The sequence below is a fragment of the Tenrec ecaudatus genome, chromosome 6 (genome assembly GCF_050624435.1).
Source record: "Tenrec ecaudatus isolate mTenEca1 chromosome 6, mTenEca1.hap1, whole genome shotgun sequence".
NCBI lineage: Eukaryota > Metazoa > Chordata > Mammalia > Afrosoricida > Tenrecidae > Tenrec > Tenrec ecaudatus.
This window is the reverse complement of record NC_134535.1, coordinates 29,831,376-29,903,464: the sequence shown is the minus strand read 5'-3', so window position 1 is coordinate 29,903,464 and position 72,089 is coordinate 29,831,376.

The following is a 72,089-nucleotide window of genomic DNA, read 5'->3' as shown; positions in this document are numbered from 1 at the left end:
CTGAAGTTAGATGTGCTATTTTCTGTAACTGACAGAATTTATGCAGGTGAATAATACATTCAGTCCTCACTCACTGAAACAGGTCTTGTAGACCAAGTTTGTGTGTGAAAATTGGTGTTAAGATAGAATGGAAGGGATGACCAAATCAGCGCATAAATGCCTGATTACAGCATAAAAAAATGAAACTAAACACTGCCTTCAAGTCGATTCTGAATCACAGCAACTCTGCTAAGGCTGTCAATCATTACGAGAGCAGACAGCTTCATTTATTTCTTGTGGAGCTTCTGGTGGGTTTGAACCCCCAGCTTTGCAGTTAGCAGTCCAATTCTGACTCAACAATGCCACCAGGGCTCCTTTAGATTATACCTTTACTGTCAAATTCCACAATTATCTAAACAATCATTCTCAAGCTGACAATTTCCATCATTATGTAACTGCCAATGTATAGCCATTCCAAAATTATCAAATGACTGAGAAACATTGCCTCAGCCAAGTGGACACCCGACTGACCAGCGCAACTAGTGTTTTCTCTGGCTTCACAACGAATCATTGATTGTGGCCAAATCTACGTTTTTATTGCACAAGGTAATTGGATTGTAGATTTCTCTGCTTTCACAAATAGAGAATGTTGGATTATCATATAGTTTGTCAGCGGGGAGTAGGTATACGGTTTCTAAAGCAGTTAATAGTATTGAGCGAGTACATTGCTCATTTCTTCTCAAAGGCCCCTGAGCAACAGCGTTGTCTAAAAACTTAACTGGCTCTTTTGACCAGAGCTTCAAACTGGTTCATGCTGGTTGCACCCCCTGTTGAATATTTGCCTTTCTCTCTCAGATATACCGAATCCTTGGGTGATTCTTACAGATCACTGAGTGATCCCCAGGGACCTTGTTACATACTGAATCAGCATATCTAGGGTGGGAGGGCAGATTCTCAGGGGGCAGTTGGCCCAAAAAGAACAGATTTGAAGACCTGCTATGAACCAAGGTAAGGTTTTCTCGCCCCTGAACAGGGCAAGTTGTATTTGACATTCCAGGGTATCACTTGTAGTATTACGCCCAGAACTTGGTTAGAGGACTTTTTATTGCACTACAGCCTCTCATACCATCTGGATTCTCTTGTCTTACGACGTAATAAAGTTAAGGGATGCATTGATCTTAAAGTGACTCCGTGAGCTCTTAGCGCAACAATAGCGCTGAATCCTTGGCCGAAGGAGTTCCGCCTTCTGAGTGAAAGAACGTGCTTATCATGTAGCCCCGGAGAGGAAGAAGTTGGCAGGGAAAAATAAGATGATGACACTGAGCATTCTCCCTTTGATGCCAACTAGTTATCAATATATTGGACTTTTCCTTTACTGTTATGCTACTGAATCAGAAAAAATTACAGTATGGCTTGTCAAATCACCTTGAGTTTTGCCTCCTTTGTGTTTAAGTTAAAGAGCCCTGGTGGCACAGTGGCTGAGCGCTCGGCTAGAAGTTGGAGCTCCCAGTTGCTCCACGGGACGGGATGTGGCCGTCTGCTTCTTTAAAGATTTACATCCTTGGAAACCCAATGGGGCAGTGCTACTCTGTCCTATAGAGCCTCTATGAGACGGAATCAACTAGATGACAATGGAGTTTGGCTTTTTGTTTGTTTGTTTTAAACGTTTTATTAGGGGCTCATACAACTCTTATCACAGTCCATACATATACATACATCAATTGTATAAAGCACATCTGTACATTCTTTGCCCTAATCATTTTCTTTTCTTTCTTTCTTTTCCCTTTTCTTTTTTTACATTTTATTAGGGACTCATACAACTCTTATCACAATCCATACATATACATACATCAATTGTATAAAGCACATCCATACTTTCCCCGCCCCAATCATTCTCAAAGCATTTGCTCTCTACTTAAGCCCTTTGCATCAGGTCCTCTTTTTTTTTTTTTCCCTCCCTCCCCGCTCCCCCCTCCCTCACATGCCCTTTGTAATTTATACATCGTTATTTTGTCATATATTGCTCTATCCGGAGTCTCCCTTCCCCCCCTTCTCTGCCGTCCCTCTCCCAGGGGGGAGGTCACATGTGGATCCCTGTAATCAGTTCCCCCTTTCCAACCCACTCACCCTACACTCTCCCAGCATCACCCCTCACACCCTTGGTCCTGATGGTATCATCCACCCTGGATTCCCTGTGCCTCCAGCCCTCATATGTACCAGTGTACAACCTCTGCCCTATCCAGCCCTGCAAGGTAGAATTCAGATCATGGTAGTTGGGGGGAGGAAGCATCCAGGATCTGGGGGAAAGCTGTGCTCTTCGTGGGTTCTACCTTGCACCCTGACTGACCCATCTCCTCTCCTAAACCCCTCTATGAGGGGATCTCCAGTGGCCAACACTTGGGCCTTGGGTCTCCACTCTGCACTTCCCCCTTCATTCAATATATATATATATATATACCCACACACATATTCTTTTTTTTTTTTTTTGCATGATGCCTTATACCTGGTCCCTTTGGCAACTCGTGATCGCACTGGCTGGTGTGCTTCTTCCATGTGGGCTTTTTTGCTTCTGAGCTAGATGGCCGCTTGTTTATCTGCAAGCGTTTAAGACCCCAGACACTATCTCTTTTGATAGCCGGGCACCATCAGCTTTCTTCGCCACTTTTGCTTATGCACCCATTTGTCTTCAGTGATCCTATCATGGAGGTGTGCAGCCAATGATATGATGATTTTTTTGTTCTTTGATGCCTGATAACTGATCCCTTTGGGATCAATCGCTCACTCAGGCTGGTGTGTTCTTCCATGTGGGCTTTGTTGCTTCTGAGCTAGATGGCCGCTTGTTTATCTTCAAGCCTTTAAGACCCCTGTCACTATCTCTTTTGATAGCCGGGAACCATCAGCTTTCTTCACCACATTTACTTGTTCACCCACTTTGGCTTCAGCAGTTGTGTCGGGAGAGTGAGCATCATAGAGTACCAATTTAATAAACGAAAGTATTCATGCATTGAGGGAGTGCTTGAGTAGAGGCCCAAGGTCCTTCCGCCACCTTAATATTAGACCTATAAATGTAGACAATTAGATCTCTTTCCCCATCCTCATATATATGTTTGCATGTACACGTCTTTGTCTAGACCTCCATAAATGCCCCTTGACTCCCAGCTCCTTCCTCCCTCTCCCTTGACTTTCCTCCTGCCCTACTACCATGCTCCGTCCCCACCTGGGCTACAGCTATACCTCTTCTCTATGCAACCTTACCCTTGATCGTTCCCCATCAGGCCTGTCACTCCCCCCTCACTACCATTTTGGGTCCCAAGTTGTTCCCTTGTCCCTGTGTTTATTAACACCACTTCCTTACCCTCCTCCCCCTCCCCCACCCGGATCTGTCTGTCCCCCCGGAACTGTCTGTCCTATTGTTTTTCCTCCAGATAGTTCATCCAGCCTGTCCTATTCAGACAGACCTGTGGACACACTAACATGCACGAAAACAAGACAGAGGAAAACAAAGCAACAGTATACAACCAGACAATAAAACAACAAAAACAAACCACTGACAAAGAACAAAACAAAACACTTCACAAAAGAAAGGCTTGTAGTTCGTTCAAGGATCATTTGCTGGCCCTTAGGAGCGTTTTCCAGTCCAGTCTGTTGGGGCACCACGCCCTGGCCCCAAAGTCCACTTTCAGCATTCCCTGGGGACCTTGCAGCTCCATTCCCTTGCTGTTCCACTGCACTCCCCCAGTGCTTTGCCTCGGTGTGGTGGGATCAGGTCAGGTGCAATTCCCACACTGTGTCTCCGGTGCTGTCCCCTGTATCGCCCTTAGTCACTGAGGGGCATCATGTCTCATAGTAGGGCCAGCCATGTTGTTCTCTCTGTGGACTGGCTGCTCTACTCAGGAACATCATCCTCACAGCCTCGTGGGCCAGGCTGTGTTCCACTGTCTCCTCCTGCCCCTTCATCTGCTCCCGTGTGCTCTGATCAGATATGTCCATCTCCCGAAGCTGCAGAATCAATGTCATCCTTTGACAAAAATTCTTTTCGGGGGAGGGGCAGGAATCCACTTAATTTTTGGTGCTGGGCCCTACTCCACGCCGGGATATTGCATTCACACCTTGCGGCACTGGGTTGAAGTCTGGTCCCACTTTCCCTGTGGAGATATAAACAATACCCTCCCCTTGGGTGGATTAGCGCCCCATGCCCCCACTTCCCTTTTCTTCCTTATATTCATCCTTTTATTTTCCTTTCCCCACCTCCTCCACTGTTGTTTACCATGTGCATCCCTGGTTTTGATCTGGTCTCTGCCATACTACACAGTCTTCACCCAGAAATGTTTGTATATAGTAGCTTTTTCCCCTATGCCACTTTTGCATTAAAAAATTAAAAAATAATTTTTTTTAATTAAAAAAATTTTTTTAATACTTACCTCAGCGGGCTCATGTTGTACTTGTCCTTTTGTGCCTGACTTACTTCACTTTGCATGATTTCCTCCAGTTCTTCCCATGCCGCTATGTGCCTCATACGTTCATCACTGCTTTTTAGTGATGCGTAGTACTCCATTGTATGTATATACCACAATTTTTTAATCCAATCGTCAGTTGATGGAGATTTGGGTTGCCTCCAACTCCTTGCAATTGTGAACTGTGCCGCAATGAACATTGGAACACAGATGTCTGGTCTTGGTTTGTTCCTTGCCTCTTCTGGGTATATGCCCAGTAGGGGAATTGCTGGGTCATATGGTAACTCTATTTCCATCTGTTTTAGGTATCGCCAGATTGATTTCCATAGTGGCTGTACGTACTTACAGTCCCACCAGCAGTGGATGAGAGTTCCTGTCTCCCCACAGCCCCTCCAACACTTGTTGCTTTCTGATTTTTTGAATTGGGCTACCTTTGATGGTGTCAGGTGGTACCTCATTGTTGTTTTAATTTGCATTTCTCTTATGGCTAAAGATCGGGAACATTTTCTCATATGTTTGTTGGCCATTCAGATTTCTGTCCCTGTAAAATTTCTGTTCAAGTCCTTTGCCCACCTTTCAAGTGGGCTATTGGTTTTTTCTTTTTGGAAGCTATCAGAGTATTGTAGATTTTAGTAATAAGACCTTTGTCTGATGTGTCATTGCTAAAGATGTTTTCCCAGTCTATGGAATCTCTTATTACTCTCTTGGTGAATTCTTTAGATGTACACATGTGTTTTATCTTCAGTATATCCCATTTGTCGATTTGTGCCTCCGCTGTATTTGTGTCCTTCCCTATTTCTGATAGCCTGTGTATTCCCTGTGCCAATGTTCTCAAGTTGGTCCCAATTCCCTAATAGTTTGGGGTTTAACTTCAAGGTCTGTGATCCACCTTGAGTTTATTCTTGTGCATGGAGTGAGATAAGGGTCTTGCTTCATTTTTTTGCATGTGGATATCCATTTTTTCCAACACCACTTGTTAAAGAGGGCGTTGGCTTCCCATTTGATATATTTGGGGCCCTTATCAAAGATCAGCTGTGTGTATGCTGATGCTTTTATTTCTGGGTTTTCAGTTCTCTTCCATTGGTCTGAGTATCTGTCATTGTACCAATACCATGCAGTTTTGAGAACTGTGGCTGCATAGTATGTGCCAAAGTCAGGTAAAGCAAGCCCTCCCACAGTGTCCTTCTTCTTGAGGAGTTCTCTGCTAATTCTGGGTTTCTTCCCTCTCCATATGAAGTTGGTAATCAGTTTTTCCATTTATTTGAAGAAAGATGATGGTAATTGTATCGGGATGGCATTAAACTTATATAGTGCTTTTGGCAGAACTGACATCTTAACTATATTAAGTCTCCCAATCCAAGAGCATGGAATATTCTTCCATTTGTTGAGGTTGCTCTTGGTTTCTTGTAATAGTGTTCTATAGTTTTCCCTATATAGATCTTTTGTTTTTTTAGTCAGGTGTATCCCTAGATATTTCAATTTGTGTTTGGCTATTGTGAAGGGTACCACCTTTTTGATCTCTTCTTCTGTGGTCTCATCTGATGTGTATAACAGTCTGATGGACTTCTGTTTGTTGATCTTGTATCCTGCCACTCTGCCAAACTCCTCTATTGCTTCCAGTACTCCCCTTGTGGAACTTTTGGGATTTTCCATATATAGAATCATATCATCTGCATATAAGGATAGTTTCACCTCTTCCTTCCCCAGACGTATACCTTTGATGTCACTTCTTTGCCTTATGCTGTTAGCTAAAACCTCCAGCACGATATTAAATAGGAGTGGGGACAAGGGGCATCCTTGTCTGGTCCCCTTTTTCAGTGGGATTGTGTTAGTCATTTCTCCATTGACTACCACTTTGGCTGTTGGTTTTTCATATATAGCTTGTATTGTCTTGAGGAACTTCCTTCCATTCCTATCTTCGCTAGTGCATTAAACAGGAATTGGTGTTGGATGTTGTCGAATGCTTTTTCTGCATCTATTGATATAATCATGTGATTCTTATACTTTTTCATGTCAATGTGACCAATAATACTAATGGTCTTCCTCTGATGACTGCCTTTGCTGTGTCCCATAAGTTTTGGTATGTCGTGTGCTCATTTTCATTGGTTTCTGGAAATTTCCTGATTTCATCTCTGATCTGCACCAGTATGCACTCCTTTTGCAGTAGAGAGTTATTCATTCTCCAATTATTTGCTCTTATTTTCTTTGTCTTCTTTTTGTTGATTTCTAGTCTTATGGCACAGTGGTCAGAGAGAGATGTCTGTATTATTTCAATGTGCTTAAATTTATGTAGATTTGCCTTATGCCCCAGCATGTGGTCTAACTTCGAATATGTGCCATGGGGACTTGAAAAGAATGTGAAAATTTTTTTATTTGGATGAAAAGCTCTGTAAATATCTATTAGGTCAAATTGTCTAATTGTGGAGATTAGCTCCCTAGTCTCCTTGTTGAGTTTCTTTCCCTGTGATCTATCTTTCTCAGTGAGTGGTGTGTTGAAGTCACCCACTATAATTGTCGAGTCTGTGATTTCTTTCTTAATCTTTTGGAGTGTTTGGTTGACGTATTGAGCTGGTCTCTCATTCGGGGAACATATGTTTACAATGCTTAGTGGTTCATTGTCTATGATTCCCTTGAGCATTATATAGTGTCCTTCCTTATCTCATTTTATGGTTTGCACTTTGAGGTCAATTTTATCCGAGTTAAGGATTGCAACCCCTGCTTTTTTTGTATTGCTGTTTCTTGGTAGGTCCTTCTCCAGCCTTTGATTCTCAGCCTATTTTTGTCTGTAGCCTTGAGATGTGTCTCCTGTAGGCAGCAAATTGATGGGTTGTGTTTTCTAAGCCATTCTGCTAGTCTCCGTCTTTTAATGCCTGAGTTCAGGCCATTGATATTCAGGGTTATTATCTCAATGTGCGGACTCTGTGATGCCATTTTATACCTTTTGTATTGGGAGTTTTCCTACTTTCTTTTATCATTAGTATGTGTTTTGTGTGTGTTTCATTCTTGACTTCTTTCCATCCTTAAGCCATTGCTATCTTGGGGCCTGTTTTCTCTTTGTTGTGGTCTGGGTGAAGTTGTTCTATGTGTTGGTCTCTTATTTGTGCTTGGTGAGTGTTGTTCTTCTGCCCATACTGAGTCGGTGACGATCTTTTGTAAGGCTGGGTTTGTTGTAACATATTTTTTGAGTTTTTCCTTGTCTGGGAAGACTTTTACTTCTCCATCGATCTTGATCGATAATTTGGCTGGGTAGAGTATTCTTGGATTTGCGTTGTTTTCCTTCAACTTTTGGAATATGTTACTCCACTCTCTCCTTTTTTTCATAGTTTCTGCTGATAGGTCTGAACATATCCTTATGTGGTGACCTTTATATGTGATTGCTTTTTTTGCCCTAGCTGCTCTCATGATTTTCTCCTTTTCCTCAAAGTTGGATAGTTTAACTATTATGTGCCTTGGTGATTTCTTCTTTGGGTCCCGTCATGCTGGTGTTCTTTCAGCCTCCTGGATGGTTGCTTGGTTTTCATTCATTAGGCTGGGGAAGTTTTCCTCCAAGAATTCTCTCGCTACTGTTGCAGATGACTTCTTTGTTGTGTCTTCCTCCGGTAGGCCAATAATTCTAATGTTGTTCCTCTTCATAGCATCAGACATAGCTCTTAGGTTTTCTTCGGCTTCTCTGATGCTCTTATTAGATTTTTGTTCACGTTTATTAAAGTCTGCTTGGTTGTCCTCCAAGACACTGATGCGGTTCTCTGATTCCTCCAGTCGATTCTCAAGGAACATGATTTTGCTATTGTTTTTCGTTATTTCCTCCCTAAGCTCCTGTATTTCCCTTTGGTGTATGGCTTTTATCTCCTCTATCATTTCATCCTTTTTCTGTATTGTTTCCTTCATATCCTGCATGACTCCAAACAGCATTCTGAGAGTTTCTTTTTATGGCTTCTCAATGTCTGCTTCTTCTATGTATGTTGCTATGTTCAGCACATCTTCTGCCTTTGTCTTTTGTTTCTCCTGTTTTTTCGTTGAGGTCGTTGGGGCTGATGGCTGTTTGCGTTGAATTGTTTTTGAGGGACCAGGTGCCATTTTCTAGTCTCTCTCTGGAAGACTTATAGGAATGCTTCTTTGAACTGCCTACAACTGATTTTGCTAGGTTATTAACCTACCACTTTATCTTCCTGTGGCTTCCCTATCAGGGGAATGCCCCAGATGGCAGGTCTGTTGCCTGCCCCAGTGTTGCAGGGGCTGGGCTGAAGTTCCTGCTATTGGTTTGAATATTGATATGTGTTGGCTGAGCTGCCTTATGTCCCCAGGTACACAGGCAGGAACTCCCTGGTGAGAAGTCTGAGGAGTATCCCTGGAGAGCAAGCAGGCCTTACCCTAGCCTTGGGCTATCTATGCAGGGTGGAGCTCACCTAGCTGGGTGTGGCCCAGGCTCAAATGCCCTAGGGCAATGGGAGTGTCCCGTAAGTCTGCAATGGAGTGTGAGAGAGCAGCTCAGGAACAAGAGGGGGAGCAAAATTAAACAGTGAGACCGGACTGTGCCGGGGTACAGGGAAGCGAAGGAAGGAAAAGTAACTATGCAGCTGAGTCCCACTCCCTGCCTGTGGACCTGCAAGGGCCCACTCCCTGCCCCAAGCCCCAGCGGCAATCCGCAGCTGAACCCCAAGAAGAGTCACAAGAAAGCTGCTGAGCAGCCCCCAGAGAAGTGGGGGTACAGAGAGCAGAGATGTTAACCGGCACCACAGTGTAGCTGAAGCTTGATCCCTGCCTATGGAGCTGTGGGGGTTTGGGTTCAGTCCCTGCTCAGCCCACGCGGTGCGGCAAGCTGTGGCTGTGCCCCGAAAAAGCCCCTGCGCAGCCCTCCAAGGCTGCGTGGGAATATAGAGCAGAGAAGCAAACAGAAGCAACAATGCAGCTGAACACCAATCCCTGCGGGTGGAGCCTCAAGGGCCCTGTCCCTGCCCTGAGGCAGGCAGGGGAAAACTGTGGCTGCGCCGAGGCCAAGCTCTGCTACAGGCTCCAAATGGTCCCGGCTTGGGCAGACACAGCGGCTAGGCTAGGGTCGAGCCCAGCCGGCTTCCACTGAGGTAAGCCAAAAGCCTCCAGCCCCTCAAAACCCCGTGGATCTGAGCCTACTTATCTTTATGATGAGCCTCCTGCGATCCAGTGGCGTTGAATTTCCCTCTGAGCAACTCTCCTGGGCTGGATTCTGCGGAGTCCCTCTGGTATGTGTTACTCCGTTGCCATCTTCCCGGAAGTCTCGGAGTTTGGCTTTTAAATTAGAGATATATCCTGGTAAAAATAAGCAGTTGTTTCAGGGGATTCAGAAAACACTGTTGACGGCACTTTTTTTTTAAATGTAAAAGAGGGCTAGACTATAGCTCATCTATAAATTTTTATGCTCGGTTTGTGGTTGAAACTATACCTAAACCATTACAAAATCTACAAAGTCTAGGGATATTTGGGGGTTATAAGACCAGAACGCGTCTCATTGGACTAAAATCCAGGTTGGAATAATATATTCCTGCCTGGAGGCCCCAGGACAGAATCTGTCTCCTTGACTTTTCTCTTTTAAGTCATGTGCATTTTTTGGCCTGTGGTCCATTGTTCCATCTTAGAAGTTAGCCCCCTTGGGTCAAATACTTCTCATATCAGAATGACACTATTCCTCTTTCAAAGAGCCTTGTGATGACATTGACACTACCAGCCACTTCAAGAGAGAAACATGCCGCTTTCGACTCCTCTAAAGAGTTACAGTTTCTGAAACCCAAAGGGCAGTTCTATCTGTCCTATAGGGTCGCTATGAGTCCCAACCAACTTGAGGGCAGTGAGAGAGAGAAGGAAGGAGGTGATTATATTTTGAAGTCTGTGAATGGTGCACATGGTTAATGTGCTTGATGGGAATGTACAAATCTACCCAGTGGTGCCTTTGAGACCTACTCTGAAAACGTAGTCATTGAAAACGCCATGGAGTAAGTACCACTCTACTGTGAAGCACATGGGGTGGCATGGATTGGCATGGACTGAGAACAACTAGCTGTGATTACATGGAGCCCCCACATGGCTAATACTCTAGGATAAGCACCCTAATTTAAAATCAGCTGATTAGCAAACTTAATTCTATCTGCAATTGTAGTGCCCCTTTGCCATGCAATCTAACATATTGACAGGCTCCTGATTAGAAGTTGGACACCTTTGGATTCTTGTGGAGGAAAAATAAAATATAATAGTCAGAGGAATTTGATTGACTTTTTGTTTTTTTAAAACCTTATTTTTATAATTCCAAGCCCTGCATATTAGTTATGATTTTTCATCTGTCAACTACTTTAATGAGAAATCGCTACATTTAAATCTCCACAGAATCAATTCATCATAATTTCACACAACTCTCAATTTTTGCAATCTAGCCAATTAGACATAAGCATCGATTATCCACCAATTATTCCACGGGATGAGGAAAGTGCTGGTAAATTACTTATTGATCATGTATGACTGCAATAGTACCTATATTGTAGGTCTTTGTACTAACTTTAAGGTGATATGACTCTTCAGTCTTCTGTCATTCTCCCATCCTCAATTGGCTGCTGCTTTGATCTTTTCCAAGGCACATGGGCTGAAAATCTTGGTGTGGTCTTTGATGCACCAAATTGTCCGTTTCACATCACAGAACCCTGGCACCCAAGATATCTTATTTCTTGGATATTGCAATGACCTTCTAATAATTTGCTCTGATTTCAGGTTTTCACCTTCTAGTCTAGTTCATCCTATAAACTTTAACTAAACACATTTTTTTCTAAATACCAGTTTCACAAGTCAGTAATTTTTTTTTCCATCTGGAAAAAATTAGTTCCTTTCTCTGGAACTCTGAAAACCTGTTGCTAAGACACAAACACTACCTCTAGGGATGTTGTGGAACCCCTTGGGCATAAATGGTTAATATACTTTGCAAGACCGAAGATGAGTCAATGCATTTGAATTATGGTATTGTCAACACTAGCATGGACTTCTAAAGTTGTCCTTTTGAAGAAGGTTGGGGGTTTGAGCCTACTTGGAAGAAAGTTTCTGCAAGAGCTCCTTCGAAAGACTCCTTGGAAGAAAGACCTACAGATCTACCTCTGACCACATGAGCCATTGAAAGCTCCAGAAAGCACAGTTTTACTCCAGCGCAGGTGGGCTTACCACGAGTCAGAGTGGATGTATGCCAACTGCTTGCTACATGAGATTACTGTGCGGTTGAAGTGATTATGTGTAACGTGCTCAGATCCACATCAGACATACATTAGGCACTCAGAAAATGTTTCCAGATGTCATTATGGTGACACATATTCAGTGAGGGTGGCACAAAGCTGGACGGCGTGTTGTTTTGTTGAACTGACTCAATGGCACCTAACAATAGTATTGACCACTGTGAATGTCCGATGTGTGCAAGCCCAGTCTCACATGGGGAGGGAGGTACTGACTTCTGGAGACTTTCTATTCCTATACAGGGTTACAGTCTCAGAAACTCACAGGAGCACTTCTACCTTGTCCTACATGGTGGGTTTGGGTGGCGACAACTCAATGGCAGTAAATAAGTACGTTTCTCCTCAGGTTTCCTGAATTATCCTTACCACCCGCCTAAAGCCCTTTTTGTTATTGGTTTGATTACAACTCACGGAATCCAAATGTGCAAAGAAGAAGTATTCCATTGGATTTTCAAGGCCTTCCAAAGCAAATTGATAAGCCTTTGTAATGTATGTATTTGAGTTGCCTGTATTGTGGTCCATAGTCAGCATTTACCATCTGTACCACGGCAGGACTCTATTCACATTCATAGTCAGCATTTACCATCTGTACCACGGCAGGACTCTATTCCCAGCTCTTGTGTGCACTGCCCAGCTGATTTGGGCTCATAGCAACCTGTAGGGCAAAGTAGAATGGGTTGTCTCAGAAGAGCAGATTGCCAGGTCTCTTTTCCTGCAGTGGCTGACTGGACCACAGAGCCAATAGCACTCTTTCTCACTATCTTCCACCCTGGCAAACGGATCTGGTTCTTGGCAGGGAAGGTGAGAGGTCCTGTTTTATCTCCTCAAGCTTTCTTGACTGTGCTCCCTCTGGTCATGAGCTTCAGAGACCTAAAAGGCCAGGCATTGAACTTCCAATAATAATAAAAAAAGATACTTCATTGCTTTTGTGCCCTGAATAGCTCTCCTGATCCCAATGGCTCACTCGTTGCCTTAAATCAAGGGAAGCACTAGACCTCCTCTACTGGCATTCCCAAATTAAATTTTTAAAAATCTCACATATACAGATACACTCCACTAAAATTATTGATTCTTATTTTATTTAAGAAGTGCATTTATTAAGCATTTTTGTTTGATTTTAATGTACCACAGCTGGCATTTATTAAGCATGTTTTGGGTTGTTTTTAATGTATCAGGCATTCTCTTAAGGTCTACCGCTTGGTGGGGACTTCCTGTTTCCAGTTGTCCTTTTGTGTGGATTCTATGCATCTGTCATGGGGTTAACTCCAAGCTCTGGGTTTGGATTCCCACTTTGCCTTTTTTTTTTTTTTACTTTCTATTATCCTTGTTCCTGTTGCCCTCTTTTTTCTTGACTTTTACCTGACCCCACCCCAAATTTCAAGTCTCAGAGTTTCTTCTGGCATTCACTTTGATCTTTTCTTTCTTTCCTCTCTTTTTCGTGACTTTTGCTTTCTTCGTGTAGGATAGCCTTTATCATCCCTCTGCTCATCAAGTCTTCTGTTCTTAGTGCACAATGCATCGAGGATGTTCTTGAGATGTTCTCAAGATTCAGGTGGAATACACTCAAGGTCATATTTTGGCTCTCATTGACTTGATTTCATCCTCTTTAGCTTCAACCTGAACTTACATATGAGTAATTGGTGGTCTGTTGCACATTTGGCCCCTGGTGTGGATTTAGCTGCTGATATTGAGCTTCTCCACCTTCTCTTCACATAGATGTAGTCAATTTGATTTCTATGTGTTCCATCTGGAGAAGGCCACATATAGAGTTGCCCTTTGTGTTGTTGAAAAAAAGATATTTGTGATCAAGAAGCTGTTGGTCTTTCAAAATTTTATCATCTTCATCTCCAGATTTGTTCCTATCCCAAAGCTTTAAATTCCCATTATTGTTCCTTCCCCTGTTTTCCAGCATTCCAGTTGCCAATAATTTTCAATGCAAAAAAAATGATGTTTCTCATTGTGTTAATCTGGGTAAACTAGGGATGCACAGAAACTCATATATATAAGAGAGTGTTTTATATAAAGAGTAAGTGAACATTAAGAAAGCATCCCAACCCAATACTGTCCAAGCCCATAAGTCCAATATTAGTCCATATGTCTGACACCAATCTACAAAGTCCTCCTCAATTTCACAAAACACACGGAATGATGCCAACTATAGGAGGAAAGCCGGGTCAGTGATCATATAAGCATCTCAGCATTGACGGTGTCTCCACGTGGCTGCTCCAGCACCCAGGGCTGCATCAGGGTAGGTCTATGTGGCTTCTCCTTGGGGATGTCTCACAGGAAGTGAGCCTTGCCAGCTGAAGCAGGGAACTGGCTAAAACAGCTGAACCCTCATCTGACATTCAAAACGCAAGAAACTGAGAACTCGAAAGGTGAGATTCACCGAGCCATTTCTCTCTCTGCCCTTCAATTAGTCCCACATGTGTTTATTGGCCAGGTTGACACAATAAACCTTAACTATCTCACTCATAGAGTAGCTAAGGCATATCGAGAAAATGAACAGAAAATTCAGAGATATGAACAGAAAATTCCAAAAAGGAGCTCAAGAAGACAAAGTAAAATACTGCAGTAAAGAGCATGCATAACTTATCTTACACTGAAAGAACTAAAGAAAAAATTCAAGCCTCAAGTTGTAATATTGGATGATTGTGTGAATAAAATACGGAATGAAATAGGGTCCATCAAAAGATGAAGGAACCAGCTGGAAGAACAAAAACAGGAAAGCTCAACAACAAAGAAGATGGAAAAATAGAGTAACTTTACCAAGAGAACTAGTTGACAACCACTTTGAGACATAGCATATAAGCAAGAACAAATAGTACTGAAAGAAATTCAAGCTGAACTGAAATAATTAGCCGAAATCAAGACTGAAGACATTGATGGAGTACCATATGAAGTGTTTCAACAGCTGATGAAGCACTGAAAGCAATCACTCATCTATGTCAAGAAATTGGGGAGATAGCTACTAGCTCAAATAACTGGAAGAGATCCTTATGTGTACCTATTCTAAAGAAAGGTGCCCAAACAAAATGCTCAAATTAAAGAATATCACTGGCATCATACACAAATAAAAGTTTGCTGCAGATCATCCAACTACAATTGCAGCAATATATTGACAGAAAGCTGCCAGAGGTTCAGGTCAGATTTAAAAAATGACATGGAGCAAGAGATGTCATTGATAAAGTCAAATGGATCTTGGCTAAAAGCAGAGAATACCAGAAAGATGTTTACGTTGCTTTTATTGACTAAAAAAAACGGTATTAGACTCTTTGGATAAAATACAAACTATGGATCTCCTTGATTGCTCTCAAAATACCTGAACACTTCATTGTACTCATGCAGAACCTATACATAAATCAAGAAGTGATTGTGCAAACCAAACAAGGGCATCCTTCATGGTTTAAAATCAGGAAAAGTATGTATCAGGGCTACATTTTCTCACTATACTTATTCAATCTGTATGCTGAGCAAATATTCAGAGAAGCTGCGTTTTATGAAGAAGAATGTGGCATCAGGATTGGAGGAAGTTTTAGCAACAATCACTGATATGCAGATGACACAAACTGGCTTGCTGAAAGTGAAGACGCCTTGAAGCTCTTGCTGATGAAGATGGATTGTAGTTGTCCATATGGATTGCAACTCAATGTAAAGAAATTCAGAATACTCCCAACTGGACCAATAACTAAAAGTATGGTAAATGAAAAAAAGATTTGAAGTTGTCAAAAATTTCATCTTGCGTGGATTCACAATCTGTACTCCTGGAAGCAGCAGTCAAGAGATCAAACAATTTATTTACATTTGGGTAAATCTATTGCACAGATTTCTTTAAAGTAGCAGTTCTCAACCTGTGGGTCGTGACCCCTTTGGGGGTCTAACGATCCTTTCACAGGGGTCACTTAAGACCATGGGAAAATACATGCTCCTCCATCTGTCTCCAGGCAGAACCACCCATATGCAGATCCGCCCACATCTGAGTACCGGCGTGAAGACTGCTACCCATGCTACACCATGCTTCAAGACAAAATTTCATTTATTTGTGATTATAAATAAACATTTCACAATCTATAATTACATGTTGTTTTTGTGATGAATCACTATGCATTAATTATGTAACAATGAAAATACATCCTGCAACAGTAACAAACTTACAGTTATGAAGTAGCAATGAAAATAATTTTATGGTTGAGGTTCCACAACATGAGGAACTGTGTTAACGGGGGATTAGGAAGGTTGAGAATCACTCCTTTAAAGTGTTGAAAAGCAAAGAAGTTACTTTGAGCACTAAGGTGTGCCTGACTCAAGCCATGGTATATTCAATTACCTCATGTGCATTTGAAAGATGGACCTTTTTTTTGAAAGGTGGATCTTGAAAAAGGAAGACAAGAAAAATTGATACATTCTAATTATTGTGTTGGCAAAGAATATTAAAGCTCCCTGGAATCAAAAAGAACAAACAGATCTGTTTAGGAAGAAGAACATTCAGAATGCTCCCTACAGGCAAGGGTGGCAAGCTTTTGCCTCAAGAGGAATGTGGATATGTTGTCCGGAGAGACCTATCCCTGAAGAAGAAGGACATCGTCTTTGATAAAGCAGAAGGCCAGTGAAAAAGAGGAAGGCCCTCAGCCAGATGGACGGACACAATGGCTACAACAATGGACTCAACCACAGCAACAACTGTGAGGATGGTGCAGGGCTGTGCGGTGTCTGGTTCTGCTCTAAGGTCACTAGTATTCAGGGCTGGTACAACTACATCCCCCGGTTACACAGTCAGTCCGTAGCACTTTCTCTGACTACCCTGTAGTCTAGTGTTCCTTCCCCTGTGAAGGGATGGCAGAGAAAAGCGAAGCCAACGGGGAAACCCTTGCTGTGGAAGCCTGAACCAAGAAAATAAGCAGTCGAGAGAAAATAAGACAGTAGAGAAAACTCAACAGTAGAGTTACGTTCTGGGGTAAAAATCCTCATTGCTGTACAAGCGTCACAAAGACATTGTGGATTAGTTGCTGTCATCTTGTGTTATTTATGCTTCATATTTTCCTTCCTCTCCCTTTATGGTGTGTGTGTGTGTGTGTGCGCGTGTGCGTGTGCATGAAGAGTTTATTTGCATCTTTGTTTCTCCATTAGATTTGTATTGTTTTGGGTACTGTTTTCAGCGTGCTAGTATATGTGTGGTATTACACGGTGTGGTGGTATCATGTTTGAGTGTTGCCGTTGAGTTTTTGTCCATAAAGAACTGGATAGCATTTTTTTGTAATGCTGGTTTTGCTTTCATGAATTCTCAAAATATGTCCTTCTTTGAGAAAACTTTTATTTCTCCTTTAAACTTGAGGGGCAGCTTCGCTGGATGACAGGTTCTCAGATTGCAGTTGTGGTCTCTCAGCTTTCAGGATATGTTGTTCCAGTTTCTTTTCCGCGTGGTCTCTGTGGAGAGGTCTGTACCGAAAGCAGAAGACTCTTTATTTCAGCCTTTAGTCTGATCTGTTTACCTTTATATGTGACTGCTTTTTCTCTCTAGCTGTTTTTAGCCTTCTTTCATTTTCCTTGAAGTTAGATAATTTGACTACTATATGTCTTGGTGTGTGTCTTTTTTGGTCGGGGTGGGGGGCGGGGGCGGGCGGTGACCTGTTTGGCATTCTCTCTGCTTCCTGAATGGTTATTGCCCCCTCCGCTGTGATATTGGGGAAATTTTCTTCCAAGAATTCCCTTACTGTTTTTTTTTTTTTAAACATTTTATTAGGGGCTCATACAACACTTATCACAATCCATACATAGACATACATCAATTGTATAAAGCACATCTGTACATATTTTGCCCTAATCATTTTCTTTTTTTTTTTTTCTTCTTTTACATTTTATTAGGGACTCCAACAACTCTTACCACAATCCATACATATACATACATCAATTGTACAAAGCACACCCATACACTCCCTGTCCCAATCACTCTCAAGGCATTTGCTCTTCACCTAAGCCCCTTGCATCAGGTCCTCCTTTTTTTCCCCCCCTCCCTCCCTTTTCCCCCCTCCCTCATATGCCCTTGGTAATTTATACCTCGTTATTTTGTCATATCTTGCCCTATTCGGGGTCTCCCTTCCCCCCTTCTCTGCTGTCCCTCTCCCAGGGAAGAGGTCACATGTGGCTCCTTGTAATCAGTTCCCCCTTTCCAACCCACTCACCCTCCACTCTCCCAGCATCGTCCCTCACTCCCTTGGTCCTGGAGGTATCATCCACCCTGGATTCCCTGTATCTCCAACCCTCCTATGTACCAGTGTACAGCCTCTGTCCTATCCAGCCCTGCAAGGTAGAATTCGGATCATGGTAGTTGGGGGGAGGAAGCATCCAGGATCTGGGGGAAAGCTGTGTTCTTCATCGATACTACCTCACACCCTAATTAACCCATCTCCTCTCCTAAGCCCCTCTATGAGGGGATCTCCATTGGCTGACACTTGGGCCTTGGGTCTCCACTCTGCACTTCCCTCTTCATTTAATATAATATATATATACACATACATATATACATATACACATAAATACACATACATACACACACTTATATCTTTTTTTTTTTTGCATGATGCCTTATACCTGGTCCCTTGGGCACCTCGTGATCGCACTGGCCGGTGTGCTTCTTCCATGTGGGCTTATTTGTTTCTGAGCGAGATGGCCGCTTGTTCACCTTCAAGCCTTTAAGACCCCAGACACTATCTCTTTTGATAGCCGGGCACCATCAGCTTTCTTCACCACATTTGCTTATGCACCCATTTGTCTTCAGCGATCCTATCATGGAGGTGTGCAGTCAATGATATGATTTTTTGTTCTTTGATACCTGGTAACTGATCCCTTTGGGACCACTCGATCACACAGGCTGGTGTGTTCTTCCATGTGGACTTTGTTGCTTCTGAGCTAGATGGCCGCTTGTTTATCTTCAAGCCTTTAAGACCCCAGTCACTATCTCCTTTGATAGCCGGGCACCATCAGCTTTCTTCACCACATTTACTTGTTCACCCATGTTGGCTCCAGCTGTTGTGTCGGGAGAGTGAGCATCATAGAGTTCCAATTTAATAAAAGAAGGTATTCATGCATAGAGGGAGTGTTTGAGTAGAGGCCCAAGGTCCTTCCGCCACCTTAATACTTGACCTATAAATATAGACACAAAGATCTATTTCCCCAACCTCCTATATATATTTGCATGTACATGTCTTTGTCTAGACCTCCATGAATGCCCTATGACTCCTAGCTCTTTCCTCCATCTCCCTTGACCTTCCTCCTGCCCTACTACCATGCTTCATTGCCACCTGGGCTAGAGTATACCTCTTCTCTAAGCAACCTTACCCTTGATCATTTCCCACCAGGCCTGCCACTCCCCCTTCTCTACCCTTTGGGGTCCCATGTTTTTCCCTTGTCCCTGGGTTTGTTAACACCACTTCCTTACCCCCCCTACCCCCCACCCCAAGTCCCCCCGGAACTGTCGGTCCCGTTGTTTTCCCTCCAGATAGTTCATCCAGCCTGTCCTATTCAGACAGACCTGTGGAGTCACTAACATGCACGAAAACTAGACAGAGGAACACAAAGCAACAGTATATAACCGGACAACAAAACAACCAAAACAAACCACTGAAAAAGAACAGAACAAAACAGTTCACAAGAGAAAAGCTTGTAGTTAGTTCAGGGATCTTTGCTGGCCCTTAGGAGCGTTTTCCAGTCCAGTCTGTTGGGGCACCACGCCCTGGCCCCAAAGTCCACTTTCAGCATTCCCTGGGGACCTTGCCACTCCATTCCCTTGCTGTTCCGCTGCACTCCCCCAGTGCATTGCCTCGGTGTGGTGGGATCAGGACAGGTGCAATTCCCACACTGTGTCTCCGGTGCTGTCCCCTGTATCGCCCTTAGTCACTGAGGGGCATCATGTCTCATAGTAGGGCCAGCCATGTTGTTCTCTCTGTGGACTGGCTGCTCTACTCAGGAACATCATCATCACGGCCTGGTGGGCCAGGCTGTGCTCCACTCTCTCCTCCTGCCCCTTCATCTGCTCCCGTGTGCTCTGGTCAAATATGACCATCTCCCATAGCTGCAGGGTCAATGTCGTCCTTTGGAACAAGTTCTTTTCGGGGGAGGGGCAGGAATCCACTTAATTTATGGTGCTGGGGCCTGCCTCCCAGACCTCTCCACCGGTTCCGTCCTCCACGCCGGGATAATGCATTCACACCTTGCGACACTGGGTTGAAGTCTGGTCCCACTTTCCCTGTGGAGATATAAACAATAACCTCCCCTTGGGTGGATTAATGCCCCATTTCTGTCATGCTGATTGTACTTACCTCAGGGGACTCATGTTGTACCTGTCCCTTTGGGACTGGCTTACCTCGCTTAGCATAATTCCTTCCAGCTCTTCCCATGAAATAACGTGTTTCATGTGCTCATCGGTGCTTTTCAATGCTGCATAATACTCCATTGTGTGTATGTGCCAAAGTTTGCTAATCCACTCGTCTATCGATGGAAACTTAGGCTGTTTCCAAGTCTTTGCTATTGTGAATTGTGCCGCAATAAACATTGGAGCGCATATGACTGGTCGTGTTTTATTTGCTGCTTCAACCGGGTATATGCCCAGTAGAGGGATGGCTGGGTCGTAAGGTAGATCGATTTCCATTTTCTTTAGGTATCGCCAGATTGCTTTCCACAGTGTCTGTACAAATCTGCACGACCACCAGCAGTGGAGGAGGGTTCCTATTTCACCACAGCCCCTCCAACACTTGTTGCTCTCTGATTTACTGATCTGGGCTAGCCTCAGGGGTGTTAGGTGGTATCTCATGGTTGTTTTGATTTGCATTTCTCTTATGGCAAGGGACTTCGAGCACTTTCTCATATATTTATTGGCCATATTGATCTCCTCTCTAGTGAAAGTTCTTCTCATTTCTTTTGCCCACTTCCTTAGGGGGTTAACTGTTTTCCTCTTTTTGCAGGTCATGATGGTGTTGTAGATTTTAGTAATGAGCCCTTTGTCTGACGTGTCATTACTAAAAATCTTCTCCCAGTCTGTGGGTTGCCTTGTCACCCTCTTGGCAAAGTCTTTCGAGGTGCACAGGTGTTTTATTCTTATTAGATCCCATTTGTCGATTTCCAGATCACCTGTGTGTGTCCCCTTCCCTGTTGCAGTGAGCCTATGTGCTCCCTGGGCCAGTGCTCTGAGATTAGTCCCGATTCCTTCCTTAATGGTCCTGATGGTTTGGGGTTTGACTTCTAGATCTGTGATCCACCTTGAGTGTATTCTTGTGCATGGGGTGAGGTAGACGTCTTGTTTCAACTTTCTACATGTGGATATCCATTGTTTCCAGCACCACTTATTAAAGAGGGCACCTGCTTCCCACTTGACGTTTTTGGGACCCTTGTCGAAGATCAGTTGTCTATATGCTGATGATTTTACTCCTGGGCTTTCTATTCTTTTCCACTGGTCTGAGTGTCTATCATTGTGCCAGTACCATGCTGTTTTGACCACTGTAGCTGTGTAGTAGGCATTAAAATCAGGCAGGGCGAGTCCTCCAATTGTGTCCTTCTTCTTGAGGAGTTCTCTGCTAATTCTGGGTTTCTTCCCTCTCCATATGAAGTTGGTGGTCAGTTTTTCCAATTCTTTGAAGAAGGTTGATGGTAATTGGATTGGTATAGCATTGAACTTGTAGAGTGCTTTAGGAAGAACTGTCATCTTTACTATGTTCAGCCTACCTAACCATGAGCAGGGGAGCTTCATCCATTTGTGAAGGTCACTTTTGGTTTCCTGTAATAGGGTTTTATAATTATGCTTATATAGGTCTTTAGTATTTTTTGTTAAGTATATTCCTAGGTATTTCAGTTTGTTCTTGGCTACTGTGAAGGGTACTTCCCTCTTAATCGCCTCTTCCATGGCCCTGTCCGATGTGTATAGAAACCCTACCGACTTCTGTTTATTGATCTTGTATCCTGCTACCCTTCCGTATTCCTCTATTGCTGTAAGTATTCCAACTGTGGAGTTTTGGGGGTCTTCAATGTATAGGATCATGTCATCTGCAAATAACGATAGTTTCACCTCCTCCTCTCCCAACTGGATCCCTTTGATGTCCTTCCGCTGTCTTATGTTGTTAGCCAGAACCTCCAAAACGATATTGAATAGAAGAGGGGACAGGGGGCATCCTTGTCTTGTACCCTTTTTCAGTGGTATTGTTCTTGTCTTTTCTCCATTGACTATGATGTTGGCTGTTGGTCTTTCATAGATAGCTTGTATGAGCTTGAGGAACTTACCTTCCAATCCTATCTTCATGAGTGTTTTGATTAGGAATGGATGCTGGATGTTGTCAAATGCTTTTTCTGCATCTATGGATATTATCATATGGTTTTTATCCTTTTTCTTCTCGATGTGGTGAATGATATTGATGGATTTTCGGATGTTAAACCATCCCTGCATCGCTGGGATGAATCCTACTTGGTCGTGGTGAATGATATGTTTGATGTTCCTTTGTATTCTATTGGCCAATATTTTGTTAAGGATTTTTGCATCTATGTTCATTAGAGATATTGGTCTATAATTCTCTACGCTTGTGGGGTCTTTTCCCTGTTTGGGTATCAAAGTAATGCTGGCTTCGTAAAATGAGTTTGGGAGCTTGCCGTTCTTTTCTATGTTATGGAATACTTTGTGGAGGATCGGTGTCAGCTCTTCCCTGAATGTTTGGTAAAATTCTGCTGTGTAGCCATCTGGCCCTGGGGCCTTTTTCCTTGGTAGGTTTTTGATGACACTCTCTATTTCTTCCTTCGCTATGGGTTTGTTGAGGTTCTTGATCTCTGTCTCAGATAATCTAGGGATAGATTGTTTTTCTAAATATTTATCCATGTCTTCCAGGTTTCTGAATTCATTAGAATACAAACCTTCATAGTACTTTGTGATTATCCTTTTTATCTCATTGGGGTCTGTTGTTATTGCCCCCGATTCATCCCTCATCCTGGCTATTGATGATTGTTCCTTTCTATCTTTGGTAAGCTTTGCCAGGGGAGTGTCAATTTTATTAATTCGTTCATAAAACCAGCTTCTAGTTGCGTTAATCCTTTGCATTGTTCTTTTGTCTTCCCACTGGTTTAACTCCGCCCTGATTTTTATTATTTCTTTTCTCTTGCTATTGGAGGGGTAGTTCTGTTGACTCTGTTCTAGTTGTTGGAGGTTTTGTGTTAACATATCTGTCATACGCCTTTCTTCTTTTTTCATGTATGCATTCAGTGATATCAAGCTACCTCTGATAACTGCCTTTGCAGTGTCCCATAAGTTTTGATATGTTGTATGCTCGTTCTCATTAGTTTCTAGAAATTTCCTGATATCCTCTCTGATCTGAACCTTAACCCATTCATGTCGCAGGAGATCGTTGTTTATTCTCCAATTGGTGGCCCTTGCTTTTCTGGGTGCCCTTCTATTAATCTCCAGCTTTATGGCATGGTGGTCTGAGAAAGACGTCTGGATAATATCTATGTGTTTGAATTTACTCAGGCTGGCCTTGTGCCCCAGCATGTGATCTATTCTTGAGAAAGATCCGTGTGGATTGGAGAAGAATGTGAAACCTTTTGCTTTTGGATGAAAGGCTCTATAGATGTCTATCAGGCCCTGTTGCCTAATTACATTGTTTAGCTCTCTGGCCTCTTTGCTGAGCTTCTTTCCCTGTGACCTGTCTTTCTCTGATAGTGGAGTGTTGAAGTCCCCCACTATTATTGTTGTTTCCGTGATTTCTTCTGTCATTTTTTTAATAGTTTGTTTGACGAAATTTGCCGCACCATTATTAGGTGCGTAAATATTCAGTATGCTTATTGCTTCCTGGTTTACTGAGCCTTTGAGCATTATGTAATGACCCTCTTTGTCTCTTTTTATGTTTTGGATCTTGAGATCCATTTTGTCGGAGATTAAGATAGCCACTCCTGCCTTCTTGGAGTTACCATTTGCTTGGTAAACTTTCTGCCAGCCCTTTATTCTCAGCATATGCTTGTCTGCTTGCTTAAGGTGTGTCTCTTGCAGGCAGCAGATTGATGGGTTATGTTTTCTAATCCAATCCTCCAGCCTCTTTCTTTTAACATATGAATTGAGCCCATTTGTATTCAAAGTGATTATTACAATCTCTGGCTTCATGGTTGCCATATTCTGTTTTGTGTTTTGGGTCTTTGCCTATCTTCCTTCATATCAGTGTACTGCGTTTGAGTGGAGGGTTTCTATCCTGTCCTCTTTTCCATCTGAGACCGTGTTGTCCTGGCACGTGTTGCTGGCATGTTGGCTTCTAGATGGAGATGGGCTATATGGTGGTCTCCTGGAGGTTCTAGTTGGAGCTTGATCTTCTGGCCATAGTGAGTCAGCCAGTATGTTCTGCAGGGTCGGGTGACTTGCAGTATATTTTTTGAGTTCTTCCTTGTCCTGGAAGACCCTTATCTTACCCTCTATCTTAATGGATAACTTGGCAGGGTATAGGATTCTGGGGGAGGCATTTTTATCTTTCAGAATTTGGAAGATGCTGCTCCATTCTCTCCTCCTCTTCATGGTTTCAGCTGATAAGTCTGAGCATACCCTTACCTGCGCTCCTTTGTATGTGACTGTCTTCCTTTCTCTTGATGCTCGTAGAATTTTCTCTTTTTCCTCTAAGTTGGATAATTTTACAATTATATGCCTTGGCGTGTTCTTCTTGGTGTTTAGCTTAGCCGGCGTCCTCTCTGCTTCCTGTATGAGAGTCGGATTCTCCTTTGTTAGGTTGGGGAAATTTTCTTCCAGGAATTCCTTTGCTATCTTGGCGGTCGATTTGTGTGTTATGTTGTGTTCCGGTAGACCGATTATTCGAATATTATTCCTCTTCATAGCATCTGTCATTGATCTCAGGCTGTCTTCTGTTTCTTTAATTTTCCTATCTGATTGTTTTTCTCGCTTGCTTCGTTTGTTTTGAGCGTCCTCGAGTTCACTGATACGGTTCTCAGCCTCCTCAAGCCTAGATATAGCTTCTGTGACCTTTTGTGTGGCCTCTGCTACCTCCTCTGTTAGTTTCTGCAGTTCCTTTTGGTGGATAGTATTCATCCCCTCTATTGTGGACTTCATCCCCTCTATTGTGCATTTCATCCCTTCTATCGTTGCATCCTTATTTTGGTTTGCTTCTCTTAGCTCCTGTATTACTGCCAGCAGAGTTCTGAAGATTTCCTTTTGTGGCTGATCTATATCTGTTTCTTCTATGAGTGACGTTAGGTCTGTTAAAGTGCCTCGTTTTTCTGATTTTTTTGTTGGGAGTGATGTGGTCTGTTGATTTTTCCTTGATCCTTTAATAGGCCCCATGCTTCTGGGAGACAGGAGTAACCTTATTGTGTGGAGGCTCAGGCCACTGTGCCGTCTCCTGGGGTGGCTGGGGTGGGCTGCGGCAGGCTTAGGGCTGGCACTGGGGACCCAACAGGGCCCCAGGTGGTGAGAGCTGGCTGGGGCTCACTGAGGGCTCCTCAGGGACTGCAAAGCCGAGACTGCAGGTGGAGTGTTTGATCTGCCCGGGCTGTGAGCGGGCCCCTTGGATAGCTGTGCAGGCAGCTGCGGGACACTGCAGGGAACAATGGTGTTCGCTCTCCGCCCTTTTGGCGCGAAACCGCAGGGGGTAATGGCGCCGGCAAAGGAGGCTTGGCGCGAAACCGCAGGGGGCAATGGCGCCCTTCCTCTGCTCAGGCTCAGAGTCGCGGCCGCCGGGGTCCCCGCAGCACCCTGGGGAGGGCACCTACTCTTGTGCCTTGCGCAGGGGGGGGCCCTTGGTGGGCAGACTCAGCAGCGCGGGGCGCGGCGCTCCGCGGAAGCTCAGGGTCCGGGACAGGCGCGGGTTGGGCTATGGCTCCTGTTGGCGGGAAGTGCTCAGCGAAGGGTCCCCGCCAGGAGTGGAGCTGGCGCTAGGCTGCCAGGGGCTGGCGGGGGCGGGCGGGGGTGGGAGGCCAGCGCGCGGAGGGCAGGTGGAGAGGTCCGCGGCAGCGGTGCGGGTGGATGGTCCCCCGTGGGGGTCGCCAGACAACCCGCGGGTCCGCTCCCCTGAGCTTGGATGAATGGAGGGAGGGACGTGGGCCCGAGGGCAGATCGCTGCCCTGCGGGGAGAGGGGAACTGCGGGAGAGGAAAGCTTCTCTCCCAGTGGGGATCCGCGATAGGGAGTGGGGAGTGGGCCGCTGGAGTAGGCAGGGCAGGCAAGTGGCTCTGGGCTAGGCGCCGGGTTTGGGGATGGAGCCTAAGCCGGTCGCCAGTGAGCTCACGGCAGCTTAGTGGCCAGAGATGTCCCACTAGTCCGGTCCTCTTTCACCTAGACCCCTGCTCCGGACAAATACGTGGGGTAGGACTGGGGTGCTGACCCAGGGGGATATTTCACTCACCAGACTCTTACTATTCAGCTACCTGGTCGCCAATCCCGCTTTGTTTGGAGGAGCTCTCAGAGTATGCGGGTGTCCCTGTCGGCCATCTTCCCCCCTCCCTTACTGTTTTAACTGTAGATTTATTTGTTTCTTCCTGCTTGGGCCCACCAATAATTCAAAGATTATTTCACTTCATGGAACCAATATCATCCTCAGGCTTTCTTCAGATTCTTTTGATTTTGTTTGTTTGATTGTTTCTCTTGTGTGCTGAAGTCTTCTTGGTTGCCTTTGAGTTCACTGATTCAAGTTTCCATTTCTTCCATTCTATTGGTCAGGTCTTACACTGTTTTGTTTTTTCTTAATTTCTACTAAGTCATTGCTTACTTTCTGTTCTACTTACTTAATTTCTGCTCTGAATTTCCTTTAGCTGAGAGGTTTTTAGTATCTCCATTTCTTTGTTTGTTTTCTGGATTGATCCCTACAATCAACAGTAGAGTTAAGTTCTGGGGTAAAAATCCTAATTGCTGTACCAGTGTCACAAGACATTGTGGGGTATTTGCTGTCATCTCGTATTAGCTGTGCTTCATATTTTCCTTCCTCCCCCTTTTATGGGGTGGTGTGTATGAAGGGCCCTAAACACCATTCTCTTGTATTCTGCCAGTTCAGAGGCTTCTTTTTCTGTGTATCTCATTGGATTTGGGTAATCTTCAGTTGCTAACTTTTGTTACTCTTAATTTTTTTGTGGTAGCTGCTGATAGCTGTGTTTTGTTCCTCATAGCGGTCCAGTCGAAGATGATGTGTAGGTTTCTCGGTTATGTGTGTATGTGAGGTGGTGACTCTTTTGGGTAAAGAAGGATCAGATAGGAAGTGGAAATCGTACTGTGTGAAGATGAGGAGAGAATAATAGTTGGGTCAGGAATAGGAAGAATAGGAGATAGGTGCTTGAGAATAGGTTTTAAGTTGTGGTGTTAATCATAAGAAGATTTCCTACTAAATATAGAAACTTTTGATGAGTCAGAAGAGAGGATTATAAGAGATGTGTTATTACTTGGTCCATTATGAGAGATTGTGGTTACTGAGGTGGGGAAGTGGGGTCTTGAGGTAATTAATGGTGGTTGGGGTAGGTAAGGGATATATTTAGAAGTCTGTTACAAAGTCAATTACTGACCCTGTATGTTATACAGGGAGAGTGTATCTGTTATTGTGGTTCTTGCAGAAGGCAGCACGCTGCTTCCCTGTCCTCAAGGAAGGAAAGTCCTGCGTTATACCGGGAGCAGTATTGCGGTTCTGTATCACTCAGTGGTATCCGTCCTTCATGCCTTGGTCCCAAGGTAGAAGTAGGCCATTGGAGTAGAGGCCCGAGGAGGGTTGCGTGGAGGTGGGAAGGTGGTGGTGGGATGTTGGAGTGGGCGGGGCTTCCAGTCAGGAGGAGTTCCTGCTAAGGACAGTAAGTCCCATTGTCAACCAGATGCCTAGAGAGGGCAGGGGAAGCACCTAGAAACACTGGAATGCTGGGTTCCAGTTCCGTTGGCAGAAAAATTAATTTTATGGTTTTCTTCCTCAAAAGAAAATAGGAAAAAATATAATACACTCTTGATGCCTCCAGAAAGTTCAAATTGTGCTCTTGTCTTACCCGGGACCATATCCCTTTCAAGTTAGCTGGGAGTATGTGTGTGGCAGCTATTGAACTGTGTGTGCCCTTGCAGAGACTTGGGGAGAAGGGCTCAGGTAAGACAGTGAAACTATGAAGGCTCTGTTCGAGGGCAGCTGTGAGCTCTAGCATCCCTGCTCCCACTGGTTTGAGAGAAAGTAGGGACGTGGGCTCTGCTTGGAGAGGGATCTAACTTGGGATAGTCCCTTGAGCTGGGGGGTTGCTGAGCTAGAGGAAAAGGGAGGCTGGCTGTCGCCTCTCTGCTGACTCCGCTGAGCTAGTGGAGAGAGGGTATCATAGCAAGTTCTGCTGCATTCTCCCTGTGTGAAAATTGAAGAGGGAGGGCTAAAATAATTCTGGAGTGCTGAGAATCCAGGTCTAGTGACTAAATTCCCAGAATTGGCCTCACCTGTCTATCTCTGGGGCATGCAAGGGGATTTCTAAATGGGTCTCTAGCTTGGTGTCATCTTCTGGAAACAAAGTGTGTTTTCTAAGTAGATTTGAAATATGAAATGTTGCCACAACATTGTTTTGCTTGCACAGAATTTCAGAGCTGATAGCCCATTACTCTACTACATGTCCCAGGGTATCATGAGTTAATGGATAACTCCAATCTGTACTTAGTTCATTCCCAGACTATTGTTTAAGATTTGGTTGACTATTTTTTTTCCTTTTTTTTTTAACGTTTTATTAGGGGCTCATACAACTCTTATCACAGTCCATACATATACATACATCAATTGTATAAAGTACATTCTTTGCCCTAATCATTTTCTTTTCTTTCTTTCTTTTTTTTCTTTTTCCCTTTTCTATTTTTACATTTTATTAGGGACTCATACAACTCTTATCACAATCCATACATATACATACATCAATTTGGTTGACTATATTAAGAGAGCTTGGTCAAAGAAAATTAGCTGTTCATAGTCATCAATTTGATCTCCCATGGCGTAGTCTCAGGAAACCCTGGTGCATGGTGGATTCAGCATTGAGTGGCTAACTGAAAGGTTGTTAGTACAAACCCACTGGCAACTCTGTGGGAGAAAGTTGAGGCGGTCTATTTCCATAAAGATTTATAGTCTTGGAAACTCTATGGAACAGTTCTAGTCTGTCTTATAGGGTCCCCATGACTCCAGAATCACCTCAGTAGCAGTGAGTTTGTGTAGCCTCACCTCTCTCTATATAGTTATTACTTTATTTATGAATAACAAACCCTTACAAAAACGTTATCTCTTTATCATGAGGTTGTACTTGAGTAGCCTAATCCTATGTTTGGCGTCCTCATATAAGAGATGCGGAGAGACAGGCAAAGGAAGGATGGTCATGTGAAAATGCATCCACAAGCCAAGAAACTCCAAGGACCAGCTGGGGCTAGTGGAAGCTGGGCGACACTAAAAAGAATATTTCCCAAGGACAGACAGGGGCAGTATGGGCCCAATGACACCCTGAGTTCAGACTTCCAGTATCCAGAATGTGACAGACTAAGTCTCTGATGTTTAAATCCTGCCTCCACTGCCACCGCCAAAAGAGGGTGTTTGAAACAACAGGAAGAAGAGAACTTTAGATGTGCATTCAGAGTGGCAGTTCCGACAGCAAAATCCCTGTGTGGCGCACAGAGTTGAAGAGCTGTGTTGCTAGCCACGGTCGCTCGAGTCCATCAAGAGATCCCTTGGACGGAGGTCGTGGTCCTCCATAGTTTGCATCACAGTCTGTTGTGTCATCTAGAGTTGGGGAAAAGCCATGTAGGTACCCAATTCTCAAGGTTCTTTCCACCCAATCTCCCTCTCCCACCTCTGCCATCCATTCTCCTTTGCTCTACTTTGATATTCCAATACGTGATTATCTTTACTGCATCCCCAAATTGGCCTTTTTGGCTCGCGAGAAAGTAACTTTTTGATGAGTTCTATGAAACATATTTTCTTTTTTTTAGTGTTTTGTCTTTTGAAATATGCCGTCTTCCTTTTACAAGGACCAGTTTGGATGTTGTACCTCATGAGTACCCAAGTGCCTCGAGAAGGGTCATGCCACAACTATTTTGACATGAATAATGTGTGTTCTAGGATCCCTGAGGGGGTGGGGGGCATGTCAACCACGCCCTCTCCCAAGGTATTTTCATAAGCATATGTGTTAGGCTGAGAAGCAAAACCAGTGACACATACACATATGAAATAACTTTATATCAAGAAAGTTCATTCCAAGCCCAAGGGTCAGATGCTATCTGGAGCCCTCTCCAGACTCACACAGCACCCAGTGAATGTGGCAGGAAGGCAAAGTAGGAAGCTTGGATCCAAGGCCACAGAAACATGGTAGGATGACAATTCCCAAGGACAGCAGGCCACATAGGCTGCCCTCAGAGCCAGATGCAGAATCCAAGCAATCAGGAAGACGCAGGAGAGAGAAGTTCTCAGGGTCTCATAAAAAGGCCACGTCCATAAGGAAGAATCGCCAGGCTATAACCTGATTGAGAAGTTGGACACACCTCCACAGAGGTACCATCAAGTTGACATAAAATCTAATCATCACAGCACACAATGCTCATTTTTTATACATTGCTGTTATATAGCTCTACAAAATGAGCAGGGAAACAACCACATTGAAGAATAAAGGGAAACCACTTGTTAGGCTATGTTACGGCAATGAATGTTAACTATTGAAGCAATCAAGTCCATTTTAGGGGGATTTTATGTTGTTTTAACATAAATGCCTGTCAGTTTAGAGATTGGGAACATAAACTTTTTTTACCACTGAAATTGAGTATAATAACATTTTCAAGAAATAGCCTTACAGGTTTCATTTCAGAAAATAAATTACTCTCTATAAAATGGTATAAACCTGTATTTTATCTACAAAGATTCTTTTCCAGCGTTTTCTGGCCCACACCTCTACCTATCTCCTGTCGTTACAGAGAAATTACAATGTATGTGATGCAATGTGGTTCTCATTACAGCATGACACTGGTTTTGTTGTTAATTAGGAATCTAAATTACTCAAATTTTAAAGTGTAGTCAGCCAAGTAAGAAATGAGGATAAATGGCTGTCTTTCACAACTTTAGATAGGATAAGTTTTCCCTTCCTTGAGAATGTCTGATTTCATCAGAGTCGACTATTTTCATTAGGTACCACCAGGCAATTTCAACTCATATTAGTCCCATATCCACGTAGTGAAACATCGCCTAGTCCTATACCATTCGCATCATTTTTGAGCTTTGTTTGATCCCATTGCAGACACTGCCTATCCAGTTCTTTCTCTCCTTGGCTGATTTTGTGGTTTAAAGACATCCAGGTGTTCCCTGCTAGGTACTGCTCAAAGAGCGTGAGATGAAACGTTGCCATTCTTACTTCACAGGAGCACTCTGGCTGTACTTCCTCCAAGACCGATTTGCTCATGCTTCTGACAGTTCACAGTACTTTCAGCATTATTTGCCAATACCATAATTTAAAGGAATCTATTTCTATTTAGCCTTCCTTATTCATTGCTCAATTTTCACAAGCATGTAAGGAGATTGGGTCAGGTGTCCCTTAGCCCATAAATGATATCTTTGTTTCTTTCCACTTAAAAAAAAACACACAGTCTTTTGCTACAGGTGTGACTAATGTAATAAGTCCTTTGATTTTTTGGCTGCACTTTCATGGGCGTTGATTATGGATGCACGTAGAGGAAAATCCTTGAGAATGTCAATCTTTCTTCATTTATTGTAATGCTGTTTATTGGCCACATTATGAGGACTTTTGCTTTCCCTATCATGAGATATAATTCATTTTGATTTTCAGCAATAAATGGGTTTTGCCTTCTTTGCTTTAGGCCAGCAAGGTTGTATCATCTGCAATCATAGGCTGCTAATGAGTCTGCCTCTAATTCTGCTCCTGTGTTCTCCTTCACATAGTTCTGCTTCTCAGTTTATCTGCTCAGCATATAGATTGAAAAAAGTATGATGAAAGGATTCACACCTGTTGTACACTTTTCTGGATTTTAAATCATATAGTATACCTTTGTTCTGTTTCCATGCTTGCCCCTTGGTTTATATGAGCACAATGTGGTCTAGAATTTTCATTCTTTACCCTATTATCCATAATTTGTTGGGATCCCTACAGTCAAATGCCTTTACATCATCAGTAAAACATCTGACTGATATTCCTGGCTTTTAGCCAAGATTCATCAGGCATCCACAATGATATCCCTCATTCCCTGTTATGAATATGCATTAAATTCTGGCAACTTCCTGTTGATGTACTGTGACAACATTTTTAAAATGATCTTGACTACAATTTTACTTGCATGGTACTTCATGGTACTATTTTATATTTTCTCTGTTCTATTGGCTCACCTTTCTTTTGAATAGGTACTTATGTGAATGTCTTCCAGTTGGCTGATCAGATAGCTGTCTTCCAAGTGTCCTGGTTAAGACTAGTCCAGTATTATACCATGTGGTCATCATCTAAATGAATAGTTCCATCAATTCTTGGAGCCTTGCTTGCTACCAATCTCAGCTTGAACTTTTTCCCACAATACCATTCTTTTTTTAATCATATGCCATATGGTAGTTACATAATCTGGTATCAATTTGGGACTTGATAGGATTAAGAATGAAAGGGTGGAGTCTAGTTTGTTCATTGGATCATAGCTAATGAGGTCTCTGTGTGGACATGGCTTTCTCCTGAGGATTCTGGGAAATCTGGATTTCCTCCTTGGAGGCAGGAGACACTTCTCTCTTTCTCTCTCATCTCACTCTCTTGGAGACGCTCTACTGACATGACTCACTCCCTAAGACACCCTCTACTGATAAGACACATGACACCTCACTGATAGACCCCATGCCCTGGAGCTAGAGGAGCCACTTGGGGACCCTTACCAGTGCTGAGATGCTTCTACCGTCACTGGATCCACAAGACTCTGCACTCACAGGCCTGTGATTTTCCTGCCTTGGGCATCATTGCATTTGCTTCATGAGTCTGAAGAGGACTTTATAGATCGGTATCACACATATGGTCTAATTTGGATTTATTAGCTTGAACTGGACTGAGTTGGGATGCTTACTTAATGTACAATTACCCTTTATATAAAACTCTCTCTTATACATATGACTGTCTCCCTGGGTTTGCTTCTCTAGTCTACCCAGATTAACACATGCCCACTCCTGAAATTGTTGAAGGGTGATCAATCCTTTTTAGTACAGTGACTCGACTCTGCGTATTCCTTCTGTCTTCTTTCCATTTTTCCTGCTTTGTTTTGTTTCCTTAACCCAGTGAATCATTTCGTATTGCAACTTGAGGGTTGGTTTTGTTCCTTCTTCTCTTTATTTCTTTGATCTGGAGAAATATATCAAACGTGTCCTTCTCTTTTGGTTTTCTCGCTTAAAATCTTTGAAGTCTCTGAGTCATTTCATTATAATACTTGACCTTGTCTTCTCAAGATGCCCTTTGGAATGTTCTGTTCAGCATTTTGCTTCATCATTTCTTCTATTCACCTTAACTGCTTCATGTTCAACAGCAAGTTTTAGTGTTTCTTTTGGCACCCATTTGGACTTTTCTTTCTTTTCTATGATTTGAAATATCTTTTGTTTTCTTCATGCATGATGTCCTTTATGTCAGCCTGCAGCTTATCTTGTCTTCTGTTATTAATGTTCAGTGAGTCACATCTATTCTTGAAATGGTCTATAAGTTCAGGTGTACTTTGGTTCTTGGACTTGTTTTAATTTTCTTCAGCTTCAAATTGCATATGAGCAAATAGTCTGTTCTGCAGGTGGCTCCAGCCCTTCTTTTGTCTGATGATATTGAATTTCTCCATAGTGTCTTTCCATGGATGTGGTTGATTTAAGTCCTCTGAATTCCATGTTTTGAAGTCCACATATGCAATAGCTATTGATGTTGCTGTACGTAAGTATTACCAATGGATATGTCATTGGTCTTGGGAATTTGTATCATGCTATCTCTAGAATCATTTCTAACATCCCCAAGGACATTTTGTCTAATACTGATTCTTCTTCATTTCCAACATTCACAGTCCAATCACCAGTAATTATCAATGCATACTAATTGCATGCTTGACCAATTTCAGAGTGCATAAGTTGATAAAAATGTACAATTTCTTCATTTTGGGACCATAGTGGATGATGCATACCTTTGAGTCATGTGCTTCAGGATAGAATTTGAAATGTTCTTTTTGACCAGTATGGCACAATATCAGAAAGTTTTACTCTGCTATTCATAAGATTTTCACTTGTCAGGGTTTTGTTTTTATTTTTGTTTTTGTTTAAGCAGTATGCATGAGGTCATTCTTCCTAGTCTATCTTAGTCTAGAAGATCGATTGAAATACGTTCACTACAGATAAAGCTGCTGGCTTTTGAAATGCTAGTACCGTAACTTGCAGCATTAAATAACACACAAGGCACTACAGTATGACAAACTGACATCATGCAGTATTAAGGAGGATTGCCAAAGAACACAGCGTTGATCTATTTGGGGCATGTGTGCGTGTGTGTGTATGTAAGAGTTGGTTAGCTAGGAAAAATTAAGTAGAAGAAAGATTACCATTGCCTCCTCAGTTCTTCAGGAAGATTTTGATTGATGCTGTTCATTGTTGAAAGTCTGACTCAGGCCTTCCTTAGAAAGGTCATGAGTGACATCCAACAAATCACTTTTATGTTGTGGTTGGTGTGAAAGTCAAATGGAAATTGTTTTTTAAAGTCCATCAGTGAGGCTGTCTGGTTAAAGTAACTTTTCCAAACTTCTCTGTTTGTAGACTAAAAGGGCATGACCAAGGGTGAGAACAATGCCAGGTAAAAAAAATCTGGCTTCCGTCAACATTGTGGGAATGTGGGCTGGGACGAGAATATTTTTCAGGGCCATGACTCCCTTCCAGAGTGAGAACCAGCAGGGCCACTTCAGTTCCCTCTCAACAAAGCGAGCCTTCAATGCAGAAGGCTGCCGGCTCGGCTGGATGGAGCCTGCTAAGCACCAACTGCTAGTTCAAGCATAAAGACCAAAGGGAATTGAAGTCCGCGATTAGGAAATTGAAGCCTGGCTGAAAACTTGAGCTTTCCTGTACTTAGCTGAGGGAACTTGTGAGAGATTTGATTAGAATGCACCAGGGAGGCCAGCTCCTTTGTCTCTATCGGGCCCCACTGGACTGGCGTGGTGGGGTGCATTCCAGTGCCCTTGTTGGATTGATCTTTGAAGCTGGACAGCATTCAGAAGAACAAGTCCATTGATGTGAAAGGTCAGGGAGGGGAGGGAGAAGTCATTACTGGTTTAATTTCCAGCTCAGGATGACTTCCTCATATTTCACCTCCATGACTCAGTGCCTCGTTGATACCAGTGGATAGAATGAAGGGGCCAGAAGGAAAGAAACATATAAAGGAAAGTCCTCAGAGTCAATGCTAATGGAAAAAGCAAACATGCCAAGCACATCTGAAAGATGTTAGTAACAATGGATATTTTAATACTACTTCTACCTAAAGCATGTATAACTTATTTCTCTATATAAGAAGCCCCACTCATACCAGAAATTACACACAGTAGTAAATTATGTCTAATGTCAACATCAACATTTTAGTGAGATAAGAGGGAGAAGATTTGACTCCATTATAGTTTAGGGAGCCATGCAATAAGATCCATATATCCCCCCCAAAAAATTAGATAAAGAGGGAAAGAATCAGAGAGAGAAGTAAGAGAGAGAGAGAGAGAGAAGGGTAATGCAAGTGGGAAGAATTCTAGAAGTAATCCATGTAGGTAACTGGTGTGGCTCCTGACAGATATTTGCCAACACGAGTGGAGTGTGTTAAATTTTGCTTTCCCATCTCCGGGAGACCCAGTGACAATGGGGACACTTTTCTCTTCGCCTCTGTGAACTCCATCTAAGTGAGTCCGTTGATTAATTCTGCCAATTTAGTGGACTGCCAGACTCATTTTGATTTAGTGACATTTTAAATCCATCTCCTGCGTTTTCCTCCTCTTCCAGTCTAAAGGTAGCAGAGCCATATCACTTTGATGTACAGTAGCCCCATGCTTCTGAACCTCCATGTCCCAGAGAGACCCCTAATGTGGTGCTTCTGATTTTCCTAATATAGAAAAAAGCATTACTGAAGCTCCTCTGGGATGGAAGCCATTTTACATGGTAAATACAAATGACAGTACACGCTTGTAGGTCACATTTTATATTTAACATCAATTTCATATGCTGGCCTTCCTTTCTTTTCTCTTCATCGGTATTTTAACATCAGGATCTTTCAGTCATTTTCAGCTAACTCAATTTCCACCTCTGTGATGACACACTTTTGTTTATATCATTATAGCCTATTTATAACAGGGATCAAGCTTGTCAAAATCTTAAGGGGTGGGGAAAAGGCAAGGCAAGTGAAGCAAGTCTGTGCTGTTCATAATTCAGTTCTTCATGCCCACTGCTCCTATAATTGCCTAGAACTCGGCCTGGTCCCTTGTTGTTGTTGTTGGGTGCCACTGGGTTGTTTACAGCACATAGTGTACAATAGAATGAAACACTGCCTGGTTCTGTGCCAACTTTATGTTTGTTCATATATCTGAGTCCAGAGTGGCAGTCACTATGCCAACTTAGCGAAGTCTTCCTCTTTTTTGCTGCCCTGTTACTTTCCTTAGCATGAAGTCCTTCTCTAGGGATGGATTTCTCCTGACAACATGGCTAACGTACAGGAGACCCTGTCTCCACATTCTTGCCTCTGAGAAGCATTCTGGCTGTACTTCTGAGACAGATTCATTTGTTCTTTTGGCAGTCCATGGGACTTCCAATGTATTTTGTCAGTACCACATTTTAAAGGCATCAATTCTGTTTTCATCTACCTTAGTCAATGTTCAATTTTCACCTGCAGATGAGATGATGGAGAAGACTATGTCTTGGGTCAGGTACACCTTAGTCCTTAAAGTGACTTGCTTTTCAATAATTTAAAGAAATATTGTGCAGCATAAATGCCCAATGATGTGCCTTTAATCTCTTGACTGCCACTTCCTTGAGCGATTGTGGATACAAGCAAGATGAAATCCTCGACAACCTCAGTCTTTTCTCTGTTTATTGTGATGTTACATATTGGTCCATCTGTAAGGATTTTGAGCTTCCATTGACTTGTAATCCATACTGATGTCTGCACTCCTTGATCTTCATCTGCAAGTGTGTAAGTCCCTACTTTCAGCTAGCAAGGTCATGCCATCTGCCTATGGAGGATTGTTAATAAGCTTTCCCCTAATCCTCATGGCTTATACATATAAGCCAGCCTCTCTGATGATTTGCTCAAAATTCAGATTGAGTAAGTATGGGAGAGGATGCAGCCTTGATGTACACCTCTTCTGGTTTTAAGCCATGCAGTATGCCCATGTTCTGTTTGCACAACTGCCTCTTTATCCAGTTATAGGTTCTTCGTGAGCACAATGTCATATTCTGTGATATCCATTCCTTTAAGGAAATCCATAGTTTGTTATGATCTACACAGTGCAATGAAACCCAAGTAAACATCTTTCTGGTAGTCTCTGATTTCAGCCAAGATGCATAAGATATCAGTAATGATATTCCTTCTTCTGCGTGTCTTCTGAATCCAGCCCGAATCTCTGGCAGCTTCTTGTCAATAAACTGCCGTTGGATGATACCACTGTTGGATGATCTTCAGCCACATTTTACTAGAACATGAAATCAAAGACATTGTTCTTTAATTTGATGATTAACCTTTCTTTGGAACGGGTAGCAATATGGATCTCTTTCAGTCAATTGGCCAACTAGCTGTCTTCAAAATTCCTGGCATAGATGAGTGAGTGCTTCCAGTGATTCCTGAAATATCTCAGGAAGATTGTTGAAATATTTCAAATGGTTTTCCATCTGTTTCTGGAGTCTTGTTTTTGGTTAATGTTTTCAATGCAGTTTGTACTTCTTCCTTCAACATCATTGGTTCTTGCTCATATGCAACTTCCTGAAATGATGGGATGTCAACTAATTAGTTCCTTTTTAGCTCAGCGACTCTGTGTATCCTTGCCACCTTCTTTTCATGCTTCCTGCATTGTTCCATATTTTACCCTTAGAGTCTTTCAATATTGCAACTATAGACTTGGCTTTTTTTTAGTTTGATTTATGCTTAGAGCATTACTCCTTTTAGGTTTTCTAATTCTAAGTCTTTGTGCATTTCATTATAATATTTTACTTTGTTTTCTTGAGTTGACCTTTGAAATTCTCGGCTCAGCTCATCATTTCTTTCATTTGCCTTAGGTATTCTACAATTAAGAGCAAGTTTCAGTCTCTTCCTCCATCCACTTTGATCTTTTCTTCCTTTCCTGACTTTCAATAGCCTTTTGCTTTTACCCACAGCCCATCAGGTCTTCTGTCATTAGTGTTCAGTGAGTCAAATCTGTCCTTGAGATGTCCTTGAAATTCGGGTGGGAGAGGCTCAAGGTCCTATTGTGGCTCGCATGCACTTATTTTCATTTTCTTCAGCTTCCACCTGAATTTACATATGAGCAATTGATGGTCTGTTTCAGTCTGCGTTCTCATGGCCTGGTTTTAGCTGCTGATATTGAGCGTCTCCATCATCAATTCCCACAGACGTGGTCAATTTGATGTGTGTGTGTCTAGAGAAGCTCAGGGGTATGGTCACCATTTGTGAAAGCCTTGGGTCTTGCAAAATTCCATCATGTGATCACTAGCCCTGTTCTATCACCAAGACCATAGTTCCCAACTACGGTTCCTTCCTCTTTGTTTCCAACGTTTACATTCCAATCACCAATCACTATCAATTCATCTCGATTGCATGTTTGATCAATTTATGATAGGAAAATGTTGATAGAATTCTTCAATTTCTGTAACATTCGCTTTGGTGGTTTGTATATAAATTCAAATGAGTTGTATTGATTGGATTTCCTAAGGTGTGGGTAGATATAATTCTATCACAGATAGCATTGTACTTCAAGAGAGATGTTGAAATGTCCTTCTTAATGAGGAATGCAATGCCATTCCTCTGGATTGTTTCATTCTATATGATTTTCTGATTCAAAATGGCCATAGTAATCCATATGGTTTTCTGATTCAAAATGGCTATTTCAGTTCATTATTGTCTAAAATGTCCAGTTTTATGTGATTCATTTTTACAATTTCAAAATTTCATATATTCATACTTTGTACATTCCAAGTTCTAATTAGTAATTGATTTTTGCAGTTGTTTCCTTTCATCTTGAATCCTTCAGCAAATGAAGGTACTGAAAGCTTTACGTCCGTAGGCTTGACTCTGACCGGGTCCTTAAGGTTGGCACTCTTTTGAGAAGGCAGTTCTTCCTCAGTCATAGGTTGAGTGTCTTGTGACTTGAAGAGTTCATCTTCTGGTACTATCTCCAGCTCTGTTTTACTTATTTTCATGAAGTTTTTAAGTATCTGACAATGTTTCCATTATGTCCTATGGTTTTCAGTGGCTATTTCCTCAGGAATGGACAGTGTATTCTTGCTCCATAGTCTATTTTTAGTCTGGAAGCTCTGCTGAAACCTGTTCACTTTGGGTGACCCTGTTGGCACTGGAAATACCAGTGACATAGCTCCCAGCATGACAGCAAACCAAGCCACCACAGTACAACAAATTGACAGACAAGTGATGGTGCCTGACCTCTATTAGGTGCTAAGTACATATATTTTTCAATGGAAAAATTCCATATGTGGATGGAAGTTCTAATTTCCAAAATAACAAAAAACCCCAAAACTTCCAACATCACTATTTAAATGACACATTTTGAGTTGTAGGATTGTGGGTGATAAAGATAGTTGTAGTCTATTAGTCATGAGCTCTTGGGTCAGAGAAAGCTACATTTTCAAATTTGAGAAGCATCTGTGTATACCCACATTTTTCTTTTGACTTGGCCAGTGACCTTGCCAATATTGTTCAATGCTACATTTTCTTTGTGGGTCATTTCTTTTAATATTTAACATTGCTTACATTTTTTTCAGTCCTGTATCTCAATGACCTTTGGAGTCATCTGCACTTTTCTTCGCTCACCAATGGACCAAAAATCTTGTTGTATTTACTTTAAAAACACACAGACCATGACCTCCTTGACCATTCCCACTGCTATCAGCAGGGTTCAAACCACTGCTGCCTTGTATGATAGTCGCAGTGGCCTCCTGACTGGTCTCCTCAGTAGTTTTTTGTTTTGTTTTATTTTTAAAACACAGCAGCCAGAGTGGTTCTTCAAGCTTCTTTTAAGCTTTATCATGAAACTTTCCTTCTCAAAAACATTTTGGTACCTAATTTCACTTGGAGTAAAAGCCAGAGTTGTTTTTAAAAAAATCATTTTATTGGGGGCCCATATAACTCTCATCACAATCCATACATCCTTCCATATTGCATCAAGCACATTAGTACATTTGTTGCCATCATCATTCTCAAAACATTTGCTTTCTACTTGAACCCTTGGTATCAGTTCCTCATTTCCCCCCTCCCTCCCCATCCCCCTTCCCTCATGAACCCTTGATAATTTATAGATTATTATTATTTTGTCATGTCTTATACCATCTGACATCTCCGTACACCCACTTTTCTGTTGTCCATTCCCCAGGGAGGGGGTTATATGTAGATCCCTGTAATCGGTTTCCCCTTTCTACCCCACCTTCCCTCCACCCTCCTGGCACTCTCACCACTGGTCCTGAGGGATTCATGTGTCCTGAATGTGTTTCCATTTCCTATCTGTACCAATGTACATAGCCAGAGTTCTCAAAGTGCTTGAATAGCTGCTGTACACTGTGCTTTGGACACTGGCGGTTGCATGCGTGATTTCCTCCTTCATACAATGCCGCACCAGTTCTTCCCAGACACACTTGCTGTTACATTCTCAGAAAGACATTCTCCAGTTTGGTACTTCCTGTTCCTTCTACCTGAACTGATCTGCCCATGAATTTCACTGTTCTGGACACCATACCTTCTTTCAGTATTCACTCAAATGCCACCTTCTTCATGGGTCTTTCTCTAATCATTCAATCTAGTTGAATTGCCTTCTTCCTGATGTTCCTTGTTGTTATTAGGCGCCATCCACACTTTTGCGAATTGTAGCATTATGTTCACAAAAGAATGGACAACTACCGAGTCTTGCTCCATCATCAAAATTGTTATTGTATTTGAGCTCATTGTTGTAGCCGCTGTGTCAATCTATGTCATTGAGGGTCTTCCTCTTTTTCACTGGCTCACCACCTTACCAAGCATTATGTCCTTCTCCAGGGACATGTATGTCCAAAGTACAGGAGATGAATGAAGTCTTGCTAATCTCATTCAAAGGAACATTTTGGCTGTAGCTCTTCCAAGACAGATTTGTTTATTTTTCTGACAGTTCTCAGTATATCCATCTTTTACCTCTAACATCTCAATTCAAAGACATCAATTTTGTGCAGGTTCTTCTTCTTTTTGCTGATTTTGTGCTTCATTTTATACTTCTCTCCAAGGACTGCTTTCTCCCAATAGCATCAAAGTAAAATTTTGCTGAAGATCATTTAGCAATGATTGCAGCAGTACATTGGCAGGAAATTGCCAGTACAGGACAGATTCAGAAGAGGATGTGGAAGAAGGGATATTGTTGTTGATGTCAGGTAGATCTTGGGTGAAGGTAGAGAATAGAAGAAAGATGTTTCCTTGTGTTTCATTGATTATGACAAGGGATTTGGTTCTGTGGATCAGAGTAAACTATGGATATCATTGAGAAGAATGGGAATTCCTGACCGCTTCATTGTACTCATGCAGAACTTGGACATGAATCAAAAGGCAGTTGTGAGAACAGAACAAGGACATATTGCATGACTTAAAATCAGGAAAGGTGCACATCAAAGGTATATTCTGTCACCATACTTATTCAATCTGTGTGCTGAGTAAATCATCAGAGAATTAGAGAAAGGCTTAACAACCTTCAATATGCAGAATATACGTCTTTGGTTGCTGAAAGTGAGGAGGACTTGAAGCCCTGGCAGATGAAGATCAAGAATTGCAGCCTTCGATATGGATTACAACTCAATAAAGTACATAAACATCCTCACAACTCGACTAACAAGTAACATTATGGTAAATGGAGAAAAGGTTGAAGTTGTCAAGGATTTCCTCTTGCTTGGATCCACAAGTAAGCGCTCATGGGACCAGCAGTCAAGAAATAAAAAAGATGCCTTTCTTTAGGTAAATCTGTGGCACAAGACCTCTTTAAAGTGTTGAAAAGCAAGGATGTTACTTTGAGGACTAAGGTGCACCTGATCGAGCCATAGTACTCTCCAATGCCTCATATGCTTGGAAAGTTGGACATTGCATAACAAAGATGGAAAAGAATAGATGCATTTGAAATGTGGTGCTGGAGACAAATATTGAACATACCATGGAAGTCTAAAGGACAAGCTGATCTGTCTTGGAAGAAGCATAGTCAAAATTCTCAGCCAGGGTGCAGTATAGCAACGATAAAACACAAAACCTTCCTCTAGTTCTTTAATGCTTCCTCCTGCCCCCCACAACCCCCTCCCCGGCCCACTAACTGCCATGAACCCAATACTATCTTATAAATCTGGCTAGAGCAGAACATGCGTACTGATACAGATAAGAGCTCGCAACACAGACAATCAGGACAGATATATCCCTCGGGACCAAAAGGGGGACAGCAATACTAGGAAGGTAAAGGTGGGGGAGGGGGAATAAGGGAGAACCAATCACAATGATCTATGTATAGTCCCCATCCCAGGGGGACAAACAGCAGAAAAGTGGGTGAAATGAGACAGCAGTTGGTGTAAGACATGAGAAAATGGGAGAAAATAAATAATTTATAAATTATCAAGAGGGCATGGGGGAGGGAGGGGAAAGGGGGAGAATGAGGAGCTGACACCCGGGGCTAAAATAGAAAGAAAATGTTTTGAAAAAGACGATAACAACATATGTACAGATGCGCTTGGTACAATGGATATATGTATGGGTTGTGATAAGAGCTGTAAGAGCCCCCAGACAATAAAATTAAAAGAAAAGAAAATGCCATAGAATGCCACAGGGACAAACTGCTGATCTGTACTGGGAGAAGTACAGTCAGGATGCTCCTTAGAGTCAAGGATGGCAAGGCTTCGTCTTACATACTTCAGACAAATTGCCAGGAGAGACCAATCCTCCGAGAAAGACACCGTGCTTGGTAAATCAGGGGGGCAGAGAAAAAGAGGAAGGTCCTTGAGAGGGATTGACACAGCGGCTGCACCATCGGGCTCAGGTCTACGAACAATGGTGAGGGCGGCGCAGAAGCCGTCAGGGTTCCGTGCTGTTGTGCGTAGGGTCGCTGTGGACAGGAACTGACACGATGGCACCTAAGAACGCGGACTTCTAGAAAAATCAAGTAATTCTTGGAAGAAGCACAGCCAGAATGCTTCTTAGAAGCAAGGAGGGTTAGATGTTGTCTTCTGAGCTTGAGTTTTGTCGACAGAGGGGAGCATTCCCTAGGGAAGGAGCTCAGAATGGGTCCAGTAGAATGTCAGCAAAGAAGAGGAAGACTTTCAAAGAGATGGATTGACACAGAAACATAACACAGAGCATGAGAATAGCACAGGGCTGACTCGTTTCCTAATGTCCTTTGTGATGTCTCAATGAGTTGGACCAACTTTTAGGCATCTAACAATAACATACCATGGTGCCTGCCATAGCCGATTTTATCCTAAGTAGTGCTAATTTGGTGGCTTTTAGAGCACCATGATAAAGAATGAATGGCAAAGTGTATCACTTCAAAGTACATATAAAATAGATGTAGGAACATGCTTTTTGATTGCATTCTATAAGTTTTCCACTCAAATCATCATAACTAATCGTCAGGTTCATAGCTGTGCATAATATTTTACAGTTTTTGATAGAATAAGGTTTTCATATTTGCTCCCTTCTACCTAAGGAATGAAATTTATATAAAAAACTGTAGCAGCAATGGAGCTGAGCACAAAGAGACTGAAAACCATTACAATTCCTGAGTGTGTCACATTTAGAATTTGAGAAGGAGCGAGAGAGGGGTGCTCTTGGCGGATGCAAAAATATGTAACCATTTGCAAATATTGAAAAGAATTTCTTTATTCTGTTTCATTTCCTTATAATGGTTTTTTATAAGCATTTACATGTAGAACTAGTAACGCTTTGGCAGATGTGAATTTTTTCTTTGCAAACCCACACTAGTTTTAAAGAGGTTGCAGTTAAGGTAAAATAAATGGAAGCCAAACAGCATGAGTTCCAATCTCATCTTTGTTCCTTAATAGCTTTGTGACCTAGGGAAAGTAAATTAATTTATCTTTGCCACATATAAATGAGAATCTTTCAATTAATGGAGGCATTCATGGCATCTACCTTAAAGACTTAACATAAAACAAAACAAGCACGATTTTGACATGCTTAGAACATTGCCTGAAACACAGTAGGCTCGATTAAATGAATGAATAATTGAATGGGCTCTGGAACCAACAATATCAGGCTTGAATTGTGTGTTATATTTATTAGCCATATGATAAGTTCATAGAGATTCATCCATTTGATTTTCCTCATCTAAAAAATTAGGGAATTAATTTCTATTCCTTACAGTCTCTGTGTAATTTCACTTATTAGAGTGAGAAATAAAAATTACATCTTTAGTACTCATGCTTTTTGGAAAATATTTAAAAATGTCAAATACTCTATTAATAAAAGTAGGAACTGTTGTGTAAATTCTCCTTTTTGAAGGAGCATTTGTCAAGATTTATCAGGACTTCACGTGTACATGAGAGAAGCAAGTGTCCTATGAGTTTATTTTACTGATGAGCACCATATACTAAAAAATCTTTATTGCCCTTTCTTTTTGTAGTGGTTGCTGTTGTTAGGTGCCACAGAGTTGGCTCCAGCTCACAGCAACCCTGTGTACAACAGCAGGAAACACTGTCTGGTCCTGTGCCGTCCTCACGACTGCTCTTATGTTTCTTCCCGTAGAGGCAGCACACTATCAAGGGCCTTCCTCTGTTTGCTACTCCATTACGTGATCAAGCATGATAGCTTTCTCCAGGGACTAGTCTCTCCTGACTACCGTATATACTCGTGTATAAGCCGAGGTTTTCAGCACATTTTTTAAATGCAGTTTTTGTGGTAAAATTAGGTGCCTCGGCTGATATTTGGCACATTTCCAAAGAATAAAGTCTTGCCATTCTTGCTGCTGGAGAAATTTTCAGTTTAGTTCTTTTACTTCATCATTTCTTCCATTTGCCTTAGCTACTGGTTAAGAGCCAGTTTCTAACATCCACCTAGTGTGCTGGTGCTGAATTACTGCATCGTCTTTCTCATCAATGAAGTCGATCTGGTTTATGTGTATTCTGTCTAGAGAAGTCCACGTGCAGAGTCTCTGTTGGTGTAAACAGGGATGTGCCATCAAGTCCTTGGTCTTGCAAAACTCTATCATGCAATTTCAGCTTTTGTTTCTCTCACCGAGGCCCACATTTTCCAAGTAGAGTTCCCTCCTGTTTGTTTCCAACTTTTGCATTCTGAATGCCAATAATTACCAATGCATGCTTGAAATCACTGTATAATTCTCCACAGTCTTCATCACTAGCTTTAGTGATTGGTACACACTTTTGAAAATATAGTTATATTGGTCGCTTTCCTTGAATATGGATAGATGCAATCCTGTCACAGACAGCATTTACTTCAAGATAGATCTTGAAATGTCTTTTTTGACAATGAATGCAACCCAATCTTTTGATTTTTTTAATTCTCAGCATAATAAACCATGTGATTTTCTGATTCAAATGGACCCAAACTAATCCATTTCATCTCAGTAATATCTAGAATGTTGAGTTTTAAGCATTCTACTTTTCATAGTTTCAATTTTTCTAGATTTGATCTTTGCACATTCCAAGTTCTGACTATCAATTGATGTTTGCCACTGTTTCTTCTCATTTTGAGTCATACTCTATCAGCAAGTGATGGTCCAGATGTCTTTATTCCTGCAGGCTTTACTCCATCCAAGTCATTGTGGTCCATTCTAATCTTCCTCGGTCATCTTTTAAGTGCCTTCTGACCCGAGCGGCTCTTCTTCTTGTCTTAATTCTGACAATGCTATGTTCTCATGAAGTTTTCAGTATCTGATAATATTTTAATGCTGTCCGGGGGATTTTCAGTGTCTGATTCCCCAGAAATAGGAAGCCTATTCATTTATCACCATTTGCTCTTAATCTGGAAGCTCAGCTGAAATCTGCTCACTTTGGGTGACCCTATTGGCTTTTTGAATACCAGTGACGCAGTTTCTAGCATCAAAACACACAAACCACCACAGCACAGCCAACTGACAGGCACGTGGTGGTTTGTAGCAGTAAATAACTTGAAATAACCAAGATGTCTATGAGTATGCAACTAGTGAGACATAAATTAATTAATCTAGAGAATGGAATATATGTTACTATGTAAAGGAAAGAAGTACATACACAGATATTCAAAGATGCCCCAGGTGTATAGCTATTTGCAGAATTATATGACAAACATGACACATACTCATCTGATTTAAGTATATATAAACATGTGAAAGTTGGTGTCAGTCTCTGTTTGGTTTGGTTCTGATTTACGGTGTCCATACAAAGATCAGAACAATGTTCCTGAACCCAACACCATTGTTATAGTCATTTTAAAGTTTGTGTTCATCTTTGTGTCTATTGTATCAATCCATCTCAGGAAAGTTTATGCTTATACTCATTGTCAAATGGGAAGTTCTTTTCTGGTGATTGTTTTTCTCCTGATAAAATGTCCCAAGTAAGTAAGTCAGAGTCTTGTCACCCTTGCTTGAGGAAGCATTCTGGTTGTATTTCTTCTATGAACTGATTTGTTCATTCTTCTGGCAATCAATGATACATTTGATATTTTTGAAGAACATCACACTTCATTTCTTCTGTTTTCCTGTTCAACTTTCACATGCAATCATGGGGTTGAAATCACCAAAGCCTTGCTTCACTCAGGTGCCTGCATCTTAGTCATCAAAGTGACAGCATTGCTTTTCAATTTTAAGGAAGTTCTCTTGCAGTAACAGCTTGATATACTTAATTAACTTGGTACTCAGTTGAACATCTCGCTCTTTAATTTTCCCTTTAATTGCTCAAATATCTGCCTGCCCTACTGAAGTATCCAAGAACTGCAGGGCTTACATTGATTTAAGAGGGTCTGTCAGTCCAACTCTCAACATTAGGGGGTCACCATCACAGCTGAGTCTGATTTCTGCCCAGAGAAGCTTTCCATTTTACTTTCCACTTGATATATAGGAGCCCTGGTTGTATAGTGGTTATGCATTAGCTAAAGGTCAGAAGTTTAAAACCACTACCTGCTCTGAAGAGAAAATGGGGCTTTCTGCAGCCACAATATTTGTTTTCAAGTTTGATCTTGGAACTAAGTGTCAAGTCATACTCTCCCTGGTTACCAGAATGTCCTACTTACCCAGGGTCCTGGGAAGCTGTGATAGTCCATATTGATGCTGGGATGCTGTGCAGATTTAGCTCTTTCTAATATATACACACAGACTTGGCTATTGTTATGCAAATTCCAAGTTCATCCTTAGCCATATTTCAGGCCAGAAACTCTCAGGCCATCATGGTGAGCTAATGCCATTGTTCTCTCTTGATACAGCCTTGGGAGCCTTTCCTGATAGACATGCTGTCTCTCTGTCACATTTACCTAGGCTCCAGGTGCCGCTTTACCCAGAAGACAAGGGAAAAAGTTTCTAATTGTTCCATCCATTTTCAAAACTCTACATTCCAAGAATAGAGGTAGCTTTTTCGAAAGTACACATACATGCTGTAGTTTTGTTGACATTACTACAAGAAGTGACTTACTGGTTCCAGCTCATAGGCATGTCACATGTTAAGGCTCACAGTAGCCTTCATGTTCTCCATGGCCACATGATTTAAGAAGATTACCAGACTATGGTGTTTGGGGTTGGTTTCAAATGGTGTGCCTTTCTGTTAGTAGCCCAATATAAAATATGTGTGCCCCCAGGGACCTTAAAGATCTGACTATTCAGAGAATTGGTGACAACTTAGGGGAAAGGGTTGCTTATCCCTGCGTTACTAGACCCCTCATTTAAAAAGATATACCTCCCAGCTTTTGAAAAATATTGCCAAAGGATTGGTTTCTTTTCCCAGCTAGCACTGCCATCATTGCAACTGCAGTAACTAGTTCTAGAAGGTGGAACAGGCCAATATTATCCAATATTGGTGAGCACATTCCTTAGGAACAGAACGATGAGAGAAGGCTTGGAAGACTTGAGCTATTTCTGAACGGGCCAGTGTGTATGGGTGTTCTTTACTATAGGCCCATCAGACTGCTCTGTAGTTTTACGGGATGTGCACACATCTAAAGGGACATTCACATCACAGCGATAATAAAATGATATGCTTGTCAACACATTTGATTGGTAGTTATAGTCCCTGGATGGCAAATGGTTAATGGGCTTGCATGCTAACAGAAAGTTCAAGTCCACCAGAAGCACCTGGAAGGCAGGCCAGCGGGTCCGCCATTAGATATATCGGCATGGAAAACCCTACCCTAGCGCTCAACGGGTCCCCATGAGATGGGGCTGACTCAATGGCAACTGGTTTTGTTCGGTAGTTGCAAATAGTGCCTTATTGAACTATATTAAAAACCAACAGATAAATTCACAGCCACTGAGTCCATTTAGAATAGCAATCTTATGGGACAGTGTAGAACTCTTCCTGTGGGGTTCTGAGATGGAAACTCTTTACCAGAGAAGAAAGCTTTACCTTCCACCTGTGGGATGACTGTTGACCTTGTGATCAGGAGCACAGAACCCGTTATGTCACCAGAGCTCCTGGTTAAACATGTAAAAGTAGCTAGAATATATTGTTTCACCTCACAGAAACATTTATTACACCATAATATGTGAAGCAATTATTTCTTAAGATGGCTTCTCTCTCGGTCTCTACATCACCACGGATCTGTCACCTTGTAATGTGGTGCCTTGTGCCTTGCTGTGATGCTGGAAGGGATGTCAAGGGATCTCACATACCAGAAGGGTCATCCAAGGTGAATAAATTTCAGGTGAGCTTCCAGACAAAGAGCAGATTATGTAGCAGGAGTAAGTTGTTTGCTTCTGAGTGAATAGTCACTGAAAACCCCATAAAGAGCAATGGAACATTGTCAAATATAGTGCCGGTAGATAAGCCCTAAAGGCACTGAAAAAATGACAGAGGAAGAATCACCTTCTTCAAAGTAGACTTGACCATTCTGATGTGAATGGGGCACGACTCAAAATTAGAAGGAACAACTGTAACGTTTATTAATAATTGGAATATGGACTGCACAATGTTTAAATGTAGGACAATTTGAAGTTGTCCCACATTAAGTGGAACTCATAAAGATCAGTATCCTAGGCTTTCAGGAACTGAAATGAACTGGTATTGGCCATTTTAAATAAAGAATCATATGTTTTGCTATACCAGAAGTGACAAGTTCAAGAGGAAGGACATCACATTCATTGTTAAAAAGGACCTTTCAAGGTCTGTCTTGAAACAAAGCACTTTCTGTGATAGGGAAGTACCTTTCTACATACAAGGAAATCCAGTCAGTACAACTATTATTCAAATTTAAACACCAACCACTAAAACCAGTGATGAAGAAAGTGAAGAATTTTGCCAACTTTTTAAGTCGAATTAATCAGGCATGCAATCAAAATGCATGAAAATGGCAATTGGAGTTTAAAAGTTGGAAACAAAGAAACAAAGCTGGAAGATGCATGATAGAATTTTGCAAGAACAACTTCTTCATTGCTAATACACAAAAACTTCTCCAGGGAGGATAAACAGAAATCAAATGGACTATATTTTTGGAAAGAGATAATGGAGAAGCTCAATATCAGCAGGATAGGGGCTGACTATGAAACAGACCATCAATTATTGATGTGTAATTTCAAGTTTAGGAAAATTAAAACAAGTCCATGAGCACCAAAATATGTCTGTGGGAGTTGAATTTTTTGTCAAATTGAATGTGTATGAAATTGTGGGGGTAGTAGCCAGCTTGTCAATCAGGCCATGGCCTGATTATTCCTCTCAGGGGTGTGGCCTTTTTATAAGGGAGATACTAGAAACTTTCTGCGCTCTCTCTCTCTCTCTCTCTCTCTCTCTCTCTCTCTCTCTCTCTCTCTCTCTCTCTCTCTCTCTCTGTGTGTGTGTTCTATTGCCTTTCTGCTTGCTAGCAGTGTGTGCTTGCCTCCTGGGCAGCCTATGTGGACCACCTGACCTGAGAACTACCTGACGTGCCATGCTTCCACCAATCTTGGATCCATATAACACCGTACCCACCAATCTTTCATCTTCCTGCATCCTGCTTTACCTTTCTTCAGGCTATCAGCCCGAAACTATGGGAGTTTCAAGAGAGCTCTGGCTAGCATGTGGCCTATGGACTTAAGTTGGGCTTGATTGGGATGCCTTCTGAATATGAAATTACTTCTTGATATCTAAAAGTTTTCTTTATACATCTATGGTGTCACTGGTTTTGTTTCTCTAGACAACCCAACCCAACCCAACGACCTTGAGTATTGCCCATCTGAATGTCAAGAATATATTTGACTCATTGAATACTAATGGTAGAACACCTGATAAGTTATGGATGACATGAAGTATACCACATATGAAGAGTTCAAAGATCATTTAAAAGACAGACAAGAAAGAAAAGGGCAATGTGGATGTCAGTAGGGACTCTGAAATTTGCTCTATGTCATAGAGTAGCTAAAGGAAATGGAAGAAATGATGAAGTAAAAGAGCTAAAAAGAAAATGACATTGTATCAGGTAAATGTACTGTCTAGTACATCTTTAAATGGTTGAAAAACAAGTCACTTTAAGGACTAAGGTGCACTTGACCCAAGCCCTGGTGTTTCCCATCATCTTCTATGCCCGTGAAAGTTGAACATTGGATAGTTGATGCCTTTGAATTATGGTGTTATAAACTAAAATTAAAAGTACCGCAGACTGCCTGAAGAGCAAACAAATCTGTTTTGGAAGAAGTACAGTTGAAATGTTCTTTAGAAGCAAGGATGGAGTGACTTCATCTCATGTACTTTGGGAATGGAGACCAGTGCCTGAAAAGGGACATCACGATTGTTAAGTAGAAGCAAAAAAAAAGAGAAAAGGAAGGCCCTCAGTGGAACGGATAGGCACAGTGACAAATGGCTCAAAAGTAACAATTTTGAGAATGGTGCAGGGCGGAGCAGTGTTTCATTCTGTTGTGAGTCAGATTTAACTTGACAGCGCCTAACAACAAGAGGCCTACCTATTTCATCTTTGCAAGTCTTCTCAGGGAATTCTGTGGTTTTTGAATCATGTAAAAATAATTTGGGCATCTGTAAAGTACTCAAATTGTTATTAGGTGCCAATGAATTGGTTCCAATTCATAGCAACACTGTGCACGACAGAATGAAACACTGCTTGATTCTTTGCCATCCTCACACTTGTTCCTATGTTTGAGCCTATTGATGCAGCCATGATGTCAGTCTGTCTCGTGGAGGGATTTCTTCTTCTTTGCTGCCCCTCTAATTTACCAAGCATCATGTCCTCTAGGAACTGTATCTCCTGACAATGTGTCCAAAGTACTTGAGATGAAGTCTTGCCATTCTTGTTTCTAATAAGCAATCTGACTTTATTTCTTTGAAGAGAGATTTGTTTCCCATTTTGTTAATCCATGGTACTTTCAATATTATTTGACAGAACCACAATTCAAATGAATTGATTCTTTGGTCTTCCTTATTCGATGGCCAACTTTCACATATATAGGAGGCAATTGAAAATACTATGGGTAAGATAGCCTTCACAATATCCTCCTTTCTTTTCAACACTTTGAAGATGGCTTGTGCAGCAGATTTACCCACTGCAATGTGTTCTTTGATCTCTTGACTGCAGGTTCCATGAGCATTGATAATGAATCCAAGCAAGAAAAACTCCTCGACAACATCAGTCTTTCCTCTGTTTATCATGATGTTATCTACTGGTCCAGTTATGAGGACTTGAGTCTTCCTTACATTGAATCACAGTGCATGTTGAAAGCTCAATCCTTAATCTTCATCAGACAGTGCTTCAAGTCCTCCTTACTTTTAGCAAGTAAGGTTGTGGCATATGCACAGCTCAGGCTCTTAATCAGCCTTCCTCCAAATCTAATGCCAGATTTGTCTTCATGTAATCCATCTTCTCTGATGATTTAATCTGCTTTCAGATTGAATAAGTATGTTGAGGTGATGCACCCCTGAGACCCACCTTTCCTGATTTTAAACAACGTGTCTTTCCTTGGACTGTTTGATACCTTCCTTTTGATCTACCTACAGATTCAGCATGAGCACAATTAAGTGCTCTGGGATCCCCATTCTTCTCAAAGCTATTCATAGTTTTTTTTTTAAGATCCACAGTTGAATGCATTTGCATAGTTAATGAATCACAGGTAAATATCCTTTTGGAATTTTCTGCTTTCAGCCAAGATGCATCTGAAGTCAGCAGCGATATCCCTTGTTTCATGTCCTCTTTGGAATCCAGTTTGAAATTTGGAAGTTTCCTGTTAAATGTACCGCAGGTACTCACATAGTGGTAGTGTTTTTAAAAATGTTTAGTTTGGGAAGAGAAGAAAATTTGAAAGCACGAGATCAGGGATGCAGAGTGAAAAGGGGAAGATTTCCCAGTGGAATTCTTACTTGTAGATGGAGATGGAGCCCGTAAAGGAGTGCCACAGCTCTGTAGGCCAATGGCAGAGTGAACCATCTCCAGGATTATTGTCTCCGATGCCACTGCTCTGCTCTTCTGTCTCCTGCTCACAGTGTAGTTGTGCTATCAGGCTTCCCCACATGCTGGCCCTGGAGGAAAGGGGAAAATGCCAGAGGGCAATTGTATCCCCTTCTTCCCTTAGCCTCCTCTTGTTCCAACAGGAGAGCGTATGATGGTGATCATTAGGCTCATTTCTCTGAGCCTCACTAGAAACTCTCCTATAGCTCTTCCTTATGTCATGGAGCTCTCGAATAGGTGAGATTGAGTTTAGCCAAGAGGAATTTTTGTTTGCTCAAAGACAAAATTCTTCTTTTTCCTTTGTCATTTTATTGGGGGCTTGTACAGCTCTTATCACAATCCATCGATCCATCCATTGTGTGAAGCACGTTTGTGCAAATGTTGCCATCATCATTTTCAAAACATTTGCTTTCTACTTGAGCCTTTGGTATCAGCTCCTCGTTTTTCTCCTTCTCTCTCCCACCCTCCCTCCCTCATGAACCCTTGATAATTTAGAGATTATTATTATTATTTCATGTTTGACACTGATCAATGTCTCCCTTCACCCACTTTTCTGTTTTTCAGCCCCCTGGGAGGGATTTATATGAGGATCATTGTGATGGGTTCCACATTTCTCTCCTCACCTTCCCCTTCCTCTGCTGTTATGACTACTTTCAATATTGGTCCTGAGGGGTTCATCTGTCCTGGAATCCCTATGTTTCCAGCTCTTATCTGTACCAGTGTACATGCTTCGATATAGCCAGGTTTGTAAAGTAGACTTGAGGTCATGCTAGTGGGGGAAGGTGGGAAGCATTAAAGGAATAAAGAAAGTTGTATGTTTCATCGATGCTATACTACATCCTAAATGGCTCATCTCTTCCTTTTAACCCTTCTGTGAGGAGATGTCCAAGTGTTTACAAATGGGCTTTGGGTTTCCACTCTGCATTCCCCATCATTCATATTGATATGATTTTTTGTTTTGAATCTTTGATGTCTGATACTTGGTCTCAATAACACCTCATGATCACACAGGCTGGTGTGTTTCTTCCATTTAGACTTTGTTGCTTCTCAGCTAGGTGGGTGCTTGTTTATCTTCAAGTCTTTAATATCCCAGATGCTATATCTTTTGATAGCCAGGTACCATCAGCTTTTTTCACCATATTTGCTTATGCACCTATTTTGTCTTAAGTGATTGCTTTGGGATGGTGAACATCACAGAATGCCAGGTTGTTTGAACAAAGTGGTTTTGCATTGACGGAATACTTGGGTAGAAGTCCAATGTCTGTCTGCTACCATAATATTTAACTTATAAATATATGTAAATATATCTATTTCCCTATTGTTTTATATAAATATATTTACATACCTGTATTTAGACCTCTATAAATGTCCTTTGCCTCCTAGCTCTTTCCTCTACTTCCTTTTACTTTCCTCTTGTCCCACTGTCATGTTCAACCTTCATTCGGCTACTTTGCCCTTGATGAAGCCCCACCCACCAGACATTCTATATCTTCTTTCTTTCCCCTGCCTCCTCCTCTCCCGTGCCCCAACCCCTCAACCTTCAGTCCTGTTGTTTTCTTCTCCTGATTGTTTATCCCACCTATCTTATCTAGATAGACATGCAGAGACAGTAATAAGCACAAAAACAAGACAGAATAAAACAAAACCAAGGACAGTTAAGGAGATACCTATGAATAGCTCCAGGCCTGTTTGTTGATCTTTAGGAGAATTTTCTGGTTGCGTCTGGCAGGGTGCCATGGTCTGGTCCCAAAGTCTAATTTTAGTATTCACTGGGGACTTTATTGCTTTGCTCCCTAAGACAAAATTCTTGGTGTTCAAATGATTGTGGATTTTTGAATGACCAGGAAATTTAATAGAACTAAGGATTTTACTTGGCTTCATCATGTTTGTTTATTTGTCAAAACATAAGAACTGTTAATGGGAGTGATGATTCCCTGAGGGTACGGGAAGAGAGGGTGGGAAGGGGGGAAATGAGAAGCTGATAACAATGATGACTTCATAACCCCACTTGAGAGGAACGAATTACAGGTGAATGGATACATGGGATGGTGTAAGATATGGAAAATAATAATATATATTAGAATAATAAGGGTTCCTGTAGGGGAGGATGGGAGAGGGGAGGGATAGAGGGGAGCTGAAATAAAAGATTTTAAGAAGAAAAACGATGTATTGAAGCTGCTGGTGGTAGCAGTTGTACAATTATGTTGACTTAATTGAAATATAGAATGTTACAATATCTGTAAGCGCTTCCAATAAATTCACTCATTTAAAAAATACATAAGAATTGTGACAGTACTGCTTATATGATATGTGAATCAGATGCCAATAAACTGTTGAGAGAAAAAAGAATGAAATATTACCCTTTGCTGCATCATCGCACAATTATTGCTGCCAAAATTCGGACCCACTTTTTTTGCCCCTGTGCCAGCCCATCTTGCTGGTGATCTTCCTCGTTGTCACGGAACCCGTACTTCACGGGGCATGACGTCTTTCTCTAGGAACTGCTCCTTCCTGATAACGCGTCAAAAGTACAAGGCAAAGACTCCCCATCCCTGCTCCTAAGAAGATTCTGTGTGTGCTTCGTCCAAGGCAGATTTGCTTGTTCTTTTGGCAATTATAATATTGGTAATTATAATATTCCTCTCCAACACCATAATTCAAGTGAATTGATTCTTCTTAATTATACTCTGGAAGCAAAAGGAAAAGCTCCCAACCCTAAGGGCAGAGGATCCTAACTAGAACATAGTGGATTATCTAAATTCCCAAATATGCATGCCTCTATAAGGTATATAAAACTAACAATAAAGGGCAGAAGGAGGGTGTGTGAGATGGCAACGATGGTATGCACGTCATATTATTATGCACTGACTGTTCACATAGATTTGCTTAAATCTCAGAGATTTTGTCTCATGATATGATGGAGGGCACTTTTAATATTTTGACTTTTAAAATGTTTTCCTTAAGAGTTTATTTTTTTCCATGTAAACTTTTGCTTCCTTCTCCCCTAGTTATATGTCTTTATAAAAAAATTGGAAAATACCATAAAGTAGAAAGAACAAAAATTACTCAAATTTACTACTTCAGGATTTTACCATTAGCATCTTAAATGTATTTCCTTTTCTCCATGGTTTTATTTTGTATTAAAATAATATAAATGATTTAGAAGAGACAATGAAATAGTGGCAATTCTAAATGAGGACCTTGGTATCTAGATATAAAAATTCAGATATAGAATGTTTGAGAAGATTTTAATGTCTGAAAACAAACCTTAAAAGACAACCGCATTTCTCTCATGTTGCGTTCTGTCCTGAAGGCAAGACATTACTCTTTCTCAAGATATGAAAGGTTATTTCAGTGATATTGGCTTAAATCAAAAGTCAGGTCAATCTGTCATATGTCCCTGAATTTTCAAATCACCAGGATTTACAATATTATTCATCATTTTACCATAGGGCAGGGCTCCTATGAATATGTCAGACATTTTTAATACACTTGATGTTAGGCCTTTCAGAAAGTTCCTTTCCCTGCATATGGGTGTATTCTCACATTGAATTAGCTTTAGTACAGCATGGACATTCAGCAAAGGAGGATTCTGCTTGTGCCTCTCACAGTGCTCCTTCATCCATGCAAGCAGAGGCCGTCATGAGAGGTTGTTTTAAGTCAGCTCCCCAGTTCTTGCAGAGGCTGTATATCCCTCCATTCACTGAACAAGATGTAACTCCACATGTTTCCCCCACAAGATTATGCACTTAGGCCCTCTAGTTCAGACATTCTGTATAGTTTAAGACACTTTTCTTGGGGTTCAGTGACCACTTACGTAGAGTCTCTAAATCATGAATATTCAAATTCATTGGAGGCTACTGGTGCCTGGAACATTTCAACCTCAATTCTACCCCTTAGTATTTATTGTTACGTACTTGAATGCTACTCCATTCCTGTGTTGTTGTTTTTTCCTACAAGGCTTCTATAATTCCCAGCTACTATTGTTCATATCTCGTTATATGTATCAATGTGATTCTGACTCACAGCAAACCTATGGCATAACAGAACTACCTCGTGAGAGATTTTTGGATTGTCATCTTCATATAAATCAATCTATAAAATAGATCCATGTTTTTCTCCTGCAGAGTCTTGGTAGGGTGGCTTTGAACTGGCAACCCTTTAGTTAGCAGTCAAGGGCTTAATCATTTGTACTTTAAGGAATGAATGTTACTTGGGAGCATCCTAAAGGGATGTCTAATCATTAGCACTAGAAACTATTAGCATTCACTGTCTTTCTTCTTCAAACTTCTCTGTATGGCTTCACCATGTTCCAGTTGGCCATTCTATCAAGTTCGAAGTCACATTAGCTATCTTTTGATCTCTTGCTCTCTCAATCCACCAATAGCCTCAAACCAGTTGGTCTAAAGTTCTGTCAATCCCATAGTCAGGTGTTTCTAAATTTCCTGCCCTTTCACTTTTCCTGCTCTTTAGTTCCATTGCCACTGCCTTTCTTGTTTGTGTTTTTAGCTACATCTTCATTTCAGCCCAGAGCGCATCCTTCTGTTTGCCTACTTGAAATAGACACACTTTCCTTAATAACCTTCTCTCCTTCAGTTCCCATGTCAGAGAAGCCATTGATATGAATACCACCAATAACCTTTGAGCCAGGCTAACGAACAGTCTCACTCTCCCTTTCTTCTTTCTCACGTGTGTACCATCAAAGGCTCATCCCTGAACTTGAACCAAAATGTTGTGTCCTGTTTGCCTTTCTCTGAGCTTGTTCTATCACTTGCCTACCCATTTGTCTAGTTCATCGTTCTAATCAATCTATCAACAAATATAGATTGCATTACTACTGTGGATGTCTGTTCCTTTTATCTGCCTGTTTGAATTCCCTCAGGCCTGTTCACAGTATCTACTTTACAGGGGAGGGGCAGCCATACCATCCTTACTGTGTCTATGTAACTATGTAATGAGTTCTCTCATTCACTGCCGTTGAGTCAATGCTCACTCACAGGGACCCCAGAGGACACTGTAGAACTGCCCTTGTGAGTTTCTGAGACTGTAATTCTTTACGGGTAGAAAGTCCTGTCTTTCTCCCATGGGGCAGTGGGTGGCTTCAAACTGCTGACTGGGAAGTTAGCAGCTCAACGTAGTGCCACGATGCCACCCATGTGGTTCAGGTCGGGCTACTCCACTCGTTTCCCAGTTTCTGGGCCCAGGAATCATCTCAGCATGGATTTTACAAAGACCCCTTTGAAAGAAGTATTCTCCTTCCATGAAGAAAATGTACAAAATTGGAGCTGCACTTGGCCATTAGAGCTTGTTTGAGACAGGCCGAAACAGAGGAGAGCATAGCTGAGCCCAGGGAAAGACAATCCCTGGATGCACAGTGGGGCCCTGGGTCCTCCTCTGACTGCCTTTGAGTGACTGAGCCCACTCTGTGCCTTCTTTTTTCTGTCCGTTTGAATTAGGTCTCTGCCTTTTGCAAACCTATCAGAATTTAGACATGTTCAATTTCAGTAAAAATTCCTCTTGATTCATGTCTTACCTTCAGCTGCCGTCCTTTCCTCTCCTCTCCTCTAAAGCTCAAGTTCTGTTAAAAACAAACAAACAAGGAAAACCAAAAGAGTGACTTACAATAGCCACCAGAAAGTCCTTGCTGCCAACTCTATAACCAATGCAGCCTGCCTTCTGTCCCCTCCGCTCTCCCACCCCACTGAAGTGACCGTCACCAAGATCCCCAACCTCACCTTATCAACGTGTTAGGCTGTGTTTTGACTTCCTCTCCCAGAAGTGTTTAGCACTTTGGACCATGTTAATTTTATCAATGCTTGCTCTTTTCTCAATTCTGTCATTCGATTTCTCTCTGTCATTCTTCTACTCTTCTCAGTTTCTTTAGGACAGTGCTTTTCAACTGTCCTCATGCCTCGGCCCTTTCATACACTTCCTCATGTGGTGATGACCCCCAACCATAAAACTATTTTTGTTGCTACTTCATCACTGTCATTTTGCTACTGTGATGAATCGGATGACCCCTATGAAAGGGTTGTTCGACCCCCAAAGGGGTCACCACCCACAGGTCGAGAACTGCTGCTTTAGGAGACTGACAATATCTGGAATCCCCAGGATTTCCTCCTGTCCACTTCCCTTCTCCATCTGCATATCCCCTGGTTGAGCACACTTACTTTCATGGCTTATTTTCATTTTTGGTGACCATCTGGTTGGCTCAGACTGGCGCACAGTAGGGCTGCACTCAGGGTTTTCTAGGTTGCCAACCTTTAGAAACAGATTGACAGACCAGTCTTCAGCAGCACCTGCGGGTGGGTTTAAACTGCCAACCTCTCCATTAGTAGTTATGTGCCTAACCATCCTTGCCACCTATGAACTCTTATAGCTTAAATTACAGCCTATTAATGACTTCTGTATTAATTAATACTCTCTGGGTTGCAACAGATGGAAGTCAAATGCAAAGTGGTTTAAATTTGAAATGAAGAATCTTTCTTATTAACATAATCACAAATGAAGGAAAGATTGAAGCTGTCAAGGATTTCATCTTTTTTTTATACTTGGATCTATAATAAATACCCATGGAGAAGCAGTCATGAAATCCAATGATGTATTGCATGGAAAAATATGCTTCAAAACACCCCTTAAGGACTAAGATACACCTGCTCCACATGCTGATATTTTCAATCACCTCGTCATGAATAAAAAAGGCCAAAGGATAATTGATGTCCTTGAATTATGATATTGGCAAAGAATATGGACCATACCACCAGAAGAAGGAAAAAATAAACCTGTTTTAGGAGTACAGCCAGATGCTCCTTAGACGTGAGGATGACAAGACTTTATCTTACAGATTTGGGACATGTCATCAGGAGGGACTAGAGTGTCAGGAAAAAGGAAGACTCTTAGTGACCTGGATTGACACCCTACAACCATATACTCAAACATAGCAATCAAAGTGAGGATGACACAAGACTGGATCGTTTTTTGTCTGGCATTGGTCTCTATGAGTTGCAAACACTTGGGCAGCATCTAATAATATCACAACAACAGCATTGGTTTACATACTGGAAACATCCAGTACTTGATCTGAGTCAGGCCTGACTGCATCTGTGTGCTCAGAAGATAGCATCAAATTATAGTCCATCTCCTCTCTTCATTGCTAGGGCAGGTTGTTTCATGTCCACGTAGCAATCCCAGGTAAGGATGGTTTTTCTGTGCATTGTCAAGAAAGCTTCTGCTTGTTCTGATTTAGGACATGACTAAGACTAAAGTGACTGAGACTACCGTGATGTGTTTTCTCACAGGCCCCGTCTAGATTACAAACACGACTACACTGTAGCAATAGCAGAGGAAAGGGACAGTGTCATAGCCACCTAAACTCTATAGAGGAGATTCTCTGATGGAAAGAAGCTCCTGTTAGTCAAACAAAGGAAAGACAAGAACATGTGGGTAAAAGCTATCAATGTTTGAAATAACCCTTCACTAGAGTTTATGCCTAGCTATCTCTCCCGATAAAATTCATCCATAATAAACTGCCTACCCCTCACAAAGGGGTCACAGGGAAGAGATGAGGCAGCCAGGGTGCAGTATAGCACTGATTAAACACACAACTTTCCTCCAGTTTTTTGGTGCTTCATTCACCCCACTATCATGACCTCAATTCTACCTTACCAATAGGATTAGACCAGAGCATGCACACTGCTACAGATAAGAGCCCCAAACACAGGGAATCCAGGATAGATAAACCCCTCAGGGCCAACAAGGAGAGTAGAGATACCAGGATGATTAGGGGAGGGGAAGGTAAGAAAGGGGGAATCAATCACAAGGATCAACCTATAACCCCCTCTCTGGAGGACAAACAATGGAAAAGTGTGTAAGGGGTGACAGAGGACAATGTAAGATATGAAAATAATAATATATAATTTATCAAGGGTGCCTGAAGGAGGGATTGCAGGGGAGGGAGGGGAAAGAAAAGGGGAGCTGATATCAGGGGCTCAAGTGGGAAGAGAATGCTTTGAAAATGATGATGGCGGCATATGTGCAAAGGTGCTTGACACACTGGATGAATGTATGGATTGTGATAAGAGATGTAAAAGCCTCCAATAGAAGTATTTAAGATATAAACAAATGGCCTAATTTTTGACACCTTTTCGATGTTGACTAAGCCACCTCAAATTTAATTTAATTCACGCTCTCTTATAAAGCTTACATTTTCTGCCATGGCCATTGATTCAGGAAATCTCTCCACATCCCTGTAGTTGCCCAGGCCAGAGGTCACTAACACCTTTGATTCTGCCTTTCCTTGCTCCCGAACCCCAAACCAATTTTGTCCATCATAGAATATAAAGTCTCTTATTGTTTCACCTTTCTGCCTTCACCACACGCCTTCAATTCATTCACTGTTACGTCTGGCCTTGATGGCTTACAGCAGTCTTTCAGGAGTCCTCATGCCACCCATTTAATTGAGGGTCTTCCTCATTTTCACTTCCTTCTGCTGTACCTAGCATAATGTCCTCCAGCGACAGATCTCGCCTAATAAAAGGTCCAAACTACCAAGACAAGGACTCATCAGCCTAGCTTCTAAAGAGCACTGGCTGAACTTCTGCTGACATATTTTTTTGTTTTTTGGGAAGTCTGTGGTTGTCTCAATATTCTTGGCCACCTCAATAATTCAAATGTATTGATTCTTCTTGGGTCGTCTTTTGTCAATGTCAAACTTTGACATGTAAATGAGACAATGGAAAATACCATGACTTGGGTCAGACACAACTTGGTCCTCAAAGTAACATCCTTGCTTTTCAACACTTTAAAGAGACCTTGTGCAGAAGATACACCAATGCAATGCTTCATTTTTTTTCCTCTTGAATGTTGCATCCATGAGCAATGAGTATAGAGATAAGCAAATGAAATTTCAATGTTTTCTCCTTTTATTGGTCCAGTTGTGAGGGTTTGGCTCTCTTTACATTAAGTCGTAATCCATATGGAAAGCTCTTGTTTTCTCACTTTTGATCGCTTTATGGGGTTGTGATAGGGTCACTATTTGTCAGAATTGACTCAATGGCAGTGAGATTGTTTTATTTTTATGTAGATACAAACACAGTATTTTCTACTATACACATAATAACCGTGCAAGCACAATGGTTGTGGCCACAATGGTTTTGTCCACTTTCAGGGACAAAATGCAAGTGGTGAAGTCTATGAAAACTGGTGCCTAAGGCCTATTTTTAGGATTTACACAATACTCAACTTCAGTTGGAAATCTGGGTCTAGTTTTTAACTATCTGATTTGTCTTAGAATATATAAATCTATATTTTTATAGAAAACTTTTGCAATTTATAATGTATATCAAATTAAAGCAGAAAACCAAAAGCAATAATATCAATTATACCTGGAGTTCATATCTGTTTATAGTTCATGAATTTTCCATTTCTGTCCTAAGGAACCAAATTTGGGCAGCCCATACTTGTTAATACTGCTGGGAGGAGTAGCTGGACAGGGAAAATGAATGGGTAAAGAGTATAGTCATTCTACTTACAGTTTCTTCTTCTTTCAATCTGTGTTTTATAGATTTATCAGAATGAATTTTATGAAATTCATATTGATCATGTTGTTTCTAACTTAATACCAGCACCTGGCTCTTCATTCATTGCCTATAGGTTAAAATATTAACCCATTACCATTGTCTCACCTGACCCTTCATTCTGTTTCCCGTCATTTATGCCCATGTTTTCCATTGTAAGAAGAGTATGGTGACAGTCTGACCTATTCTATATTCACAAAGGGAAAAGACAATCAAATTCAATATCAGACCAAGACTAAATCCCATGAGATGGATATCAGACATACCTCTACTTTTCAACCATCTTTACCAATTCTGATACCAACTGTTGATCATAAGGGTCTCTCTGCTTCTTGACTGGGTTGGAAAATTCAGTGCAAATAACAGCACAATGTTCACAGGCAATCTTCAGGGGCATGGGGTTTATTAAGGTTGTTAACAGGTTATAATTGAAGCACAGAAATGCTTCATATACTGCTCCTCCAGTCGGGATTCCTCTTCTCAGCTATGCTCATAGGCATGACCCTTTGTGATATTTAGCACCAGGCATGCAACTCCTTGCTTCTGTCTTGTTAAAAAAATTCTTTATCACTCCCAATGAATGCCTCTCCAAAATGCTCCACTCTGCCATAAGCCTCCATTTGAAGACGTCCAGTTTTCCTGCCCCACAGGCCAAGAAGCCCATCACTCTAGGTCTTTCTCATGATATGGCTGCTGCCACTTCACTCTTATGTCTCGCCCTCTGTGGTGTTACATATCTGGATCGAGGAGGTTCAGCACACAGGACTCGCAGGATCCAGAAAACACGCTCTACTGTAGGTCCTTCTCTCTGGAGGACAGTGAACTCTCCTACTCGGGCTCTCTGAGATGGCCAAATTTACACACAGTGGGATTGCAAAGCTGATCAATCTTCTCATGAGATTTTCATATTCCCTATTTGTACGTTTCCACTTTGTCATTTCCAGCGTTTTCCTCTCAGATTGCTGTGTGTTGGCTGTGATGCTAGAAGCTACAGCACTGGTGCTCTCAGATACCAGCAGGGTCACCCCAAGGGAAGCTTTCCGCTGAGTGTTCAGACCGAGAACAAGCTAAACGAGAGAAGCCACTGAAGACCCTGTGAATCATGTCAGAACACTGTCAAATACTGAAAACCTCATGCACAGAAGCAGAACATTGTCAGATACCATGCTGGCAGATGAGCCCTGATGTTGGAAGCCATTCAAAATATGACTGAGGAAGGGCTGCCTTCTCAATGTAAGGTTGAGCATCATTATGTGGATGGAGTAAAGCCTTCCGGATCTTCCTTTGCTGATGAGTCATATCTCAAAATGAGAAGAAACAACTGCATAAAAGTATTAATCACAACTTGAAATGTATGAAGTATGAATCTAGGAAATCATCAAAAATGAGATGGAATGCATACAGATTTAGATCCTAGACATTAGTGAGCTGAAGCAGACTGGTATTGGCCATTTGAAACCAGGAAGACATATGGTTTACTGCGCTAGGAATACAACATTCAAGAATAAAGGCATCACAGTCTTTGTCAAAAAGACATTCACGATCTCCCTGGAAGTACAATGCTGTCTATGATAGGATAATATCCACATGCCAGGAAATCTAATGAATACAATGATAGTTTAAATGTATGCAATAACCACTGTAGTTAGTGCTACAGAGATTGAAGAATTTTACCCGTCTTCCATTTGAAATTGATCAAACATGCAATAAAGATGCACTGATAATTACTGGGATGTAAAAGTTGGAAGAAAAAAGGAAAGAGAATACTAGTTGGAACATATAGCCTTGGTGATAGAAACAAGTTGAAGATCAAGATAGAAATCTCCAGGACCAATGACTTGTTCATAGCAAATACGGTTGAATGCATAGGAATAAAATGGACCATATGTTTAGGAAAAGATATTGGAGAAGCTCAGCAGGTTGCTCATTTGAAAGCGCAGGTGGAAGCTGAAGAAAATGAAAACAAGTCAGAGAGCCAACCTACGCCACTGAAGCTAACCCACCTGAATTTTGAGACCATCTCAAGATTAGATCTGATGCATTGAACACTAATGACAGAAGACGTAATGAGCTGTGAGAGAACATCAAGAACACCATACATGAAGATGATTAAAAAGACAAGAAAGAAAGAAAAGATCAAAGTGGAAGTCAAAAGAGGATCTGAAACTTGCTCTTTATTATAGAATAGCTAAGGCCAATGGAAGAATGGATTAAGTCAAAGAACTGAAAATGTCAAAGGGTATCTTGAGAAGACAAACTAAAATGTTACAATCAAATGTGCGAAGACCTAGAGTTTAAAAACCAAAAAGGAAGAACATGCTTAGAATATGTTAAACTTGAAAAACTCATGAAAAAAACTCCCAGCCTCCCGGTGTAATACTGAAAGATGCTAAGGGAAAATTATTGAATGCTGCAGGTAATATCAAAGGAAGATGGAAAGATTACATAGAGCCCCTGTACCAAAAGAACCAGTCAACATCTAACCATTTCAAGAGGTAGCAAATGACAAAGAACCAATGGCACCACAGGAAGAAGTTCAAGCTGCACTGAATGCATTGGGTAATAAGTAGGCTCCATGAATTGATGAAACATCAATTGAAATGTTTCAACGAGATGATGAAGCACTGGAAGCATTCACTTGAAATCTGGAAGAGAGCTATCTGGCCAACTGACTGGAAGAGACCCATACTTGTACTTATCCCAAAGAAAGGTGATTTCACAGAATGAACAAACCATAGAACAATATCACTGATACCACATACAAGTGAAATATTGCAGACAATAATCCAGGACTGGTTTCAGCAATACATTGACAGGGAACTAACAAAAATTCAGGACAGATTCAGAAGAGGACATGGAACAAGAGATATCTATCTTTGCTGATATCAGATGGATCTTGGCTCAAAGGAGAGAATACAAGAAAGATGTTAAGCTGTGTTTTATTGACTGTGCCAATGCATTACACTGTGTGGACACCAAAAAACACAGAGAGCCTGGAGAAGAATGGGACTTTCAGAGCATTTAATTCTGTTCATGTAGAACCTGTACATGGACCAAGAGCCAGTGTGCAAACAGAATAAGGGAATACTGAATGGTTTAAAATCAAGAAAGGTGTGCATTAGGATTGTATCATCTTACCATACTTATTTAATACGTGTGCTGAGCAAGTATTCAGAGAAGCTAGAATATAGGAAGAGGAATGTGGTATCAGGATTTGGAGGAAGGCTTATTAACAATTTCGGTTGCAGAAAGGGAGGAAGATTTGAGGCATCTGCTGATGAAGATAATGGATGTAACCTTCTCTATGGATTACAACTCAATATAAAGGAAACCCAAATCCTCACAATAGATAACATGATAAATGGAGAAAGATTGAAGATGTCAATGATTTCCTTTTGCTTGAATCCACAGTTTGTGCTCATGGAAGCAGCAGCCATGAGATCAAATGAGACATTGTTTTAGGTAAATCTTATGCACAAAACCTCTTTACAGTTTTGAAAAGCAAGATATTACTCTGAGGACTAAGGTATGCCTGACGCAAGCCAAGGTATTGTCAGTGGCCTCATATGCTTATGGAAGTTGAACATTAAATAAGGAAGACAAAGAATGGACACATTTCAATTATGTTGATGGTGAAGAATATAAAAAGTACCAGAGACTTCCAAAAGAACAAACAAATCTGTCTTGCAAAAAGTACAGCCAGAATGCTCTCTAAAAGCAAGGATCGCAAGTCTGTATCTCGCACATGTTACCAGGAGAATCCAGTCCCTGTAGAAGGACATCATTCTTGGTAAACCAGAGGGATAGTGAGAAAGAGGTAGACCTTCAGCACAATGGATTGCTACAGTGATTGCAACAATGGGTTCAAACAACAACAAAAAAAAATTCTGAGGATGGTATGGTGTCAGTGTTTTGTTCTATGCCATATAGGGTTCCTATGGGTCTGAATGGACTGATGGTACCTAACAATAGCAACAACAATAATCACAACCACGTCACTTGATAGGAGTTACAAAGACTGTGGCTGGAATGGCAATGACCAGCAATTCATTGCACCACACTCATGTTCCAGGAACACTTGCTCATTTACGACTCCATTGGATAGTTGATTCGGTCCTGATTTTGTTCTTTTAAGTCTGCAGGCTATGATGCTTTCTCCCTTGTTCCTATTGGTTTTAGGGGCTGTTGAGCCACTTTGTACTCATGGTACCTCTATGTACAACAGAATCAAACGCAGCACATTCCTGCCACCTAACCATTATTATGTTTGAATTCATAATTGCAGGCACTATGTCAATCTATCTCATTGAGGTCTTCCTCCTTTTTATTAATCTCCTTCACCAAGCATGATGCCTTCTAGGAACTGACCTCTCCTGATGACCCATTCAAGGTACTGCATGAGACAAAGTCTCATCCTCCTTTCTTATAAGAAGCATTCTGGTCGCACCTCTTCTGAGATAGATTTGTGGCTGTCCCTGGCCTATTCTATATTCTTTGTTGTCATCATTATCCAAATATACTAATTCTTCTTTAGTCTTCCTCATTCACTGTTCAATTTATATGCTTATGAGGTGATTGAGTATAAGACCATGGCTTGGGTCACCTGCACTTTATTCCTCAACATGATATCTTGACCTTTGAATACTGTAAAGAGGTCTTTTGCAGCACCTTTGCCCAATGCAATGAGTCATTTAATTTTATGACTGCTGTCTCCATGAGTGCTGATCATGGATCCAAGTAAAATGAAATATTTATATCAATATTTTCTCCATTTCTCATGATATCATTTATGGGTCCAGTTACAAGGATTTTTGTTTTCTTTATGTTGAAGTATAATCCACATGGAAGGCTTTGATCTGGTTCAATGCTCTTACTTTCAGTTCTACTCAATTACACATGGGGTTATTATGAATGGGAACTGACTTGACTACTATAGGACTTTCGCAATGACTTATCATCCCAATTAAATTGAGAAAACTCATTGAGGGTAGATATTATTCTTCCTTAAGACATCGGGTGCATATAATATATATTTGATAATGTCTCAATGATAGCATCAGAGTCAAGACATTTTGGAAAAGATAAGTGAAACTATTTTGTAAAACCTATGACTTGCAATGTGCTGCATTGAAAATATGTACCTATATCCTTGAATAGACACCGACCTGAATATCAGTGGAGGCACCTAATTTTACCACAAAAACTGCATTAAAAATGTGCTAAAACAATTCAGCTTATACGTGAGTATATATGGTATATCATGGGACCTATTAACTCATGCCAATTTCCCCTAACTACAGGGAAGCCTAGTCAAATTTGGTTTTAAAACAACAACTCTAAAATAATTTTTATAGGTCTTGTAAGGAAATTCTGTATTTGTTATTTTTGTGTGATAAGGCAGCAGTACTTTAAAAAATCATTCTATACACACTAGACCGAATTGTTTTATGATTATTCAAAAGTTTGCTGGCCTTCATGCTTAAACTGATCAAATTTCACTGTTGCTCACACTATGCATTTCAGCAACGACTTTCCTCTCTTCTCCCCACGCATACCAGTACAGAGGCAAATATCATGTGGGTGTGACTGCTCCCCGATGGTCATTGCTATTATACTGGGGGCTATTCTGTCGCTCCATGGGACCCCTCCAGAATCACCCTATGAGACATTCTGATGTGGAACTACCTTAAATGAAATAGTACTACTGTCTGCCACTCAGGACTCCATAGTTGCATGAAAGAAAAACTTACTCTGCCCAATTTTGATTGAGATTATCAGTTAGTTTATAAACTCAATAGTCCTAGTTATAAAATTCTAGTAGTGGGCCATTTGATTTTTTAAAATTATTATTGACAAAAGTGATTTTTACTTAGTAATTTCTACTTTGCTAGAATATCTCATCCTTTCCTTAATTTGAACACCTCATAAAGAAATGGTCTCGCCATAAGTATGTCTACCATAGTCCTGACTTTATTTCTTTTCTATTTTGTATTTAATGAAGGAAAAAAAATAACACCACAAAAGAGGTCTTCCCTGCTCTTTTAATAGGCACGATTGAATTCTAAGCTATAACCGAGTTTCAATTCAAGACAAGTGGAAGGTCAAATTCAGAGTATTAATGAGAACCATATTTTTTCTTCCTTGGTGGCTATTAAAATGATAGATGCCAGTGCACTGGGCTACAGGAAACCCACCTAGGACCTTGAATGCTATCATCCATCGTTAAATATCACACATACACATGTCATTATACATGAGCTCATTGCAGCCAAGCTAACGCTGTGGCCACATCACTGTCCTGCCTGTCACTGGGCTGTCAGAATCCCAAGCAAACAAAGAATGTTCCCTTATTATTGATTCAATGAGGAACAGGAAAAAAGCTGAAGACAAAGCTTGGTGGACACATTCTGAGCTGGATTCAAGCCAGGTCAAGAGGGCAGAAGTCAATCAGCAAAGCAAATTATCCCATGCAGAACACTGGACTGAAAGGTAATATACAGAGGCAAATGTCTGTTTATCCAAATGGTCTTGATCTCTAAATCTAACGTTTTTGTCAGCGGTTCTTATGTTTAGTGACAGTTTTAAGGGCTGTTGTTTTACTAGGCAACAACAGCCAGATCTGGTACTTGAAATCAAAGGGGGAGAAAAAAAACTGTGTGTTGGGAGGGGCAGGGTGAGAGGATAGAAAGGAAGGAAATCAGATGGGTAGTTAACCTCGTACTGATTCATTGTCTAATTTAATTGGAAAGTTTGCATTCATTCATTCATTCATTCATTTATTCAGTCATTACTTATTTACATTCTGAACAAACCAGATTCTGAGGGTTAGGCTCTGTATCACAAGAGCCTGGACTTCTGGTTAATCAAGCAAACATATACGACACAGTATAATCAAAACCATATTCTGTTACTTTGACTTGCCATCACTTTTCAACAGCCCAAGTTGTGGAGTGACTGCTCTAGGTACCCGTGATGAAGTGACTGTGGAGTGAGTGTGGAGTGACTGCTCTAGGTACCCGTGATGAAGTTGTGTTTTAAACAATTTCCCTGTCCTCTCAGAGCTCCCACTCCTACTGAGGAGGAAGGCAAGAAACTACTAAAGTGATAAAAGTATGATACCTTGGATGTTATGAAGTAAAGAAAAGGTAAGAAGAGTAGAGGGAATATGAAAATTATTGTTTTTTGTGACAAGGAGGTTGTACTAATAAGGTGGTGTTAATCAGGGAAGGGAGGGGAGGAACCAGGTAGGATTTGCCAGGTGTCCAAGAAAGAATAAGGAAGCCATTGGAACTGCCCCAGGCAGGGTTCACTATAGAAACAGACACACGGATGTAAGAGAGATGCTATTGAATTTGAGGAATTGGCTTACACATTGTGTGAGGTGGCAAACCCAAAATCTGTGCATCAGGCTATCGACTAGAAATTCCAGCAGTTTTGTATCCTAAATAAAAAAAAATGGGAAATGGGGGAGACATTTGAGAGAATGGCCATTTTATAGCCTAGAGAGAGAAAACCTCTGATTTTTATAAGGCTTTCAACTGATAGGACAAGGCCCACCCCATCATTAAAGATAATCTGCTTACTTAAAGATGATTAATCTAATTGATAATCATATATTCATTATGCTTTATGAAACAACTGGGTACATAGTCTAGGCAGGATGTCTCAAAAATTTAACCATCATAGAGAGTGAAATAGAGTGGCAAAGAGATGCAATTGCATAGGAAAAAGGAGATGTATTTTGATACCAAGAGAATAGCTAAGAGTTTGGAGAGTACTAAGAAGAATGGCATGCTGAGTAGTATAATTTCAAATGATTACTCTGGTTTCTGTAATGAAACAGACTTTAGAAGGCAAAGATAAAAGCTATTGGTAATAATCCAATTAAGAGGGAATGGTTCCTAAGACGAGGTTTATGGTGGCAGCCGTGGGAATGGTGAGAAGGTATCATAGCTCAGTTCTATCTCAATTGTAACTGTAAGATTTTCTGATGAAATGGATATTACAGAAAGAAAGACATAAAAAATTAACCTACTAAGCTAAGAAGATTCTCAATCTGAATTGTTCTGGTAATCTTTAATGCCTTGAAATATTTACTTGGTACTTTAGGAAGTAGCACTCAAGGATCTAATGTAATTAAACTCATGAAGTATTTTGTGATTACCAAAATTTCATGGCACATTTAATTATCAAGATGCTACACAGTATATTAATTAATGTGTCCATTTTCTAATTGGCATATAATACCAGCGGTCAATGCTTACATGTTAGTGAAATTTGGCAGGCATAATTATCTCAGCTCTGTGTTTCACTGTTATGACCTACAATATTCTATTGGCCTCTGCATCTTTAGGATGCTCTGGCTGCAAAAGAAACTTGATTCAAACTAGTTTAATAAAGACATTCCTCATCTTAAAGAAATGTAAATTCTAATCTCAGGACAACCATGGCTCAAAACGGTATTGAAGACATAGATTTTCTCTGTTTCTCTAACGTGGTCCATAGCATTGACAACGAACAGAGAACGAAGAAGGACTCAGCTCTCCACTTCAGAGGAAGAAGCTGCTGAAACCCCCTTTGGAACCCAGAGGAGATGATTTATTTGAGGGGAGTCAATCATGGTGAGATGAGTCCGGTAAAGCCTGTGGGAGTTGAACCTTCTGGATCTTCATTTGCTGATGGGACATGACTCAAGTTAAACAGAAACAGCTGCAAAAATCCTCTAATGACTGCAAAGTCTGAAATTAGAAAAATTGGAATTGGTCAAAAATGAAATAGAAAGCATGAAGATTAATATCTGTCCTAGGCATTAGTGAGCTGAAATGGGCTGGCATGAACCATTTTTTAATCAGAAAATCATAAGATTTACTATGTTAGGGATAACACAAGCAAGAAGAATGGCATGGCACTCACTGTCAGAAAGAATCTCGCTATATCTACCATGAAGAATGATGCTATATAAGATCAGATTATATCTATCCACCTGCAAGGAAATTCGATCAATACAACTAATACTCAAATATATGCACCAACGTCCAAAGCTAGTGATGAAAAATTTGAAGAATTCTACCGACTTTGGTCAGAAATTGATCAAACATGCAATTAAGATGCATTGATAGCTTTTGGCGATTGAAATACAAAAGTTGGAAATCAATAGGAAGGAACAGTAGTTGGAAATATGAACTTGGTGAAAGAAATGAAGCTGGAGATCACATGATATAATTTTGAAAAACCAATGACTTTTTCATAGCAATACCTTTTTTCAACAGCATAAAAGGTGACCTTACACGTGAATTCCCCTGGATGGAATACACAGAAATCAAATCGACTTTGTCTGTGGAAAGACCTGATAGAGAAGCTGAATATAAGCAGCTAAAACCAGACCAGGGACCAATAATAAAACAGATCATCAATTGTTCATATGTAAATTCAGGATTAAACAAAAGAAAATTATAACTAGTCAACAGGAGCCAAAATATGACCTTAAGTGTATCCCACCTGAATTTCAAGAACAGATTTGATACATTGAACACCAGTGGCAGAAAATCTGATGAGCTGAGGTAGGACACCAAGACCATCGTTCATGAAGAAAGCACAATGTCATTACAAAGACAGGAAATAAAGAAAAATGGATGTCAGAAGAGACTCTGAAATTTGCTTTTACTCACAGCATAGCTAAAGCAAATGGAAGAAAGGATGAATTCAGCAGTTGAATAGATAATTTCAAAGGGCAGCTGGAGAAGACAAAGACAAATACAATGAAACATTCAAGGACCTACAATTAGGAAATCAAAAGGAAGACATGCACAGGATATCTGAAACTAAAAGGGGTAAAGAACAAAACCAAGCCCTCAAATTGTACTTTTGAAAGATGCTAAAGGCAAGATATTGAATTACTCAGGAAGCATCAAGAGAAGATGGAGAGAATACACAGAATGACTGTACCAAAAAGAACTAGTCTAGAGTTCACCATTTCAGGAGGTACCATCTGGGTCCAAACCAGAGAACTGCAGAACTTCAGACTGGATTCAGAAGTGGATGTGGAACAAGTGCTATCCCTGTGGATGTCAGATGGGTATTGGATAAAAGCAGAGAATACCAGAA